The sequence below is a fragment of the Erinaceus europaeus genome, chromosome 4 (genome assembly GCF_950295315.1).
Source record: "Erinaceus europaeus chromosome 4, mEriEur2.1, whole genome shotgun sequence".
In the NCBI taxonomy this organism is placed as follows: Eukaryota; Metazoa; Chordata; class Mammalia; order Eulipotyphla; family Erinaceidae; genus Erinaceus; species Erinaceus europaeus.
Genome location: NC_080165.1, coordinates 53,075,389 through 53,147,477, shown reverse-complemented (window position 1 = coordinate 53,147,477; position 72,089 = coordinate 53,075,389). Strand labels below are relative to the sequence as shown.

Here is a 72,089-nt window from a genome sequence, read left to right as displayed (position 1 = left end):
TTAAAAAATATTTATTTATTTATTCCCTTGTTGCCCTTGTTGTTTTACTGTTGTAGTTATTATTGTTGTTATTGATGCCGTTGTTGTTGGATAGGACAGAGAGAAATGGAGAGAGGAGGGGAAGTCAGAGAGGAGGAGAGAAAGACAGACACCTGCAGATCTGCTTCACTGCCTGTAAAGTGACTTCCCTGCAGGTGGGGAGCCTGGGGCTTGAACCCGAGTCCTTACGCCGGTCCTTGCCCTTTGCTCCACCTGCACTTAACCTGCTGTGCTACCCCTCGACTCCCTGTTTAATGTGCTTTAAAGCAGCTTTTGTTTTACCATTTTTTTCCTATCTATTTTCCTTTTAGACATTAACAAAATTCAGTGCTCACTTTACTCACTTTCAATTAATTGATATTTATGAATGCATTTATTTCTTTTGATCATTAGACATACTCATGTAGTAGGTTCTGCAAGGGGTGCGATATCATCTCTGCCTTTCAATCCAATTATAATCACTCTTTAGTAGTTTCCATCCATATAAGTGCTTTAGTATGTAAGGTACTTTGCTGAACATTTCAAGTATCTAGTTCCCTTGAATTTTCTTAGTACTTTTAAGGTATATTAATAAATATAAAAGAAGAAACAGTCTCAGAGAGGTTAAGAAACTTGTCCCAAGTTGCATAGCTACTCAGATAAGGGTTGAGGTCAGCATTCTAGACCCTGTTTGAGTCTAAATGTGGTGTTCTTGGCTCCCCACCTAGCAACATGTGGACATTGCCTAGCTGCAGGAGAAGAAATGAACTTGAAACTTACCTGCAATCAAGTCAGAATGCTTTCTTTGTCTTGCTTCCACAGCTTCCTCATGACAATGAGCTTCTGGATTGGTTGGTTGTCACTCCTTTATCCTCACACAGAGAACTAAAACCTAAGGAAAGAGAGCATTCCTAGAGGGATTGGAGGGTAATAGGTAATACTGTTGATTACTGATGGTGCTAACACACTTTCCAAAGCAACTTTGTAACAATTCTATGACCTGGCTACTACTAACATAGTCTATTAAGAAGACTCTGAAACCAAAACAGGTTTACTAACTTGCTCGCTTACTATAGCCACAGTTGAGATTTGAACCTAGGTGTGCTGGCTGTAGCGCTGTCACTGTTGATATCCTACCACTTCATTGTGTTGGATTGTCAGGCCAGAAGTAGCTGTTTCCAACAATCTCACCTCATTCCAGGAAGTTAGTCTTTCTTGTAGTGGCACTGGAGGTGGAAGGTGAGGTGATGGGGGAGGGATCCCAGGACTTCCAGCCCAGGGAGAGGAATAGCTCATTAACAGAGCCTACCAAGCCTCTGGGGCCCTGTAGTCCACAGACAGTTAATTAACTTCTGACACTAAGAATGGCCAAGATTGGAGGAGAAGATCCAGTGGAAATGTGCCAGCAACTGTGCTCTTTGTGATAAATGATAGGCCACCCTTTATTTTGTGTCATTCACGGTACTATTTTCTTGTTGCCATAACCTCTGTGGAGTCCATTCATTCTTTTTTCACTTTCACTGTTTTTGTTAAACCTACATTCAAATTTAAATGTACGATTGTTTCAATTTAAATGTATTTTATTTTTGTGGATATTATTATTATTATTATTATTATTTACCAAAGCATTGTTCAGCTCTGGCTTATGGTGGTGTGGGGAACTGAACCTGGGACTTTGGAGCCTAAAGCTTAAGAGTCTCTTTGCATAATCATTATGCTATCTACCTCTGCCCTGGATATTTTCTTATTTAATTTTTAAACACTCTGCTAAATTGTTATTTATCCTTACTCCTGATTTTTGACACTCTTCTTGATTTTGTATCTCAAGCAAGCATACCCCTTTTAAATCCTTGTCCTCCATTGCTTTGAATCTTGCTGTTCAACTTGTCTTCAAAAGTGATACCATGGGTTGGGTGGTAGCACAGTGGTGTAAGTGCAGGTGGCGTGAAGCGCAACGACAAGCGTAAGGATCCCGGTTCAAGCCCCCCGTCCCCCACCTGCAGGGAAGTTGCTTCACAAGCAGTAAAACAGGTCTGCAGGTGTCTATCTTTCTCCCCTGTCTGTCTCCCCGTCCTTCATTTCTCTCTGTCCTATCCAAAAATGACGACATCAATAACAACAACAATAGTAACTACAACACCAATAATAATAATAATAAAAAACATGGGCAACAAAAGTGATACCATACTATCAATTTTACCAGTCTTCTAATAAGTACATCTTGAAGTGAAGTTAGGTTAGCTCTTTCTTTTCAAATATTCTCCTCTAAAGCTTTTGAACATCCATGTGAAATTTAGAATTAGTTTGCTTGCTTTTAAAAAACAAAAGTCTACTGCTATTTTATTTGACACTGGGGCTTTGTGGCTGGCATGGTTTCACTGCTTCCCAAGTGATTCTTAATTAATTATTATTTTTTTTCAACCTAGATAGTGCAAGACAGAGGGGGAGAAAGAGTCACAGAAAGAGAGACTATGGTAACACTCTACTATTTATAAAACTTCTCTTTTGCTGCACGTTAGATGTCAGGCTCCACCTGCATATTAGCTGTCAGGCTCAGGCAAAAACTAGTAAAGTCATGGGACCCTTGGAATATACCTAAAATAGACCTACTAATTTTTTCCAAAATGGAGACCCCAAATTTTCATCTACAATACTCTTAATTATTCATGATTATTCATGATTAGCTAACATTTTTTAACATTTTTTATTTTTTTATTTTTTAACATTTTTTTCTTTTTAAATTTCTTTATTGGGGGTTTAATGGTTTATAGGCAACAGTAAAATACAGTAGTATATGTATAACATTTCCACATAACAATACGACCCCCACTAGGTCCTCCTCTGCCATCATGTTTTAGGACCTGAACCCTCGCCCTAATGCCAGAGTCCTTTACTTTGGTGCGATACACCAACTCCAGTCCAAGTTCTGCTTAGAGTTTTTCCTTCTGACCTTGTTTCTCAGCTTCTGCCTATGAGTGAGATCATCTCACATTCATCTTATTAGTCAACAATATGTTATGCTTTATATCTTAACTCTTTTTCAGCCATCAGTTTCCAGATGCTACCATGATGCCAACCAGACTTCCCTGGGCAGACAACCCCACTAACGCATCCTGGAGCCCTACCTCCCCAGACCCTGCCTCACTAGGGAAAGAGAGAGACAGGCTGTAACTTATGGTTTGAACATGGATTTCACACATGGTAGTGTACACTCTACTGGTGATCTATCTTGTGGACTGCTGTGATTTTTACTAGTGTGGTAATAAATGTATAGGTTAGTTTGATATTTTAACAATATGAGGACTTCTAATCCTGATCAAGGACTTATTTTTTTTCTTATCTTTATTTATTTATTGGATAGAGACAGCCAGAAATTGAGAGGGAAGGGTTGGATACAGAGGAAGAGAGAGAGACACCTGTAGCACTGCTTCACCACTCGTGAAACTTTCCCCCCACAGGTGGGGACCGGGGACTTAAACCTGGGTTCTTGCACATTATAACATGTGCACTCAACCAGATGCACCACCACCCGGCCCCAAGGCCTTCTTTCTGTTTTTACTTATTTTAATTATCAGTGTCATCTCTGGTGCTTGGTGCCTGCATAATTCCTGGAAACTATTTTTTAAAAATTTTCTCTTTTGGGGAGTCGGGCTGTAGTGCAGCGGGTTAAGCGCAGGTGGCACAAAGCACAAGGACCGGCATAAGGATCCCGGTTCGAACCCCAGCTCCCCACCTGCAGGGGAGTCGCTTCACAGGCGGTGAAGCAGGTCTGCAGGTGTCTATCTTTCTCTCCCCCTCTCTGTCTTCCCCTCCTCTCTCCATTTCTCTCTGTCCTATCCAACAACGACAACTACAATAATAACTACAACAATAAAACAAGGGCAACAAAAGGGAATAAATAAATAAAATAAATATTAAAAAAAATTTTCTCTTTTGGTAGAGAAAGAGAGGTAGAGGGGAGAAAGTGAGATAGAGAAAGAGTACAGTTCCACTGCTCATGAAACTTCCCTCCTGCAGATGGCGGCAGGGGGCTTGAACCTAGGTCCCTATGCACTGTAACATGTGTGCACTCTACCAGGTGCACCATCTCTAGGCCTTTTTTCCATTTTCAGTAACTGCTTCTTTAATTTTTCTCATTGATGTTTCATGCTTTTCATGGGTTTTCACATCTTGTTTAATTTTTTTTCTTAAGGGTCATTGTATATTGTATGAGAATGTTTTACTTCTTTCTTTAACATCTAGATGTCTTAAATTAAAATTTCTTGTCTATTGCATTTGCTAAAATCTTCAGCACAGCATATGAGCCCCAGATCAAATAGATGGGGTTTACAGTTAACAATATTTATATACTTTTCCCATATTTGGGAGATACTTTCTTCCCTGATCCAGCTTTCTAGTCTCTTTTCCAACTATGACACCATATCCCCAGACTATACCTTGGATTCCCCTACATATTAGTTGTCAGACTCAGGCAAAAACTAGTAAAGCCATGGGCCCCTTGGAATATACCTAAAATAGACCTATTAGCTTTTAACAAAATGGAGAATCCCAAAATTTCATCTGCAATATTCTTGCCTTTAGGTTCATAATTAGTCAACAAATTCTTCTGCTTTATACCTTAACTCTTTTTCAGCCACCAGGTTCCAGAAGCTATCATGATGCCAGCCTGACTTCCCTGGGCAACTGACCCCACCAATGTGTCCTAGAACCCTTCTGCCCCAGCATGCTTCCCCATTAGGGAAAGAGAGAGACAGACTGGGAGTATGGATAGACCTGTCAATGCCCATGTTCAGCAGGGAAGCAATTATAGAAGCCAGACCTCCCACCTTCTGCACCCCATAATGATCCTGGGTCCATACTCCCAGAGGGATAAAGAATAGGAAAGCTTTCAAAGGAGGGAATGGGATACAGAGTTCTGGTGGTGGGAATTGTGTGGAGTTGTACCCCTCTTATCCTATGGTCTTGTTAATATTTCCATTTTACAAATAAAATCTAAAAAAAATCTTCAGCACAATATTGACTAGACAATGAAAATAGACACCATTTTGTTTTGTTTCTTAGTGGAAAACATCTTCTATTTTTATATTCACTCTGAATTTAGTTGTACGTGAATTTGTAGATTCCCTGCATTAAGTTGAAATTACCTTCTAGTTTGATTTTGTTTTTTCTTGTCATGTTGGATTCTTTCTTAGTATTTTTTGAAGTGATTATGTGATTTTTAAAAATTCTATCAGTATTTTATGATTTCCAAATGTTAAACTTGCATTGCATTCCTGGGATAAATTCTTTTTGAGATCTCTTACTTCTTTTTTAGTTGTCTTTAATTTGTCTTCGATCTTGCTAATTCTGTCTTCAGCTCATTTATTCTATTCTCTCTCTACTGTTTTCTGGAGTTCATCTATTTTATTACCCTGTTCTGATACTGTTTAGCTTGTTCAGCTAGTTGTGTTCTTAGCTAAGCTATTTCAGCTTTCAGCTCTCTAATAACCTTGAGATAATTAGTGTTTTTTTCCAGGGTCTCACTTGTAGTTTCTGCATTTCTGATGACAATTTTTTCAAACTCTTTACTCACTCCTGTGATTATTTCCTTAGCTAGTGTTTGGATGTTGACCTCATTATTTTTTGCTTCACCCTTTGGGGGGCTTTTAGCTGTACTCTTGTCCTGGTTCATTTATCCAATATTTCTTCTTTTTGGTTTAACCATTTTATATAGTATGTTATGAGGTCCCTCTCTCAGTACTTTTCAAATTACTGATCACTTTTGCCTGGATTGACTTGTGTCTAAGTAAGGTAATTAAAGGGTTCACAGTTGTGGAAATTGGCAGTTGTTTCAATATTATGTTAATCCCTGAGTTAGAGCTCAGTGGCTTAAAAGCCTCTTTTGTTCTTTATCTTCCCTGTAGACTATGGGAGCCTGAGGGCTTTTAAAGTATAAGTAGGCTTCTTAGCTTAATCACTGACTCCTGACCAAGAAATAAAGCAGGGTTCTGGGATAGCTTGAGGGTGCTTCTTCCCAAGAAAGTACTCTCTGGGTTGGAGAGAACTCGACTGGAGCCAACCTAGGCTGCTGCGTGGGAGAGAGATCAGGAACTCGTGTGGGGCTAGTGTCGCAGGAGAGAGATTCTGGGACTCTCGGCTGGAAGGCAATTCCATGTGTGTTTAATCAGAAGAGCAGCTGTATTTATACTCACCAAGTAGGGTGGAAACAGGATGTGACATAGAGAAGGTGGAGCAAAAAGAGAGTGGTGGAAAACAGGGTGTGAATAGGAGAGGGGGCGGAGCAAAAAGAGAGTTGGAACCAGTGGGATTAAACAAGTGCCCTGCAGGCAGGGCAGTTCTTAGGTAATTGGTTATGTAAATAGACCGCAGCATTAAGCAGGGGGCAGCCGGCATACTGCCCAACAGGTGACATTAATTTGCCTGAGGGTATTGGCTTTTAAGCCATGGGAGTTAACCCCCAAGAGTCTGAATAGGACCTGCTATTAATTAAAGCAGCAAAGGAGGAGCCAGTAAAGAGCTCTCACTATGGGAGAGCAAGAGTTAAAAATTAAGAGGCTAACTGAAGAGGAGGGAAGTATATAAAAAATTAAGGATATGAGTGACTTTAGGAGTCAGCACATATCCATGAGTAAAATATATGAATATTGTTGATAAGTCACATAAGTTGAAATTGAATAGTTAACAAGGAAACTGATTTAGTTTAAAAGTTTACCATATGACAATATAGCAAGGTGTCAGGCTACAAAATCAGTGAAAAAAATCAGTGACATTTCTTTATGAAAACTCTGAATCTGAAGAAGAAGACATCCAGAAATCACTCCCATTTACTGTTGCAACAAAATCAATAAAATACCTAGGAATAAAGCTGACCAAAGAAGTGAAAGACTTGTATACTGAAAACTATGAGTCACTATTCAAAGAAATAGAAACTGATACCAAGAAATGAAAAGACATCCCATGCTCATGGCTTGGAAGAATAAATATCATTAAAATGAATATTCTCCCCAGAGCCATAAAGAAATTTAATGCGATACCCATCAAAGTTCCACCAAGCTTTTTTAAGAGACTATAACAAAAATTATAATCATTTATCTGGAACCAGAAAACACCTAGAATTGCCAAAACAATCTTGAGGAAAAGAAACAGAAATGGAGGCATCACACTCCCAGATGTCGAACTATATTATAATGCCATCATCATCAAAACAGCCTGGTACTAGAACAAAAATAGGCACACAGACCAGTGGAACAGAATTGAAAGCCCAGAACTAAACCCCCACACCTATGGAGATCTAATCTTTGATAAGGGGGCCCAAAGCATTAAATGGAAGAAGGAGGCTCTCTTCAATAAATGTTGCTGGGAAAACTGGGTTGAAACATGCAGAAGAATAAAATTGAACCACCTTATCTCACCAGAAACAAAAATCAACTCCAAATGGATCAAGGACCTAGATGTTAGACCAGAAACTATCAAATACTTAGTGGAAAACATTGGTTGGAACATTTTCCCACCTAAACCTCAAGGACATCTTTGATGAAACAAACCCAATTGCAAGGAAGACTAAAGCAGAAACAAACCAGTGGGACTACATCAAATTGAAAAGCTTCTGCACAGCCAAAGAAACTATCTCACAAACAAAGAGACCCCTCACAGAATGGGAGAAGATCTTCACATGCCATACTTCAGACAGAGACTAATAACCAAAATATACAAAGAGCTCAGCAATCTTAGCAACAAAAAAGCAAATGACCCAATTCAAAAATGGATAGAGGATATGAACAAAACATTCACTTCAGAGGAGATCCAAAAGGCTAACAAACATATGAAAAACTGCTCCAGGTCGCTGATTGTCAGAGAAATGCAAATTAAGACAACATTGAGATACCACCTCACTCCTGTGAGAATGGCATACATCAAAAAGGACAGCAACAACAAATGCTGGAGAGGCCGTGGGGACAGAGGAACACTTCTGCACTGCTGATGGGAATGTAAATTGGTCCAGCATTTTTGGAGAGCAGTTTGGAGAACTCTCACAAGGCTAGACATGGAACTTCCATCTGACCCAGTAATTCCTCTTCTGGGGATATACCCCAAGGACTCCCTAACACATAGCCAAAAAGATATATGTACACCTATGTTCATAGCAGCACAATTCATAATAGCTAAAACCTGGAAGCAACCCAGGTGCCCAACAACAGATGAGTGGCTGAGAAAGATGTGGTACTCAAGGGAGTACTATGCAGCTATTAAGAATAATGAACCCACCTTCTCTGATCCATCTTGGATGGAGCTAGGAGGAATCATGTTAAGTGAGCTAAGTCAGTAAGATAAAGATGAGTATGGGATGATCCAACTCATCAACAGAAGTTGAGAAAGAAAAACAGAAAGGGAAATTAAAAGCAAGATAGGACTGGGAGTCGGGCTGTAGTACAGCGGGCTAAGCGCAGGTGGCGCAAAGCACAAAGACCGGCATAAGGATCCCGGTTTGAACCCCGGCTCCCCACCTGCAGGGGAGTCGCTTCACAGGCGGTGAAGCAGGTCTGCAGGTGTCTATCTTTCTCTCCTCCTCTCTGTCTTCCCCTCCCTCTCTCCATTTCTCTCTGTCCTATCCAACAACAACAACAACAACAATAACTACAACAATAAAACAAGGGCAACAAAAGAGAAAAAATAAATAAAATAAATATAAAAAAATTTTAAAAAATTATTAAAAAAATAGCAAGATAGGACTAAATTGAGAGTAGGGCACCAAAGTAAAAACCCTGTGGTGAGAGGGAGGGTGGACATTCGGCTTCCCAGGGCGACAGTTGGCGGGAGTGGGTGGGTGGGATGGGACACAGTCTTTTGGTGGTGGGAACGGTGTTTATGTACACTCCTATTAAAGTGTAGTCATATAAATCAGTAGTTAATTAATATGATAGGGGGGAAAAATTGATTGTATGTCTCGAACTTTTTAAAACACAGACTGAGTCTTTTTAATACATAGACTGAGTCTTTGATATGTTGACTCTCTCAAAAGCCTAGGCTAGGCAGAACAGAAGCAATGGGTGGCACAGCTATATACAAGATGCTGGGTATTATACAGTAAACCCTAACAAAGGGACTTTTCAAAGTTAACCCAATTACCAAATAATGTGATGATAACAATAACTATCCATTGTCTTTTTGAACTCTAAGACAGCAGGAACCTCACATTTCCACTATAGAGCCTATATTCCTCTCAGTCCTGGAACCTTACGGTGGGGCGCACTTTCCCGTATGCTTCTCTCAATTCATATCAAATAATATTGCATCCGCTGATAGCAACCTAATCAACGCAACGAGTGCCACCCCAGCATGCTTCAGCTCAGACTGTGTCCAGAGACTTCAGGTGTGGAATGACAACCCTTCAGCTTCATCACTCGGGTGAGACCTTTCCTTTCATTGTATTCTCTAATTCCATCCCAGGTGGTTCACTTCCTAACAAAGTCCCAAAACCTAGATATGGACCAGGTTTCCTGAAATAGAGCATATGTTCACACGTATCCATAAACTAGTGCAAAATATATACCTGAAAGCAGAAATACACAATAGTCTGCAGGGAATACCCCCCAACACTTCATCTGCACTATTCCAGCCTTCAGGTCCATAATGGTTCAACAATTTGTTTGGCTTTGTATGTTAACTCTCTTTTCAGCCCCCAGGTTCCAGATGCCAGCATGATGCCGACCAGACTTCCCTAGACAGACAACCTCACCAATGTGTCCTGGAGCTCTGCTTCCCCAGAGACCCACCCTACTAGGGAAAGAGAGAGGCAGGCTGGGGGTATGGATCTACCTGCCAACAATGCCCATGTTCAGTGGGAAGCAATTACAGAAGCCAAACCTTTCACCTTCTGCAAGCCACAATGTCCTTGGGTCCATACTCCCAGAGGTATAGAGAATGGGAAAGCTATCAGGGGAGGGGATGGGATATAGAGATCTGGTGATGGGAATTGTGTGGAGTTGTACCCCTCCTATCCTATGGCTTTGTTAATGTCTCCTTTTTTAAATAAATAAATTAATTTAAAAAATCTTACCATATGAGAAGTTGGTTCTTAATGTGAAGACTGGACATAGCTGTAGTCATTTACTTATGAGGAAGAAAACTTGTACCAAGTTAGAAGTTTACTAGAATTGATAACTCAATAATTAGAATTGGCTTAAGTATTTTATATGATTTTCAAAGGCCTTTTTAATAAACAGGTATACCAGTATATTATAGAAAGTCAATACCTAATATGTTGACATGATAAAATGATTACCATTTTTTATCATGAGTTTAAAATTGCATATTAAGCTCAATATTAAAACTTAGTTTGTTGTTAGGATCTTTACTCATCACAAAGCTATCACACCCTTGGAGTGGCTGTGAGCAAGGGTGGGTATAAAGCTCTATTAATAGATTTTACACTTTAAAACTTTGACATGTAACTTAAAAGGCTGAAATAAACCTCATAGCTTAATTGTTTTAAAATAATCTTTTACTTTTACCTCACTTTAAAATAATAGTATTAGACTGAATAATTTTGTTAAATCAAGATTTGCCAAACATTAAATCTATTATCAGACCAGAAACACCATGTACTAGCTTAATTTATCAAGAATAGATCTCTGACAGTGTCTTTTTTAAAAATTTATTTCTTTATTGGGGAATTAATGTTGTATATTCAACAGTAAATACAATAGTTTGTACATGCATAACATTCCCCAGTTTCCCATTTAACAATACAACCCTCACTATGTCATTTATCATCATGGACCTTTATTCTCCCCACCCACCCACACACCCCAGAGTCTTTTACTTTGGTGCAATATGCCAATTCCATTTCTGGCTCTACTTGTGTTTTCTTTTCTGATCTTGTTTTTCAACTTCTGCCTGAGAGTGAGATCATCCCATATTCATCCTTCTGTTTCTGACTTATTTCACTCAACATGATTTTTTTCAAGGTCCATCCAAGATCGGCTGAAAACGGTGAAGTCACCATTTTTTACATCTGAGTAGTATTCCATTGTGTATATACACCACAACTTGCTCAGCCACTCATCTGTTGTTGGACACCTGAGTTGCTTCCAGGATTTGGCTATTACAAATTGTGCTGCCAAGAACATATGTGTACACAGAACTTTTTGGTTGGGTGTGATGGGTTCCTTAGGATATATCCCCAGGAGAGGAATTGCAGGCTCATAGGGTAGGTCCATTTCTAGCCTTCTGAGAGTTCTCCAGACTGTTCTCCACAGAGGTTGGACCAATTGACATTCCCACCAGCAGTGCAGGAGGGTTCCTTTGACCCCACAGCCTCTCCAGCATTTGCTGCTGTTACCTTTTCTGATGTATGACATTCTCACAGGAGTGAAGTGATATCTCATTGTTGTCTTTATTTGCATTTCTCTGACAATCAAAGACTTTTTTCATGTGTTTCTCGGCCTTTTGGATCTCTTCTGTGGTGAATATTCTGTCCATGTCCTCCCCCCATTTTTGGATGGGGTTATTTGTTGTCTTGTTGTTGAGTCTGGCAAGCTCTTTATATATGTTGGTTATTGAACTCTTGTCTGATGTATGGCATGTAAAGATCTTCTCCCATTCTGTGAGGGGTCTCTTAGTTTGGGTAGTGGTTTCTTTTGTTGTGAAGAAGCTTTTTAATTTGATGTAGTCCCATAGGTTTATACTTGCCTTAGTCTTCTTTGTAATTGGATTCGTTTCATTGAAGATGTCTTTAAAATTTATGCGTTCTGCCAATATTTTCTTCTAAGTATCTGATAGTTTGTGGTCTAACATCCAAGTCCTTGATCCACTTGAAATTTACTTTTGTATTTGGAGAAATACAGTGATTCAGTTTCATTCTTCTGCATGTTTCAACCCATTGTTTCCAACACCATTTGTTGAAGAGACTCTGCTTTCTCCATGTAATAGTCTGGGCCCCTTTGTCAAAGATTAGATGTCCATAGATATGGGGCCTCATTTCTGGGCTCTCAATTCTATTCCACTGGTCAGTGTGTCTGTTCATGTTCCAGTACCAAGCAGTTTTGATGACAATGGCCCTATAATACAGTTTGATATCTGGGAGTGTGATGCCTCCAGTTCTGTTCTTTTTTTCTCAAGATTGTTTTGGCAATTCTAGGTCTTTTCTGGTTCCAGATAAACATTTGTAGCATTTTTTCTATTTTCCAAAAAAATGTGCTTGGGATTTTGATGGGGATAGCATTAAATTTGTAGATGGCTCTGGGTAATATATTTATTTTGATGATGTTAATTCTTCCAACCCATGAACATGGAATATCTTTACACTTCTTTGTGTCTTTTTCAATTTCTTTGAGTAGTGACTCATAATTTTCAGTACACAAGTCTTTCACTTCTTTGGTTAGGTTTACTCCTAGATATTTTATTATTTTAGTTGCTATAGTAAAAGAAATTGATTTCTGGATTTCAATTTCTTCTAGCTTAGTGTTTGCATAGAAGAATGCCACTGACTTTTGAATGTTAATTTTATAGCCTGACACCTTACTGTATTTCCTGATGATTTCCAAAAGCTTCTTGCTGGATTCCTTTAGGATTTTCCATGTATACTATCATGTCATCTGCAAATAAGGAGAGTTTGACTTCTTCTCTTCCAGTCTTATGCCTTTAATTCCTTGCTCCTGCCTGATTGCTATGATAAGAACTTCCAACACTATGTTGAATAGTAATGGTGATAGTGGGCAGCCCTGTCTAGTACCTGATCTGAGGGGAAATGCTTCCAGTTTTTCACCATTGAGTATGATGTTGGCTGTAGGTTTGCTATATATAGACTCCACTATCTTCAGGAATTTTCCATCTATTTCCATTTTTTGTAGTGTTTTAATCATAAAGGGATGTTGTGTTTTGTCAAAGGCTTTCTCTGCAACTATTGATATGACCATGTGGTTTTTGGTCTTGCTTTTGTTATGTGGTGGATCACATTGATTGATTTACGTATATTAAACCAACCTTGCATGCCTGGGATAAACCCCACTTGGTCATGATGAACAATCTTTTTGATATACTGCTGTATCCGGTTGGCTAGAATTTTGTTCAATATTTTCACATCTATGTTCATCAGAGATATTGGTCTGTAGTTTTCTTTTTTGGTTGTGTCCCTGTCTGCTTTTGGTATCAGGGTGATGTTGGCTTCATTGAAGCTGGCAGGGAGTATTCAAGTGTCTTCAATCTTCTGGAAGACTTTTAAAAGTAGAGGTATTAGTTCTTCTTTGATGGTTTTGTAGAATTCATTTGTACAACCATCTGGTCCAGGACTTTTATTTTTGGGGAGATTTTTGATAACTGTTTCAATTTCATTAGCTGTGATGGGCCTGTTCATGTTATCCACTTCCTCTTTACTTAGTTTTGGAAGTTGGTAGGTATCTGACAGTGTCTTAAAACAACTAGAGAATTTTAAATGTAGAAAGATATACAAGGAGGAAAACCAGAGCAAGAAGCCTTATGGTTGAGATACACCCTAGGTGTGTGATACCTATTTTTTAAGGCTCTGTTTTGAATTTTTAAACAACATAAATTTAAAGGTTATCTTATTTAACTTCGTGTAGCAATCTCTGTAAATCATGATCTTCAAACAAATTTTAGCTTAATTAAATTTATTTTAAACTTTAAAAAAACTCCAGTTTCTTAGAGGGTTAACACACATTAGTGATAATGTTTCTCAGGTTATTTATAGTGCCAGACACATGCCAAATTTGCTGTGGAATAATTAAAAAAAAATTTTTTTTAAATTTATTTTATTTATTTATTCCCTTTTGTTGCCCTTGTTGTTTTATTGTTGTAGTTATTATTGTTGTTGTCATTGTTGGATAGGACAGAGAGAAATGGAGAGAGGGAGAGGAAGACAGAGAGGAGGAGAGAAAGATAGACACCTGCAGACCTGCTTCACCGCCTGTGAAGCGACTCCCCTGCAGGTGGGGAGCCGGGGTTCAAACTGGGATCCTTATGCCGGTCCTTGTGCTTTGCACCACCTGCACTTAGCCAGCTGCACTACAGCCCGACTCCCTGTGGAATAATTTTTATAAAATCTGTTTACAGGACATTTTGGGGGCCCTCCAGATGTCCTGGAAAACTTTTTCATTTGTATTTTAATTTGGAGATTAAGAATTGTCACATTAAATACTTAGACTTTTACTTTAAATACTCAGTTACCTTAGCAAATTAATTTTACCTTTATGTTACCACATAAGAACTGTGTTGGAAACTCTTCTGTTAAACTTTATCTGATAAGAATGTAGCTTTAGAGTCACTCATGTTTTTAACCTTAATGTTTACCAAACTTAAAATACACACACAAACATGTAGTCTATAACACACAAGAGGAGAGAAACTTTCATTATCAGGACATATCATGTAGCCATTTTTACTCACACAGTTTAAAAAAAAAATTTACATTCATACCAAAGCCTTGTCTTTTTTCAAAAAGCTGACCACATCTCCGTGTAGCATGTCTTTAACCTTAGGAAGGTCAACCACAAGTTTTAGGGTACCCTGAAAAAATTTTGCCATTCAAACATTCTTTCACAGCACACAGTTGACTGGTCAGCACGCTGAATATCAGAGAAGACATAAATCAGATCAGGACTAGACAGAATTCAGCAGACCAAAGCAGGAAAAAAGCCAGAAATCAGGTACTTTTAAGAGGAAAGTTAAGACAACAATGTGAAAATATAGTTAGCACACAGACTTACACTAAAAGACAAGGACAAACTTAAAAAACTGAATTTGAAAACACACAGCCTTGGTAAAAGGAAGTTTTAGCTCTTGAAAATAAGTCACAGTCTTTTGGTGGTGGGAATGGTGTTTATGTACACTCCTAGTAAAATGTAGTCATATAAATCACTAGTTAATTAATATGGGAGGGGGAAAATTAATTGTATGTCTCGAAGTTTTTTAAAACACAAACTGAATCTTTTTAATATATAGGCTGTGTATTTGATATGTGGACTCTCTCAAAAGCCTGGACCAAGTAGATCAGAAGCAACCAATAGCACAGCTATATACAAGATACTGGGTACTGTACAGCAAACCCTAACAAAAGGACTTTTCAAAGTTAACCCAATTACCAAATAATGTGATGATAACATTAACTATCGATTGTCTTTTTGAACCCTAAGACAGCAGGAACCTCACATCTCCACTATGGAGCCTCTACTTCCCCCAGTCCTGGAACCCTTGGATAGGGCCCACTTTCCTGTATGCCTCTCCCAATCCATATCAAATAATGTTGCATCTGCTGATCACAACCTAATCAATGTAACGATTGCCACCTCAACATGCTTCACTTCAGACTGTGTCCAGAGACTTCACGTGTGGAATGACAACCCTTCAGCTTCATTACTCGGGTGAGACCTTTCCTTTCATAGTATGCTCTGGTTCCATCTCAGGTGGTTCACTTTCTAACAAAGTCCCAAAACCTAGATATGCACCAGTTTCTGTGAGAGAGAGCATATGTTCACACGTATTCATAAACTGCTGCAAAATATATACCTGAAAGCAGAAGTACACTGGAGTTTGCAGTGAGTATCCCCCCTAACACTTCCTCTCCACTATTCCAAGCTTTGGGTCCATGATTGCTCAACAATTTGTTTGGGTTTGTATGTTAACTCTCTTTTCGGTCACCAAGTTCCAGATTTCATCAGGATGCCAGCCAGGCTTCCTTGGACTGAAGACCCCACCAATGTGTCCTGGAGCTCTGCTCCCCCAAAGACCCATGCTACTAGGGAAAGGGAGAGGTAGACTGGGAGTATGGATTGACCAGTCAACGCCCATGTTCAGCGGGGAAGCAATTACAGAAGCCAGACCTTCCACCTTCTATAACCCACAATGACCCTGGGTCCATGTTCCCAGAGGGATGGAGAGTGGGAGGTCTGTCAGGGGAGGGGGTGGGATATGGAGACTGGGTGGTGGGAATTGTGTGGAGTTGTACCCCTCCTACCCTGTGGTTCTGTTAGTTTATCCTTTCTTAAATAAAAAAAAAAAAGAAGAAGAAGAAAAAATTCTGGAAAAAAAAAATGGCTTGGATTCCTGGCTCACAGCAGTCCACGCCCCCAGGAGGGGGCGTGGCCAGGGAATGATTGACGGCGGTCTCCACCAATCTCTGGAGCAGAAGCTCCCACTACTCTGTGACGTTATTGGCTGAGAGGGGGAAGGGGTGGGCAAGGTTGCTGCTGGCATGGAGGAAAAATCATGGAAATTTGTCTGAGCTAAGTTAAATTTAGATATTTTGAGAATCTCTGTAAGGAGCTGTTGCTGAGGACTTATTCTGATGCAGTCTCCGCCCCCAGGTTTTTCTATGCCCTGCTAAATCCTAGAGTGCCCCCTTTCAACCAATCCTGGCCCTACACGGCACCCCTGGTTGTCGCCCAATAAAAAGCCCCCTCACCCCTCCCCTCTCTCTCTCTGGGTTCTCGGCTCTCCCTCTCTGAGGTCTCACTCCCTGCTCTCCCCCCGTGGTCGGCCATTGCCGGCTGGCTCCACGTGGTCTGAACCAAACCTCCCCCCATCCTATTATAAAGATTTGTGTACCCCTTTGCTCTGGAGTCCGCTCTCTTCTCCGTGGTGCAGCCGAACACCAGACCGCTGCAACAACAAGGAGCAAAGCATTAAATTACTAGCAAAAGTGTGTACTGGTTCTGTTATTAATAGCCTTAAGTTAGAGGGAGTGTTCTGTTTGATTGAGTTCTTTCTTTCTATGAAGAATAGATGACTGGCTAGATAAGATCTTGTTGCCTCAGTACTTGCTTAATTTGTTCTGAGGGCTATAGAGGCAGGTTGTTTAACCCATTCAGGGTTGGAATGTTGCAACACAACAAGGTGGCTATGCGGTTTCTAACAAGTTTCTTTAGTCTTGGGGTGAGTTTAAATCTTGTGCCATGCCATGAAGGATGGACTTTGTATAGGGCATGGATTTTTAGCTCGGGAAAAAGCCGCAACGCCTGGCTGAGCAGGACATTTTCGGAGGGTAGGTTCAAGGAATTTCAGGGAAGCTCGCTCTTGCAGCACCAGGGAGACACGGGGGGGGGGGGGTGATGTTCAGCGACTAGATCTTTTTAAGTTATCTCTGTTTCAGAGTCTGATTTAACCCCTTTCTTAGAGAAGTAGGGCTCTGAGTGCTGGAGTGGGTGGTTTGGCGGGCCTGGAGGCTTCACTATCTGCGGGACCTGCAGAGAAGGAAGTGCTATGGTCCTCTTTCTCAGATTTCTTAGAGGAGAGGGTGCACACTGCTTCAAAGCTGTCACTATAGCTAGGGACTGAATGGGCAGTTCTAACAGACCTTTAGTTTCTTCTTTGCGAGCGAGATAAGATACTTTTATCCACGCTTCTTGAACATAAATATTATCTTTTCAAAACCATGGGGCTACATGAAGCACTGTATCCCAGAAGCAAAAAGCCTGCTTTTTAGACAATTTCAGTGATCGAGTGGCTAGCAGAGCATGAAAGCATTTAACCTGTAGATCTTTCTGATGGGAAGGAAGATTACGCATGGCTATTAATTATTTCGAGAAATACGAGGACAGAACAAAACACCATGTTATAGTGGGAGAGGAAAAGAGGACAGTCCGTCACCTAAAATGGCAGGCAGAAGGATAGTAGAGGGAATCCCAACTTCCAGGGCTTGGCCAGGGCACCTTAAGATGAGACTCACTTGCTATGTCCATGTGGAGGGCTTTCTCGAGTGTGAGGGATAGAGAGAGGAAGAAGTTTTGAGGTGGCTTGAAGTAGCCTCGGCTTACCTTTGATGTGCTCTATACTCCTCTCTGTCTTACGTTGTTGGACGCCGGGGACTTCTTGCGACTTGCCGGCTCAAGTCGGAGAACACAGGGTCTATCTCTTAGACCAATTTTCTTCTTTTTTTTGGGGGGGGGTACTTGCCTCATGATTGGGCGCCAGATGCTGGTGCTCACGTGGGTAGCCTCACAACAGAGGTAAGCCAATGGCCTCCCCGTTGCCAATTCAAGGGCTTGCGCAAAACATAAAGGACCCACCAGGGGAGATTCAGGTATGAACATCCAATTTTATTCAGAAAAAGAGAGGGATTATATAGCAAAGTGGAACAAAGAACATTTTTCACATATGTCAGTAATCATAGGTTTCCAAAAGGTCAGTACTTCTATGGTGGGGAGGGCTAAGGAATGACAAGAATTGATGAGATACCAAAACGTCAAGACAATTAGTTACCATGAAGCAAGAGATGTTAATCATCCAAAGGTATTAAGAAAAACATGGTGGTTAAACCAGAAGAGTGAGATAAAGCAGAGAAGGGTAGGACATTGATGTGTGTGTGAGACATGGTGATCAAAGAATGGAGAAATAAATGTGTGTGGGGTCTCATTGTTAAGTTCCTGGCAAGGCAGGGTGATGAAGTGTAGTTTGTATGTGATCAAAGATGGTGAACTCATAATGAACTTTAAGTGAACTTTCAAGCAGGCAACCATTTGTTTTGTAGCAGGGGAATGAGTTAAATGTTAGAAGTTGCAGGCTTCTGTGAAGCCTGGGAGACTGACAAGGGGGAACTAAGTCAGGAAAGCATTGCCCTCCAAACTCTATCCCATAAGGGAGAGACTGACAGGTGGGGTGTCTTTTCAGACCTCCATCTCAAGGGTGGGGGAGTTACCCTATGCTCTACCATGCTTTCACATAATCCCACAGTCAACAACTTGTTTCACTTTATATGTTAACTCTCTTTAAGCCACCAGGTTCCAGATGCTACCAATGATGCCAACCAGACTTCCCTGGACAGATAACCCCACCAATGTGTTCTGGAGCTCCGTTTCCCTAGAACCCCACCCCACCACCCCTAGGGAAAGAGAGAGGCAGGCTGGGAGTATGGATCAACCTGCCAATGCCCATGTTCAGCGGGGAAGCAATTACAGAAGCCAGACCTTCCACCTTTTGCATCCCACAATGACCTTGGGTCCATACTCTCAGAGGGCTAAAGAATAGGAAATCTATCAGGGGAGGGGATGGGATACGGAGATCTGGTGGTGGGAATTGTGTGGAGTTGTACTCTTCTAATCATATGGTTTAGTCAATGTTCTATATATATATATATATATATATATATATATATACAAAACAAACAAACAAAACAAATCATACAGCTGAGGTCAGGATTGGTAGATTCCTCTTGTAGGTGCAGAGGATCATCAAAACCCATCCTGGATAAGTAATAATAAATAATCTGATGTGGCCGTTTAGTACATTCCAGTCTCTTGACCAGATCTCCATGAAGTTGCAAAGACTTTCCCTTCCCTCTCCAGCACATATATCTAACGCTCGTTTTCTACTGTGCAGAGAAGATGTAAGCCATATGAGGTGGAGGTGGTGGTTGGTTGGTGGTTGTAGTGGCAGTGGTTGTCTGCTCCAAAAAGGCAAATGCAGCCTATGTTCACATCTCTCAACCATTCTCTTTCTCGAGAACCAAATCTACTTCTCCTATTCAAACAATTTCTACTCCCATTGTGTTTCGTATTTCTCTTCAGGACCCGGATACCGCCCTGCTAGCGGCTTAGGAGCGCTTCCGGGGCTTCCGGGGTTCTCAAGGGGCTAGAGCGGGCGGGCTGGCACTGCTCCATGTCCCACATTGGCGGTGGAGGCTGCTCGCTCATCTCAGTGAGCGCAAGAACCGAAAGTTGATGAATTATTTTCCAGCCATCAATAATGAGAAATCACAGTAAATTACATCTGGAATTTGTGAAGCTCAATGTTCTAGATTTCTAATTGGCCTTTATAGACAATATTAAAGATATGAGAAGAGGCCTCTGTTTCAGGGAAACTTCAGTGGGTGCAGGCACTGGCACAGGTAGGGAGGGTCCTGCTGAGAGGTTTGTAGGTAACTGTGACATTTGTTTAATAACATGGCAAAATCTCCACAACGTTATCTTTTACCTTGACTGGTTTTCTGAATTTGTTAGCAGACCAAATGAAAAGAGATCTCTCTTCTCCAGGAAAAATAAATATTGTAACACAGAGAGGAAAAAAAAAAGTCATATTAACATTATGGTGGGAAGCAAGAAAAAAATTAGGTCCCCAGAGGAAGTCCTACTTATCATGTTCAGTAAAGGGGCACAAGGGTGTCTGGAATAGTCTCTTTCTTGTTTTGAGAGGGAATTTCACATAGAAAGGGAGGAGCAAAAAGAGAAAGGTGAGATCAGAGTCCAGTTTGTTATTGGCTTTCCTTGAAAGGACACTGATTCTCGGAAGTCAGAACCTGTCTGGGTAGGGAATCCCCTGACTTTTTTTTTTGCCTGGGAGGATCTGTGACTTAGTCTGCAAGCAATTGTATGCTGTCAATCTACAGTGCTATTAGACTCTCTTGCCACATGGTGTGGAGTTCAAGCAGTGGTGGCCTGTTATCCCTTAGTTCTGGAGAAACAGTTTGCACTTTGAAAATAGGAAAGCTATCAGGGGAGGGCATGGGGTATGGAGTTCTGGGGGTGGGAGTTGTGTGAAATTGTACCCCTCTTATCCTATGGTTTAGTCAATGTTTCCTTTTTATAAATAAAAAATGACAAAAAGAAATTGCATGGAAGTGGAGGATAGATAGCATAATGGTTATATAAACAGGCTTTCATCCCTGAGGCTCCAAAGTCCCAGGTTCAATTCCCTGCACCACCATAAGCCATAAGCTGAACAGTGTGCTGGTAAAAGAAAGAAAGAAACTGAATGGGAAAGGGAGAGAGAGAGAGAGAGAAATATAGAAACCTACAAACTTGCTTGCTGCTTGAGAGCATACCTCTCACTTTGGACTGTGATCTGATCTTTCTCCAGGCTTTGACTCCTATACTCACAGGCTTTGACCAGCTCTAGTTTATTGTGATGCAGGGGACTGAATAGTAGACTTGAAGCCTCAGGCATGAAAGTTTCTTTGCATAATGATTATGCTCCCTGCCCCCCACCCCTTAACTGTTTAATTAACAGTCAGTGCTGCTTAATTCATGATGTTGGGGGTAGGGTTAGAGGGAAAGGCATGTCTTATGATCTAGTGGCAGAAATCTCAGCAGTTTCAATGATATGCAAGGAATCCTGGAAAAAGTACATGGAAGCAGCTAGACCTACAGATCAATTCTACAGCTCAGGTGTGAACTTGGTACAGAGCAGACACATGTCATTCTTGTGACATGTCATTTGTGGATTCTCCCTGCTGGTATTTTTGGCTAATATTCCCTATTTCTCCACAGAATGTACTACACATTGGCATCAATATGGTGTAGGTTATGAACACCACAATGGCAAAGAGTAATCTAATTAAAAAATATTTATAGGGACTAGGTGGTGGCAACACCCGGCTGAGTATACACATGTGCAAGGATTAGGGGCTAGGGGTTGAACCTCTGCTCCCCTCCTGCTGTAGGTATGCTCTCAAGCAGCAAGCAAGTTTGTAGGTTTCTATATTTCTCTCTCTCTCTCTCTCTCTCCCTTTCCCATTCAGTTTCTTTCTTTCTTTTACCAGCACACTGTTCAGCTTATGGCTTATGGTGGTGCAGGGAATTGAACCTGGGACTTTGGAGCCTCAGGGATGAAAGCCTGTTTATATAACCATTATGCTATCTATCCTCCACTTCCATGCAATTTCTTTTTGTCATTTTTTATTTATAAAAAGGAAACATTGACTAAACCATAGGATAAGAGGGGTACAATTTCACACAACTCCCACCCCCAGAACTCCATACTCCATGCCCTCCCCTGATAGCTTTCCTATTCTTTAACCCTCTGGGAGTATGGACCCAAGGTCATTGTGGGATGCAGAAGGTGGAAGGTCTGACTTCTATAATTGCTTCTCCACTGAACATGGGCGTTGGCAGGTCAATCCATACTCCCAGCCTGTCTTTTTCTTTCCCTAGTGGGGAAGGGCTCTGGGAAATCGGAGCTCCAGGACACATTGGGGGGGGGGGGGTTGTCTGTCCACGGAAGTCTGGTCGGCATCATGCTAGCATCTGGAACCTGGTGGTTGAAAGGAGAGTTAACATATAAAGCCATATAAATTGTTGATCAATCATGGACCTAAAGGCTGGAGTAGTGCAGATGAAGAGTTGGGGGGGGGGTCCTCCATTTTGTAGATAGCAAGTAGGCATATTTTAGTTATATTCCAAAGGGCCTGTGGCTATACTAGTTTTGGAAAAAATGGCCTCCAGGAGAGATAGGGTTATAGTGCTAGAACTGACACCCCAGTGATAACCCTGGTGGTAATTAAAAAAAAAATGGACTGGATGGTGGCATTCCAGTTGAAAGCACGTGTTACTATGAACAAGGACTTAAATTCAAGCCCTCAGTTCCTACCTGAAGAGGACAGCTTCATGGGTGATGAAGCTTCTTTTTCTCTATCTTCCCCTTCCCTCTCAATTTCTCTCTGTCTCTAGACCATAAATAAATAAAAAACTACTTTTAATGTATGCAAAAGTGGTTTACCATACTTCTGTATATATATATATATATATATATATATATATATATATATATATATTCATGTGTATAGCCTCAAGTTTGACATCTACATACACAGCACACCACTCCTGCCACCAGCAAGTATATGCACATGCTTTTCCATCCACCACCATACAATCAGCCTCTCTACTCATCCCCCCTTGCCCTCCTTTCTTCTTTCCTTCTGGTAACATTATTTTTGGTCACAATTTAAGGTCTATTTTGTTTGTTATTTGTCGATTATCATCTACAAGCCAGAGAATTAATACAATATTTGTCTTTCTTCATCTGACTTACTCCCCTTAGTATAGCCCCTTTGAGGTCCACTCATGCTTCTTTACCTGTTCATCTGTTGATGGGTCCTTAGGTTGTCTGAATAACTTGACTACTGTGAATAGTGCCAAAAGTGGTCACAGAGTGTCTATATCTTTTAGAAGCAACACTATCATATACTCTTCAGGTAAATGAATATCCAGAAGTAAAGTTGATGGAACATATGGGAAATTGATTTTCACATTTTTGTAAAAACTTCATCCTATTTTTCATACTAGTTGCATGAGTTTATATTCCTAATAACAGTACAACAGTTCTCCTTTGAGAATAATTTAAAGTAGCTTTAAACATCTACTCTCCCCCTTCTTAATTTTCTACAAAGGATTCAAAGATCTAAGCAGACAGCAGATATAAATAAAACGTGAAATGTGACAGTAATTTATTCAAGTTTGCTTCTATTGCTTTTCCTTTCTCTTTTATCCAGGCCCATCCTCCATTGTTGTTACCCTGCTGTAGGACTTTCTCTATCACTCTCAAGCTGATCTAACAATTTGTGCCAGGTTACTGATGATGTTTCAGAATCTCCAAATCCTATTGGATAGAAGGCTCAGGGTAATCTTTTTTTTGCTGAGCAGCAGGCAAAAGTAAAAAACCTTCATTTCTAAACACAGAAGACAACAGAAGGGGAGATATCTGAAAGGAAGACAAGAGGGGTCATGGTTTCCAGTCAATTTCCTTTTTTTATCTTAGCCTATGGGTTAAAAGAAAGTGTGCCTATCAGAGACTAAGGAGGAGATTCAGTGGGCAGAGAGTACATGGCTTCCATTTGAGAGGTCTGGAGTTGTTGTGTGATTGCTCATTAAATAAAAACATAAAAGGTATGTCTCAGGCTGGAGAAGGAAGTGCAGTGTGTTAGAACACCAACTTGCATGTCTCGAGGCTCCAGAGGTTCCAGGTTCAATTTCCTTATGCCAGTGCTGAGAAATGTTTTTGTTTTTCCTCACTTGCCTTCCCTCTCATTCTTTCCCCCATAATAAAGTTTTTCAAAATAAAAATTGTTTTATAAAACAGAATTAAGACTTCCCATAACACTGAAATAATGATTCATTGTTTCAATTTCTGTAACTGACCTAGAAGAGTCTCAAATAGGAGAATTTTGTTTATGCTAAACTTTAAGATGTATTGGATTGGGAGAACTACTACAGTTTTCAATGGAAGGAATGGAGACACAGAACTCTGGTGGTGAAAACTGTGTAAAATTATGGCTCTGTTATCTCATAATTTTGTAAATTAATATTAAATCACTAATAAAAATTAATAAACATTAAAATATTACAAAAGAAGTGTTGAAATAGGCTCTCAGATGCCATTGTTCTATGTAGCCACTTCAGTAAATTTAAGTTCTGTAAGATGAAGCCCTTGGAATAAAATGGGGTCATTTGAAATATATTGGTATATAGGAATGGTCAATAAGCACATATCAAAGATAACTTGGAACTTTTTTTTTGGTAAACTTGCAACTTTTATAGGATATTCATATTGGGAAAAGATCTAGACACAAAATTCTCTGAATCTGTACGACTTATGAATTCTTTCCAGCTGTCTCATTTTAAAGACCAGAAAATCAACATCTAGTGAAGTGAATGCTTTGTTCAAAGTAATGAAGCAAGTGATATTCTCAGGAATGGAACGGATGTCCTTTTTCTCAGCCCAGGGCTATAGTTCCCATGTTTCCTCAAGCATGCATACATCTGCCTGGCTATAGTGGCCATGATGTCCATGTCACACCATTCTACTCCAATGCTTACTGACTTCTTTTAGGCATCCTTATTCTTGGGATGAGGCAGGGGAGAGAGGAGATGCCTCTTACAGCAGACAGTAGAAAGGGGCCACCAAATACTGAAGATCTTCGAGACAGTGAGGTTCCAGAGCTGATAGCTAGACAGTAATGACAGGACTGAGAGTGGTGGGTTTCTAATTAGGTAAAAGTTCTTAACAGAGAAGGGCCACTCTATATTTGGAATATGAAGAATAAATGGATTGGCTTAGGATAGAAGTGCTTGATCAGAAAGCTTTCTGTTTTTTTACTGACACCACCCAAGTGAAAGCAAAAGAAAATTCAGAGTGAATTGTACCGGAAAGCCAAACAACAAGTCAGAGGGGATTTCTAATCAACGGCATGCATATAAATTGGGAGCAAACACAGTTTATTTCATCTCCTGTTTCTGATTTCTTGGTTGCAGAGATGGCTTCCACCCTTGGTGTAAGTTTGGGTTTGATATCTGGTGTGGGGAGAGGGGAAGCATTCTAAAATGTGTGGAGAGATCCGAGACATGCACATGGAGCAGTGTTCTAGGAGGTGGAGGAATTTTAAAGTATGAATGAGATGGGTACTGACATCTACAGATTGTGAAGGAAAGTTCTGTGAAGAGAAGTTGCTCATTTGATTCTCAAGTTCTCTCCTAACCACTAAAGGGATAAATGGTAGGAGATGAGAGTGGGCTTAACAGGGTGGCAAGACTGAAATTCAGGAAAGGTTGTCCTGAGCCATTTTCCCTTTGTTCTGTTATGAGTCCAGGGCTCTTAAGCTTTCTTTTCTCAAAACAGAGTTTCACAGAACTAACTCATCTTAGCTGCTAATGAGCTGATATATTGCCTTTTAGTTTTTTTTCTTGCCACCAGGGTTATCACTGGGGCTTGATGCCAGTACTATGAATCCACCGCTTACACAGCCATTTTTTCCCTTTCTTTCTTTCTCTCTTTCTTTCTTTCTTTCTTTCTTTCTTTCTTTCTTTCTTTCTTTCTTTCTTTCTTTCTATTATTTTATTGGACAGGACAGAGAGACACTGAGGGGGGAGGGGGAGACAGTGAGGGAGAGAGAAATAAAGACATCTGTAGATCTACTTCATTGCTAGTGAAGCGCCTCATCTATACATGGGTGAGCAGAGCAGAGGTGCAAACTCTGGCATTACATTAATATGTGCGCTCAACCAGGTGCACCACCTCCAGGTGCACCTCATGCACCCCATGTTATCTTTTTTAAAAAACTAATTTTGTTTATTTAGGATAGAGACAGAGAGAAATTGAGAAGGAAGGGGGACAGGGGGGGCGTGGAGAGAGGGAGAGAGAGAGAGAGAGATTTGTAGTAACATTTCACCATTTGTAAAGCTTCTCCCTGGAGGTAGTGACTGGGAGGTTGAGCCTGGGTCCTTACACACTGTAATGTATGTTCTCAACTAGGTGTGGTCACTGATCTATTATCTTATATAAGAATATATGCACTGTGAAGAGAATCTGGATTGAAGGTATTATTTAGTATAGTGAAATGATGGTTGAATGAAAAATATGTAACATTTAGACTGGAAATATAGTTTTGAATGGAACATGAGTGAAGTTCTTCCAAGTTTTCAAGTGAGAATAGAAGAGAGGGTTCCTCATGTCAGATTATTGATGTAAGTCCCTACCTTCTCTGAGTTGGAACCTGATATAATTATATTTAATAATAGGCAGATATAAAAAACAGGAGATGCAGATGAATAAGAAATAGTGAGCAGTTTTACTGTAATGTGTTAGAAAGCAATGAGACATTGAAAAGAAGGTAATACTAACTCTATGTCCTAGCCCAGATTTCCTCTTAGGTAGTCATGAATGGCAACCCTCTGACTGTCATAGTCTTGGAACTTGTTTTTAGAATATGGTATATATCTTTCAGTGTTTTGTAGTTACATTTAACTTTTGATAATTGACAAACTAACTGGAAAGGTAGAAAGTAAATAAAGAAATTATTAGTGTTATTTTGGAGTGAATAAGAAGTAGTTATAAAGGAACATGGCTGGCTTTCTCGTTTATGTTATCACATGAAAATTTCAAACAAGGAGTTCTAAGACAGAGAGGACTACAGCTTGTAAAGGAGCTGGAGGACCAGGGGGTAGTGAAGGGAACCACTGTGGAGAGGTAAGTAAGGGGAACAAAAAAGGTCAAGTATTCTAGGCAACCATCTCTTGACCTTTCTTTGTCCAGGTAACTGTCTATTCTGAGGAATTTCAGAACCTGAGCTTCACTGCCACAAAAAATGACAGAGTGAAGAAGATCAATGAACATATCCGGTCTAGGACCAACGTTCCTGTGAAAGAACAGATTCTTAAGCTGGGCTCAAAGACTCTAGAGGAGAAGAGAAAGCTGTCATCTTATGGCATTGACAAGGAGACAACCATCCACCTCACCTTGAAGGTAGTGAAGCCCGATGATGAGGAGCTGCTGTTGACATTGGTGGATACAAAGGATGAAGGGCAGAGGTACCAAATTGAGGTGCGAAGGTCCAGCTCTGTCACCCAGGTGAAAGAGATAATTGCGGCGAAGACCGCTTTGCCTCCTGACCAACAGATTGTGGTCTGCAATGGAAAGAAACTGGAAGATGGGAAGACCATGAAAGAGTATAACATCAAAAAGTTCAATGTTCTCTTTCTGACAAGTCTGTGCATTGGAGGGTGATCATCTATGCTTAACCCAGTGCATGATCTATTCTATAACTCAATAAATGCTGAGCCACATTAAATTTCTACTTACAGAGAACAAAGCTGTGATATATTAATGAGTGAATTATTCTGATGTGATCATAATCTAGTAAAGATTTTAGAAATTATATTTCACTACTTCTTTATTTAAAGGTGTTTGGTTGAAACAGAACCTGACACCATGCCCCCGTCTAACTTTATGACACATACCCAGTTAAAATTCTTCTTATGTCTGGGGGTGATGGTGTGCACGAAAGTGCTTTTTTCCCTCTAGAGACTGTATGTCTCTAGTGGGGATTCCTTAGGAACAGGACCTGCAGACTTACTGAAAGGTGGGAAGTTGTGGATCTGCTCAGGTTTTAACTGTTATAGGCTCACTTTCTGCCTTTACTAACTACTGTGTGTCTGTTCTGCACTTGGAAACTTGAGTCCTTAGTCTATCCTTATTCCTTCACTTAACTACTCTCATTTCTCCTTACTGGCCACATCCTCACCTTCTCTACTAATCTAGTTTCTTTTCTGAAACTTGTCCAAGAACAACTTTCTGCAGAAGTACAACCACACCGATGGGTGCTCCTTACCACACTTGCGGTTTAAGAATTTTGTGGTGGGCACTAGTCACCTGGGTTGGTGGGTGCTAGGTTGGACTGATTCCTGGAGACCAGAGACCTTTTTCTGCACAAGGTTCCTTCCCATTATGGTGGAGCTGATGATTTTCTTGTCAAAAGCGTCTCCCAATTATATAAACAGTGGGATCTTCCACATGGTCTCTTCCATCAGACTGGTAAGAACTAGTAAGTATCATGTCGCTCATCATCTTAGCAGCAGACTGAGTCTTGAGCTACAGTGCATAAGAGGTTAGAGGTCTCCCCAGGCCGGGGTAAGTGCACATAGTACAAAGGGATGGACTTTGCAAGGATCCGGGTTCGAGCCCCTGACCCCCACCTGCAGCGCAGACACATCACTAGAGGTGAAACAGGTTTCCAGGTGTCTATTTTTCTCTCTCCTACTCTATCTCCCACTCTTCTCTTAATTTCTCTCTGACTTATCTAATAATAATAATAATAATAATAATAATAATAATAATAATAATGTTTCCCCCAGATCAAGCTCTCCATTAGGAATGCCAGGGGACTGGGTTTGGTGTATGGCACAAAAGTAAAGGACTCTGAGGGGAGGGGGAGTTTAGATGCTGGTGCATGATGGTGGATGAGGACCTAGACAAGGGTGGGGTGGGGGGAGTGGTGAGAGTATTTTGCAGAAAACAGAAATTTTACAACAACTGTATCTACTGTAAACCACTAATCTCACCAATAATAATAATGAAAGGAGTGTCACGGGACCTTTTCCCTCCTCTCAAAACTTGCATCTACAAAGGATAGTTTTTTTTCTTCTTTCACTCATATGAACATTTCATGAGGGAAGGGATGTATCTTTTCCATTAACTTTGGATTCCCTGCGGGTAAACCTTGCAGATTCTCATAAAGAAGCTAACAGGCTGATGGTTAAACAGGTAAGACACCCCAAAGGGTCTGTGCATCCCGGGGTGCTGGGCTAACGTGTTTTCCCTTCCCCACCTTCTCACTGTCGGGTCTGCCCTCTCCCCAGAAGCCTCCTCGCGGCTCCCTTCACTTCCTTGTTCCTGAGGGTGTAAATGAGTGGGTTGAGGGCCGGCGTGACCACGGTGTAGAAAAGCGAGACGAATTTGCCCCGTCCTTGGTTGTAGCTGTGCGTGGGTTGCAAGTAGGTGTAAATGGCCGAGCCGTAGAACAGGCAGACGGCGGTTAGGTGGGACCCACAGGTGCCCAGCGCTTTCCCACGCCCCCCGCGCGTTCTCATGCCCCACACAGCGCGGGCCACGGCCGCGTACGAGGCCAGGATGACGGAAGACGGCAGCAGCAGGATGACCACGCGGGCCGCGAACATCTGGCGCTCGGTGGTATCGCGGCCGCCGCCGCAGGCCAGCTGCAGCAGCGCGGGCAGTTCGCAGATGAAGTGGTCCAGCCTCCAGGGCGCGCACAGCGGCCGCGCGCCTAGCAGCGCCGTCTGCGCCGCGGAGTTGGCGAGGCCGCCCAGCCAGGAGGCGCCCGCCAGGGCTCTGCAGAGCGGCGGCGAGGCCAGCGCGGCGTAGCGCAGCGGGCGGCACACGGCGGCCGCGCGGTCCAGCGCCATGACCGCCAGCAGGACGCACTCGGCCGAACCCAGCGCCAGCGATGCGCACAGCTGGGCCATGCAGCCGCCGCGCCGCAGCCGCAGCTCCCGGCCGCGCAGGGTGACCAGCAGCGGTGGCACCACGCTCGTGGTGAAGCCCGCGTCCACGAGGGCCAGGTGGCAGAGGAAGTAGTACATGGGAGTGTGCAGGCGCGGGTCGCGCACCACCAGCAGCACCAGCGCCGAGTTGCCGGTCAGAGTCAGGAGGTAGCAGAAGAGGACCAGGGCGAAGAGCACGGGCTGCAGGGAAGGGTAGTCCGCGAAGCTCAGCAGGAGGAAGACTTCCTCTGTGCTGTGGTTGACCTGAAGGAGGAAAACTCCCAGAATGTTTGTAAGGGTTGCATGCTGACTGTCCCTTACAAGCAAAGGGGATGGATCTAGGCCAGGTGCAGGTTAGTTGAGAGAAGGGAAAGAAACACATCCGACTACTGGATTGTAGTTTCATTTGCAGACGTGAAGCTTAACTGTCATGAAGTCAGAAGACTGCTACCTATTAGTATATTGTAGTAGATACATTACCAGCTTCTGTGAAGATGATAGTAGTGACTTTAATAGTTAATCAATTTTGATAGAGGTGAAGAGATGGCAAGGCAGAGAGAGAGATAGAGATAGGAAGAAAGGAGGAAAGAATGAATATGAAAAAAACCACACCATCGAAACTTCCTTCAGTGCAGTGGGGGCCAGCTAAGCAAGGCTCATACATATGGCAAAGCAGTGCATTATGCAAGTGATCTATTTAATTGTCCTCAAAGTCTTAATTTTAATAAATGGCTTGTGAGAGTCTACTTGGGTGTTGTGTCCAGTCTAATTTGTGTTCTTTCAACTGCTTCCCTGGTTCTAGGTATGTTTCCAAAGCCAAAGAAGCCTAATCTTCCTCCCACGTTGAAAACCATTCAGATAAAAATTTACTTCACTTCCGAATTTCCTTCCTGCTTCCTTTACATTGTTTTGTACCTAAAAATAAGTGTAATGCTCTGGATGTGGTTTAACCAATACTTGTTAGATGAGGACTATAACCTCCTTTGCTTGGGGTGCTTTCTGCTTATTAATATAACCCAACCACACTATTGATTACAGAGTTTTATTTATTTTTTACTTGCGGGGCTCAATGCAAATTGAGAGGGGAAGGGAGATAGGGAGAAAGGTAGACACCTGCAGACCTGCTTCATTGCTCCTGGAACATTCTGGAACTGCTGATGGGAAGGAGGGGCTTGAACTTGGGCCCTTGCATGTGGCAACATGTTTGCTCAGCTGGGTGTACCACCACAGGTTCCGTGACTACTGAGTTCTGATCATTTGTAGTCTGTTTCCTATTTTATGCCCTTAGTGTGATGATTGTCCATACTGATCAACTTATATGAATAGGTTTTAAATTAAATTACCTGAATAGAGAGAAAAGCAGTAAAATAAAATTCAAAAGATCTGAGTTCCACCTGACATGACTACATTTGTCTAGTTATTTAGTATATGTCACTTTATTTCCTTCCCCATTTTTTTATATGTAAAATGAGAAGTTTCAATTAGAAAGCCCATTATGTTCCTGTAATATCCCCCAGATCTAGTATATATATTATATGTAATATATAAATATGTTTTACATATTTATTTATAAATATATGCTAGATTAATATACTATATAAATAAATATACTATATATATAATATATACAAAACAAATGAAAAGGGCACACAGAAATATTTTAAAATGGTTTAAAAATAAATAGCTTTATTGGGGAAACTATTACAAGACATTTGTTACAAATGTATAGCGTCTTACCTCCCTGGTGGTGCACACCACCACCGATACCTTCCTCTCATAGTGCACTAACCATTAGCCTTTTCAACCACTGCTCTTTCTCCTCTCTTGTGAGTCCATGGTTCAGTTGCATTAGACCACAGCTAGTTTCACCTGACACAGAAACCTTTCCCCCTTGAGAGTGATGCTGACTCAGAATTCCTAATGATATAGGAAACCCTAACAACAAGCTGGATAAAACCTACACAAAATCTCTCCTTTTCATGTTTCCCAACAAGTGTCATTATATAAGTACCTTATTTTAAACATATTATTCACTATTATTAATTTTAAAAAAATCATAATTTCTTAAAATTTTTGTTTTTCAGGTTCTTCCATCCCCCACTTCAATCATATTTAATTTATTTAAAAAATATTTATTATTTATTTATTATTGTTGTATTGTAGTTATTGTTCTTATTATTGATGTCATTGTTGGATAGTACAGAGAGAAATGGAGAGAGGAGGGGAAGACAGAGAGGGGGAGAGAAAGACAGACACCTACAGACCTGCTTCACCGCCTGTGAAGTGACTCCCCTGCAGGTGGGGAGCCGGGGGCTCAAACTGGGATCCTTGCGCTTAGCACCACGTGTGCTTAACCCACTGCACTACCGCCTGTCTCCCCTATTTACTTATTTTTAAAAGTATCTTTATTTATTGTATAGAGACAGCCAGAAATCAGAGAGAAGGGGCTGATAGAGAGTGAGAGAGAGAGAGACAGAGAGATACCTGCAACACTGCTTCACCACTTGCAAAGCTTTCCCCCTGCAGGTGGGGACCAGAGGCTCGAACCCAGGTCCTTGTACATTATAACACATGTTCTCAACCAGATGCACCATCACCTGGCCTGTATAATATAACTTTAGAGAGAGAGGGACAGATAGAGGGAATAAGAGAGAGACACCAAAATTCTACTCAATTATTTATGGAGCTTCCTTGGTGCTGTCCTTGGTGTTTCCATGTGGTGCTAGGGATAGAACTCATGGTTTCCTTCATGATAAGACATACACTTTACCAACTGAATTATTTCCAAGATTCACTGTTCTCTAATTTTCTTTTTCACCCTCTCCTCCCCTCCCTCCCCTCCCTTCCCCTCCCTTTCCCTCCCTTCCCTTTCCCTTTATTTTCCCTTCCCTTTCCCCTCCTTTTGTTTTCGAGTACTATTCAGTTTTGGCTTAACCTGGTGATTGAAGCTGGGACCTTTGGTTCCTCAGGCACAAATGTCTGTTGAGTAAATCTTGTGTTATTTCCCTGGCCATAATTTTATTTTCATTAGGCAGAACTAGTATTTATTTATAACTAAGGACAAAGGTTTGAGAGAGTTAGACTGCCTGAGTTAAAATCTTAGTTCTTCTATTTCCTAGCTGAACAACCTTGGGCATATTCCTTAGCTTGTTTGTGCCCCAGTTTTCTCATAGAAAACAGAACCTCTAAGTTGAATTTAAGTCACAAAGTTCTTAGAACAGTGCCTGGTTCATTGGTAAAGAGTTAATTGTATTTATATATTTTCTTCAAGTTTGGGAGCTACTCTCTTTTCTAATGCAACTTTCTAGCCCTATTCTCAACTCTGACACAATCTTCGCAGACAATACTTTTAGTCTACCCTCATGCTATCTATATTACTCAAGAAAAAATTACTAAAGTCATGAACCTTTAGGAACATACCTGAAATGGACTTCCCAGCTTCTCTCCATCCTAAGATCCTTATTTTCATCTGCTCCATACCTACTTTTGGGTTCCTGTTTATTAAACATGTTGTTCTGTTTATATCTTACTACCTTTTAGCTGCCAAGTTACAGATGCTACTATGATTCCATCCTGACTTCTCTGGGCAGATGACCTCACCAATGTGTCCTAGAATCTCACCTCTTCAGAGCCCTACCCCACTAGAGAAAGATAGAAACAGGCTGGGGATATGGATCAACCTGCTAATAATGCTCATGTCCAGTGCAGTTGCAATTATGGACGTCAGAAATCCTATCTTCTGCACCCCAAAAGGAATTTTAGTGCATACCTCCAGTGGGGGAGAAATGATAGGAGGAAGAGGACCAGAGTGCTCTAAATTCCAATTCCATCAGGACCCGGAGAGAAAAAAAAAAAAAGGAAAAAAAGGAAGGACAGTTGGAAGTAGCAATAGGTATAAGTATGACTTAGAAAGGAAGAAAAGGCAGGACCATAAGAAAAAAAGGCAAATATATATAAATATACATAGATAGTTATAGATATAATAGTCACCCCATATATGTGACCTTGGGAGAACTACTGCAGTTTCCCAATGGAGGGAGTGAGGACACAGAACTCTGGTGTTGGGAATGGTATGGAGTCATACCTCTGTTATCCCATAATTGTGTAAATCAATATTAAATTACTAAAAAGAAAAAAGAAGAACAGTGTCTGGCATGTAGTAGGTATTAAGTAAATGTTAGTTATTATCATCCTTATCTCACAAGTCAAGAAACAGGTGTTTAGAAACCCCTAAACTGGGTAGTGACAGAACCGGTAATCAAATATGTATTTCTTTTCATGTACTACTGCTAATCTTTATTCGTATGCTAATCAGGGGCTACTCCTATTTTATAGAGTAAGGTAATCAAAAAACATGCCCACACTCACACAATTTTAAAATGTTTATCAGGATTTTGACCCAAATCTAACTTAATTCTTAGACCCTTGTTGTTTTTATAAACAAAGCTGTAATGTGATAGGAGTAATGTAAAAAGGTGGTATCCAGACTTGTAGTTCAATGGGATGTTGATATGTTTATATATATCTCAACTTCTCTAATTCCGTGTTTACATGGGCATACATCAGTTCAACCAGAAAGCCTTAAACTATTCCATGACAAGTATTCCAAACTCTGAAAACAGGCATTGTAATCAAATTGCACAGACAATACCTTTACTACATGAATATACAACCCCCTCAACGCACATGCGTACATATTCCATAATTCCTCTCAAGCACCTAGAAGACAAACTTACTGTAAAAATGTTTTATGTGTTCCTAATTCACACCTGGTATTTTAGAATGCAAGGCTATATTTTTTCCTAGGGTGACCTAATAACAAACCTACCTTCATGTTTTGTTCTCTGGCATTAATATTCAGGCCTTTACTTTCCAAAAGAGAGGTTCTTTTACTTCTGTTCTGAATTCTCTTTGTGCTAAATGGTAGTGGGAAGGATGAAAGAAAGATATGATCACATGATGATTTCTGGACTAGGTGCCTAAGATAAATTAGTTACTTCAGTGGGTAGAAGTGAGTGGTCGTACTCTCGCTTGTCAGCAGAGGAATGAATAGAATACCTTTGGAAAATAAACCGACTTAGTCCTATGAAATATGGCAGAAATGGTGGGTCCCAGAGAAGCCTATCATGGGAACAGGCAAGACTGAACCTTGTTGGTGGCAACAAATCAGCGTTGGCTCATGGTACTATCTAAAGTAATCTTCCTGACTTTAAAGGGCATACCAGTTATGGAGGAGAAAAGATGTTGCTAAGTCTTCTCACTAGAGAGGAATCAAGGGAAATCAATTGGAATCAACTCCAGAGGATGGGACTCTGGGGAGTCTATGTCCCACTTCCATAATTAGTGCTTTGTATAGAAGTGTCCAGAGAGGAGTCCCCCTGAGTGAAGAAGGAAAAATTCTGGAGGGAAAGGTCCTTTTATATTATGTGTCCCTAGTAGTGGTGGAGGCCAGAGGCAGAATAATTCCTTTTCTCTGCTGTTGCTATTGCTGATTTTATCTGGTTTGGAATTGTAATCTTTGAGTGAGTTTAAGCAAGTCATTCAACGTCTTCCCAATTCTCAAGGTCATTCTCTGTAGAACACAGAAAACAGTGTTTGTGAGAGTTGTTAGATTTGAGGGGTTCATACTCAGGTTTAGATGCCATTTTGTTGTTACAGTGGGAATAACAGTGCTTTACTTTCATACTAACTTTCAGGTATATAGTGCACTATTATCTATAGTCATCATTACTGTTTATTATAACCCAAGAGCTTCCTCATTTTATAAATGCAAGTTTGTACTATTTGACCAATATATTCCCATATGACCCATACCCTAGTCTCTGATAATCACCATTCTCACATCTATATTTATGAGTTCAAAGTTTTTAAATATTAGATAAATATTAGATCATAAGATCATGAAGTATCTGTCTTTCTTTGGATGATAATGCTGTCAGGGCACAAATGACTGAATAACAGTCTACTGTGTGCATACACATAAACCCTTACACACATGTATTAGTATTCACTGATTCTATTATTATAAGCAATTAGCAATAAATATGGGTGCGTGTATGTCTCTTCAATTCAATGTTTTTGCATTTTTTGGTAAATACACAGGAAGGGTATAACTGAATCTCTATATTTTTTATTTTTATTAGTGATTTAATGATGATCAACAAAATTGTAAGATAATTCCACACAGTTCCCACCACCAGAGTTCTGCATCCTATCCCCTCCATTAGAAATTTCCCTATTTTTTTTTTAATAGGCCCCATTTAAGTGTGACTTCCTTTCCAAGTCACACTACACCTATTATTACATCCAAATATCACTCCCACTTTTCTCCTCCCTCTCCAGTTCCTGCTGTAGTTGGAGTTCAGAGCCCCCCTGGTTCAATTCTCCCCCACTAGGAGTATGGATCAAAATTCTTTTTGGGATGCAGAAAGTGGGAGTTCCAGCTTCTGTAATTGCTTCTCCACTGGACATGGGTGTTGGCAGGTTGATCCATACCCCTAGCCTGCTCCTATCTTTTCCTAGTGAGGCAGGGTTCTGAAGTGTCAGTGAGGTTCCAAGACACATTAGTGAGACCATCTGCCCAAGTAAGTCAGGATGGAATCAATACCTTTTATTTCTTTATATTAATTTTTGTAGCCTGCTATCTTACTATTTTGACTAATGATATCTAGGAGCTTTCTTTTTTATTTTTTATATTTATTTATTCCCTTTTGTTGCCCTTGTTTTATTATTGTAGTTATTATTGTTGTTGTTGATGTCATTCATTGTTGGATAGGACAGAAAGAAATGGAGAGAGGAGGGGAAGACAGAGAGGGGGAGAGAAAGACAGACACCTGTAGACCTGCTTCATCACCTGTGAAGCGACTCCCCTGCAGGTGGGGAGCCGGGGGCTCGAACCGGGATCCTCATGCCTGTCCTTGCACTTTGCGCCATGTGCACTACTGCCTGACTCCCTGAGCTTTCTTTTTAAAATTAATTAATTAATTAATTAACTAATTTTGGTTAGAGATAGAGATTGAGAGGAAGTGGGGAGTTAGAGAGGGAGAGACATCTGAAGCACAGCTTCACTGCTTGTTAAGATTCTCCCCACTCCCCACCAGATGGGGACTGGGGGCTTGAATCTAGGCCCTTGAGCACTGTAATATGCATACTTTATCGGGTATGCCACCACCTGGCACCTCTGTTGGTTTCTTTCGGCCTTTCTAGACATACGCTTTACCATTTGCAAGCAATGATAATTTTATTTTTCTTCCAATTTGAACCCCTTTTAAATCTCTTTTTCCTGCCTAATTTCTTCCAAGATCAGATGAGATCAGCCATGCTCAGGGTTGTATGGCCATAGACTCTTGCCTAATTTCCTTTTTTATTCTGCCTAATTTCTATGGCTGTAATTTCCAAGATTATTTTGATAGTGGTGGTAATAGTGGACAGCCTTGCTTTGTTCCTGATCTAACAGAGAAAGCTTTTAGTTTATTACCATCTTGTGCCTCTTCTTACCCCAACCATGCATGAGCACCTACCTGAGGCTGCATATGTCTCAGCTGTAGTAGGTAGATTTTGTTAAGGTCTATAGTTACAGCTATTTGTTGTTTTGGAGGGGATCTGATCCATTCCCTGTTACTCCATGGCCATGCCTCCTGGAAGTTCAACTATCAGAGAATTTGCTCAGTTTTGATAGCTACCATGGAGTTGGACAAAAATATTGTCTGAGAGGCTAGAAATGGACCTACCCTATGATCCTGCAATTCCTCTCCTGAGGATAGGTCCTGAGGAACCCAACACACCCATCCAAAAAGATCTGTGTACACATATGTTCTTAGCAGCACAATTTGTAATAGCCAAATCCTGGAAGCAACCCAGGTGTCCAACAACAGATGAGTGGCTGAGCAAGTTGTGGTATATATATTTACACGATGGAATACTACTCAGCTATTAAAAATGGTGACTTCACCGTTTTCAGCTTATCTTGGCTGGACCTTGAAAAATTCATGTTAAGTGAAATAAGTCAGAAACAGAAGGATGAATATGGGATGATCTCACTCTCAGGCAGAAGTTGAAAAACAAGATCAGAAGAGAAAACACAAGTAGAACGTGAACTGGAACTGGTGCATTGCACCAAAGTAAAAGACTCTGGGGTGGGTGGGTGGGGGGAGAATACTGGTCCAAGAAGGATGACAGAGGACCTAGTGGGGGTTGTACTGTTATATGGAAAACTAGGAAATGTTATGCATGTACAAACTATTGTATTTACTGTCAAATATAAAACATTAATTCCCCAATAAAGAAATTAAAAAAATATATCGTCTGAGAAAATGGTATCAGAGTAGAGAAAAGGGCAAGAAAGTTGGATTAGGGTGGAGAGTAGCTCCCATTCTTGAAAAAAAATCTATGAATAAAATAAACTGTTTACCTCACTGATCTGACCTAGGGACCATATCTATTCATATTTAGCACAGGAACCTGTGTAACCTCTGTGCCCTTGTCAGTCTGAGCTCACAGTCCATGGTCATAGCTAGGAACACTTTAGGCTGCACTCATTTCAGGACCAGTCTTCCTCTAGTAGCAGTGTAGGTTGACCCAGCCTCCCTTTGAAGAGTGGGGCATTCCCTACTATTGCTGCTCTACAGTGAGGGCAAGGTCCTTTGAAGGCCTACAAGAGGGTTTTTATGATGATGTTCCTGATGGAAGTGACCAGTGATGATGGTATACTACAACTTCTCTTTCTAATCATTTGTCAGTGGGTATTGAGGTTGACTAAATGTTTTAGATATTTTGAGTAACACTGCTATGAACCTGGATGTGCAGATATACCTTTGAATTAGTGTCTTCATATCCTCTGGATACATGAAGTATTTCCCTTTAATTTTTTAGCTTTATTTATTTATTTTGATAGAACAGAAAGAAATTGAGAAATACACCTGCAGCACTGCTTCATAGTTTGGGAAGCTTCCTCCCTGCAGGTAGGACTGGGGGCTGGAACCTGGGTCATTGTGCATGGTAACATCTGCACTTAACCAAGTGTACCACCATACAGCCCCTTTCCAGTTTTTTAAAAGAAATACTAAACCATTTTCTGTAGAGACTGTACTTATTGATTTATTTTCTACCAAGGGAAAAGAATAGGCACTGGAGCTTAGTGCTGAATGAAGAATCCACCACTCCCTGTAGCCATTCCCCCTCCCTTTTTTGTCTTACTTGATGGGACAGAGAGACATTAGGAGGGTATGCTAGAGAAAGAGAGAGACAGAGAGACACCTGCAACACTACTTCACTCTTTCTGAAGCTTTTTCCTTGCAGGTGGGGACTAAGAGCTTGAACCCACGTAGGTAACATGTGTGTTCAATCCGGTGTGGCTCTGTCTACCTTCATTTACTTAATTTTTTTTTCTTTGTCGGGGGATTAATGGTTTATAGTCAACAGTAAAATACAGTAGTTTGTACATGTGGAACATTTCTCAGCTTTCCACATGACAATTCAACCCCCTCTAGGTCCTCCTCTGCCAGCATGTTCTAGCACCTGAACCCTTCCCCGTGACCCCAGAGTCTTTACTGTGGTGCAGTACACCAAACCCAGTCCAATTTATGCTTTGTGTTTTATTATTTTTTCAACTTCTTTCCCATTTAAATTTTTTTGTTTTAAGGAATATTATTTTACTCAAAGTTTCAAAACCAGATTAGTCTTATTATAAAATTCTATTAGTCTATTTATAAATTATGTCAATCAAAGTATCAAATGTATATCACATACAATAAATGTCTTATGTTAATTTAGTTTGGGGTCTTTTTCTCCCATTTAGGTATGAGATGAGTTTTAGTATCAGAGATATTTAATTTATAATAGAAATAGTCTAACTACTTTCTCTGTTTTTTTTTTTAAATTTTATTTATTTTAGTGAATGAGAGAAAGGTGCCAGATCACAGCTTACCTCTGGCTGATGGTGATGCTGGGGATTGAATCTGAGTCTTTTTGCACAACCATTATACTCTTTCCCCAGCTCTAAATACTATTTATGTTAAAAGGCAAAAGTAAAGGGTTCTGAATTCAATCAGAAACCATTTTGGGCTTGCAAAAATAGTTCACTTGGATAGTGTGTTGCTTCGTCATGTACTTGAACCAGGTTCAAACCCAGCTCCCACTGTATTGAAGGAAGCTTGGGTGCTGTGGTCTCGCTCTCTAGCTCTGCATCTTATGTCTCTCTCTTTATTAAAAAATTAATAAGGAGATAGGTGATGGTGTACTCAGTTGAGTTTGCATGTTACCTACCGTGTTCAGGGACCTTGATTCAAAATCCTGGTCCCCACCCTGAGAGGTGAATCTTTATGAGTAGTAGAGTAGTAGTAGAAACATGCATATGTTTCTTTACCTCTCTCCTTTTTTTTTTTTTTCTTCTTCTTCTTTTTTAGTATCTCCTTATTGGGGGATTGCTGGTTTGTAGTCAACAGTAGAATACAATAATCTGTACATGTGTAACATTTCCACATAACAATACAACCCCCTCTAGGTCCTCCTCTGCCATCATATTTCAGGACTTGAACCCTCCCCCCACCCCAGAGTCTTTTACTTTGGTGCAGTACACCAAACACAGTCCAAGTTATGCTTTGTGTTTTCTTATTTTTCAGCTTTTTTCCCATTTACATTTTAAGGGCCCTGTACAAAAGAGTTTTCTTCTCTCTCTCTCTCTCTTTCTCCCTACCAGAGCACTGCTCAGCTCTGGTTTATGGTGGTGTGGGGATTGAACCTGGGACTTCCAGAGTCTCAGGCACTAGAGTCCTTTTGCATTATGTTATCTACCCCTGCAGAGTTCTTTTTTCCCTCTACATTCTCACTAATACTTGTTTCCAGTTTTTTTAAAATTAATTTTCCATTCTCAAAGATCTGAAATAATTTTGTAAAACAATATGAAAGAAAGATAAATAGTAATTACTTAAAAAATAACTAAAACATAGGAAAGGTGCTGAATTTTAGTAGTTCAACTTCAGCACTTAGTAAGTTCTGAAATGCAATAGGTATTAAAAGTGATAAAGTGTTGCTAGAAGATGATTATGCAAAAATACTTTCAGACCTGAGGCTCTGATGTTACAGGTTCAATCCTAGAAACCATCATAAGCCTAGGGTGTTCTTTGCTCAGTCTTCCACTTGGAAAAGCAGATTTTCTGTAGTTAAAAGTTATTATGTTGGGAGCTGCTGGAGCTCATGTGGGTTGGCTCTCAGCCAGAAAGGTAAACGACTGGTTCTCTCTTGCTCGTTCAAGAGATGACGTAAAATAGAGACAAGAGGCACCGGGGAGAATTGAGGCACTCTCACTTAATGGCAGATGAACATGGGTTTAAATAGAGGTACAGACAAAGAACATTTTTCAAATATGTCAGAAATTACAGGTTTCTTAAAGGTCAGCTTGCCCCTATGGTAGGGGGCTGGTACGACAGGAATTGATGAGATACATAAAGGTCAAGACAATTATTCTCCATGATGCAAGCAACTTAATTATCCAAAGGTATTTGAGAGAAACATAGGGGTTAAACCAGCAGGGTGAGATAGAGAGAAGATAGACAGAGCATGGTGGTTATCAGAGCTATAAGGAAATAAAGTTTGGAGTTTCACTGACTGATGTCAGAGAGGTGTTTGATGCAGTATGCTTTCTCTAGTGATCAAAAGTGAGGTGATTGTGTGAACTCTGGGTGACTATGTGAACTCTGAATGAACCTTAAGGCAGGCAGCCATGTGGCCTGCAGTTAATGGGGAGAGGCAGTGAGGTTTCTGTGGGCTTGAGAGTCTGAAAGGGAAGAACTAAGTCTGAGAGACTGTTTTCCCCCTTTGCTCATCTCAGTGAGAGAGACGAACAAGGGGGTGTCTTTCCCAGACCTCCATCCAAGGATGGGGGGAGTTTTCCCTAAGCTCTATCAAGCTTACACATAGCCCCACAGGGTGCCAGGCAGTGGCACACTGGGTTAAGCGCACATAGTACTAAGCCTAAGGGCAAGTGCAAAGATCCTGGTTTGAGCTCCTGGCTCCCCACCTGTAGGGGGTTTGCTTCACAAACAGTGAAGCAGGTCTGCAGGTGTCTATTTTTCTCTCTCCTTCTCTGTCTTCCTGTCCCCTCTCAATTTCTCTCTGCCCTATCCAAAGGACAAATAAATAAGTAAGAATAAAAAAATGGCCCCAGAAACAGTGGATTCATAGTGCAAGCACCAAGCCCCATGGATAACACTGGAGGCAAAAAAAAAAAATTAATTACCTTATTCTACTGGACTCATCTTCTAGAGATGGGAGTTGCTTATGTGTTAGTTATGTACAGCCACTAAGCAATGAATTATTTTTTTTCTGGAAGAAAAAATTAATTTAAAACTTGTGGTTTGTGGAAGTCCTCATTTCTTTTTTTTTTCTTTTTCATTACATAGTATTTATTTATTTATTTATTTATTTAAAAAAGGAGACATTAACAAAACTGTAGGATAGGAGGGGTACAACTCCACACAATTCTTACCACCAGATCTCTATATCCCATCCCTCCCCTGATAGCTTTCCTATTCTTTATCCCTCTGGGAGTATGGACCCAAGGTCATTGTGGGTTGTAGAAGGATGAAGGTCTGGCTTCTGTAATTGCTTCCCCGCTTAACATGGGTGTTGACTGGTCGATTCATACTCTCAGCCTGCCTCTTTCTTTCCCTAGTAGGGTGGGTCTCTGGGGAAGCAGAGCTCCAGGGCACATTGGTGGGGTCGTCTGTCCAGGGAAGTCTGGTTGGCATCATGATGGCATCTGGAACCTGGTGGCTGAGTAATGAAGCTGAAAGGGTGTCATTATACACCTGATGTCTCTGGATACAGTCTGAAGTGAAGCATGTTGAGGCAGCACTCGTTGTGATTAGGTTGTGATTGGCAGATGCAATATTATTTGATATGAATTGAGAGAAGCATGCAGGAAAGTGCACCCCACCCTAAGGTTCCAGGACTGGGGGAAATATAGGCTCTGTGGTGGAAATGTGATGTTCCTGCTGTCTTAGGGTTCAAGAAGACATTTCTTTTTTTTTAAAAAAAATTTATTATCTTTATTTATTGGATAGAGACAGCCAGAAATCAAGAGGGTGATAGAGAAGGAGAGATATGGAGAGACACCTGTAGCACTACTTCACTACTCGCAAAGCTTTCCTCTTGCAGGTGGGGACCAGGGGCTTGAACCTAGGTCCTTGAGCATTGTAACCTGCACTCAACCAGGTACGCCACCACCCGTCCCTCTCATTTCTTTTTCTAAATGAATCATTTGGAACAGTTCCACTTTTCTGTGGAGTTGTCTTAAATTATTGTTTATAAACTTTTACCTTGGCTAATTTTCCTGAAAATTCAAGAACCTACCAATTTCTGGGACGAGGCCTCCCCTCACCCCCCATGCTTTTGACTCTTCTTTCTAAAATGTTAAGTTGTTTCTACCACATGGCCATGGCTGACATGGGTAACTGCATCTACTTAATCCTGATACAATGTAGGGAATTGAGCAAAGGTTTAGGACAGTAGTTTCAGATTTTAAATTGGATTCTATACAGAAAATTCCTGACTCAAGAAGTTTGGGGTGGCTCCTGAGAATTTACATTTTGAAGTTCCTGCATGGTGTAATTGTTGTGCTTTCTGAGGACTGTACTTTGAGGACCAACTGTCCCAGTATAATGAAAGGCCAATTGTTTGAACTCCCAGCTCTGATCACTGCAGTTCCTATTTGATTCCAAATATAAATTGATTGGGTGTTCCAGTCTGTGCAAACTATTGAAAAGATGGAGAACAGTCTATTACATGCTGTCTAGCCATGACAGAGGTTTTTTTTTTTGTAAAATTGCTAACTTGTCCTAGTAATTTGTTAGGAAAGAAAAGGGAGAGGGAAGGGGAAGAAGAGAGAAAGGAGTAGGAGAGAGATATTATGAGGTCTTGTTTACCTAAATTAGAGAAGTTATTTCATTAACTAGGGTACTATTGGGACATGGACAAGCAAGCTCAGCCGTCTTTCTATATTTTGGAATTTTTCTTTTCTTTTTGGCTTGTTTCTCATCATTCCCTCTTTGTCTGGGTTTCAAGTTCTGTACTTTCTGGTTCCTAGAACTCTCTCTTAATGCTCTAAATGTACATGACTAGGTAATACACAATTCTCTCTCTTTTTTTTCTCTTCTGTCCTCAGGGTTATTGGTGGGGCTCAGTGCTTGCATTATGAATCCACTACTCCAGAAGGATACTTTTTCCCTTTTGTTGCCCTTTTTGTTTATTGCTGTTGTTATTATTATTATTGTTATTGCTGTCATTGTTGTTGGATAGAACAAACAGAAATGGAGAGAGGAGTGGAAGACAGAAGCGGGGGGAGAAAGATAGACACCTACAGACCTGCTTTACCACTTGTGAAGCAACCCCTCCACCTGCAGGTGGGGAGCCCAGGGCTTGAACTGGGATCCTTATGCCTGTCTGTGCGCTTTGCACCATGTGTGCTTAACTCGCTGTGCTACTAACCAGCCCCCACCCAAATTTTTAAAGTCTAACATTATCTCTACTCTAGGGAGTTTGTGAACTTTTAAGAGTATCTTTTAGACATCTGGTCAGGTGGTTTTATGTGTTCAATACGTGTGTCTGTTGAGGACAGCCTTCTAATAACATTAAAGATATTGATGAGCCTTTCTCTTTTTTGGAAAATATATTATCCAGCTAGGGAGATGATGGCCCTGTGTAAGAAAATTCAACTTTAGGTAATATCTTCTAGATTATATGCTGGGTGTTTGGATGTAGTTCACACTACTAATGAGAATTAACTAAAAGGAGAGATTAGTTTTAAAATTATACTGGATTTGTGGAGCAAGTGTCATTTGTTATGTAACTAACCACTCTTGAGCTAAGGCTTTTGGTAGTAGCTTCTAATCATAAAATTACATCCTGATGCAGGGTGTAAAGACAGAACTTGGAAACTAATTAGAGCAGGAATGATGAGAAACTGGCCAAAATCACAAAGTAAGCGTCCTGAAATGTAGAAAGATAGCTAAACTTGTCTAGCCATGTGCCAGTTGTGCCCCAGTAAACAACACAACTTCTCTTGGGTGAACAAAACCTCACTGGGAATTTTTTCATCTTTGCTGTGTGTGTTTTTCAACTTGGGTGGTGACCAGAATTTTAGGTTACCTGGTACTCATCAGCTCCCAGGTTGTATATAAGAGTTAAGGTTTGATATGTGGCTAGGACTTCATTCTGGATAGTTGTCACTCTGTCCAGTCTCAACGGCTAGCAGAGGGGCAGAACGTGGCAAGCTGGCAAGCGAATGCTCATCTCCAAGTCTGCCCCCAGGGTCTGTTACTATGGAAACTGATTTCCAATATGGAGTTCATCTGAACTGCTCTAAGCAGGATACTGGCATCAGTAGGGCTGCCCCAAGACTGTCTACTCCCCCTGTACAGTTTTTTAAAAAATTTAAAATCAAATTTACAGTTTTTTTTAAATTTTAAAATTAAAAATTATGGTGGGAATAGGGATTTGACCTGAGACTCTGGAGTCTCAAACATAATAAGCATTTTGCATAACAATTATTTCTATCTCCCCAACCCCACTGAACAGTTTTTTTTTAAAATTTTTTATTTAAGAAAGGATTAGTGAACAAAAACATAAGGTAGAAGGGGTACAACTCCACACAATTCCCACCACCCAATCCCCATAATCCCCCCCCTCCCATGGTAGCTTTCCCATTCTCTAGCCCTCTGGGAGCATGGACCCAGGGTCGTTGAGGGTTGCAGGAGGTAGAAGGTCTGGCTTCTGTAATTGCTTCCCTGCTGAACATGGGCGTTGAGTGGTCAGTCCATGCTCCCAGTCTGCCTCTCTCTTTCCCTAGTAAGGTGTGTCTCTGAGCTCCAGGACACATAGGTGGGGTCTTCAATCCAGGGAAGCCTAGCCAGCATCCAGGTGGCATCTGGAACCTGGTGATTGAAAAGAGAGTTAACATATGAGGCCAAACAATTTGTTGAGCAATCATGGATCCCAAGCTTGGAATAGTGGAGAGGAAGTGTTAGGGAGGTACTCACTGCAAATTCTAGTGTACTTCTGCTTTCAGGTATATATTTTGCAGTAGTTTATGGATACATGTGCACATAAGCTCTCTCTCACAGAAACTGGTGTATATCTAGATTATGGGACTTTGTTAGAAAGTGAACTACCTGAGATGAAATTAGAGTGTACTATAAAAGGAAAGGTCTCACCCGAGTAATGAAGTTGAAGGGTTGTCATTCCACACGTGAAGTCTCTGGATACAGTCTGAGGTGAAGCATATTGAGGTGGCAATCGTTGCTTTTGAACAGTTTTTAATTGCCCATTTTATGCTGAAAAGCTGTAGGAATAGAATTGGGGTGCTGGGATTTCAGTATAGCCTGCCTTCTCACTCGCCTGATTGGAGTTCCCTACTAGGTCTCTTCTAGTTGTGGATTGTTGTGCGGTGGAAGGTTTTTCTTCTTGAGGGAAGGTTGTCTCTCTGTGTCTTCACTGCCTTTATATCTCTAAATGTGAAATTCTGTTTCTATGTGAATTTTTCTGCCCTTGCTGTAGGTTTGTGGTTAATGCTAGGAAGAGGGAGACACAGGCTCTTCCATCTTGATTTTGCCCCTCATTTTTGATGTTTAAAGTCTTAACCCCAGGCACCATTCTCATGGGGCAGAAGGTGAGAGAGTAACCACTTATTAACTCTTCACCTTAGTGTTTTGAACATTTTCCTACGTTACATTGGTGTTTCATAATTCCATGAGAATAATAATCATATCCTTAACCAAACAGCAATAACTGCCCAGGTGGAATCACCTGGTCAGTGTTCACTTGTGTCAAACAACAATAGCACATGAGAGTCTTCAATAAGTGCTTTTATATTTATTCACCGATTATTTATTTATTTATTTATTTATTTATTTATTTATTTATTTTGGTAGCTATGGCTTCATAGATATAAGTCAATTTTTTTTCAGTTAGAATAAGAGAGGAAGACTTAGACTTTATGAGAATTATGGTGATTATCAGAGTGGATAGGTAGGGGCATAAGACTTTGATGGTGGGTGTGAAATATACCACATATATGTAAAAGTGAAACGTGCTCCTAAAATCTTGTGATTTTGTAAAACACTGTTAAATCACTAATAATAATAATATTACTTAACAAGAGAGACAGGGAAAAGGGGAAAGATATTACAGCTCCAAACTTTTCCTTAGTGGAGTCACGCACATAGTAACGTAGTGACCCTTCCAGGTGAGCTATCTTGCCACAACAGATGACTGGTTTATGGAGTTATGGGATATATATTCCATAGAATATTATTCTGCAAACAAAAAATATGATTTTGTGTCCTTTAAGGCAGAACAGACAGAATTGGAGGAGGTTATGCTTAGTGAAATAAATAGAGAATGAAAGTCAATTACCAGATGGTTTTACTCATATGTGGAATCTAAGAACTTGATAAACAAAACAAAACAGAAGCAAGCAAGCTGTTTTCTTTTTCTTTTATTTATTTATTTATTCCCTTTTTGTTGCCCTTGTTGTTTTATTGTTGTAGTTATTGTTGATATCTCTGTTGTTGGATATGACAGAGTGAAATCGAGAGAAGAGGGGAAGACAGAGAGGGGAAAGAAAGATAGACACCTGCAGACCTGTGAAGCAACTCCCCTGCAGGTAGGGAGCCAGGCACTTAAACTGGGATCCTTACACTGCCAGTCTATGTGCTTTGCCCCACCTGCACTTAAGCCATTGTACTACTGTCTGCAAACTGATTTCTAAGACTTATGAGAAGACTTCCGGAGGCGGGGCTACAGAGTAGTAGCAGCAGCAGCTTTCCTCTTCACTCCTCTCCTCTCTCTGGTCAACTGGGAAGGAGACCACCTGGGACTGCAACAAGACAGGACTAGAACTACTTTGGGAACCCATCAAATCACCAGTGAGTGCAAACATGTGTGGCTTGTGGACAGAGAGGAGCTCTAAAGAGAGATGCCTGGGGCTAGAGCTCTTATCTACTCCTGAGTGGCTGGTAACAGTCTGATAGTTTGCTGGTTGTAGTGCCAACTCCAGTCCGTTTTACCAGAAAAAGACTGATGAGGGGAGGAGAGGACTCCCCTAAGGCTCACCAAATGCAACTGTGAGCCTCCACTGCTACTGCCCCTTGGAGGCTGGAGTAGTAGTGGGGAGGCCCTGTGCAGAGACATCAAGGGGCAGAGAACTGGCTGGGAACCTCAGGAGAAGATCTATACCCTGTGGACTAGAGGTGGGGCTGTATAGTGGGAACCTTTCCACATATTAAGTTCCAAGTGGATCAAGGACTTGGATGTTAGACTAGAAACTATCAGATACTTATAGGAAAATATTGACAGAACTCTTTTATATACATTTTAAAGACATCTTCAATGAAATGAATCCAATTACAAAGAAGACTAAGGCAAAAATAAACCAATGGGGCTACATCAAATTAAAAAGCTTCTGCACAGCAAAAGAAACTACAGTCCAAACAAAGAGGCCCCTTAGAGAATGAGAGAAGGTCTTCACATGCCATATATCAGACAAGAGGCTAATACCAAAATATATAAAGAGCTCACCAAACTCAACAACAAGAAAAAAAATGACCCCATCCAAAAACAGGGAGAGGACATGGACAGACTATTCACCACAGAAGAGATCCAAAAGGCCAACAAACATATGAAAAAATGCTCCAAGTCATTGATTGTCAGAGAAATACAAATAAAGACAACAACGAGATACCATTTTACTCCTGTGAGAATGTCATACATCAGAAAAGGTAACAGCAGCAAATGCTGGAGAGGTTGTGGGGTCAAAAAAACTCTCCTGCACTGTTGGTGGGAATGTAAATTAGTCCAACTCCAGTGGAGAGCAGTCTGGTGAACTTTCAGAAGGCTAGAAATGGACCTACCCTATGATCCTGCAATTCCTCTCCTGGGGATATATCCTAAGGAACCCAACACACGCATCCAAAAAGATTTGTGTATACCTATGTTCATAGCAGCACAATTTGTAATAGCCAAAACCTGGAATCAGTCCAGATGTCCAACAACAGATGAGTGGCTGAGCAAGTTGTGGTATATACACATAATGCAATACTAATCAGCTATAAAAAATGGTGACTTCACCGTTTTCAGCCTATCTTGGCTGGACCTTGAAAAACTGATGTTAAGTGAAATAAGTCAGAAGCAGAAGGATGAATATGGGATGATTTCACTCTCAGGCAGACGTTGAAAAACAATATCAGAAGAGAAAACACAAGTAGAACCTGAACTGGAACTGGTGTATTGCACCAAAGTAAAAGACTCTGGGGTGGGTGAGTGGGTGGGAAGATTCAGGTCCTGGAAAATGATGGCAGCGGACCCAGTGGGATTGTATTGTTATATGGAAAACTGGTAAATGTTATGCATGCACAAACTATTGTATTTACTATTGAGTGTAAAACACTAATCCCCCAATTAAAAAAAAGAAAAAAAATAATTCTGTGATACACAATCACATTGCATTTCTTCAAATTGTGGAAATATTCTCGTATAATTAACAGTAAATATTGACATTGGTGATATTAATTCATTAATTTCTTTCAAAGCAAAAGAACAAGAAACATCTTTAGAAAGAAAAGGAAATGTTGATTATTTTGCATTATGCATCCTTTGGTAAAAATAAATATAGCAAGTTTGGTGTTGATACTTAACATTTTATGCTGAAAATTCTTTAAAATCCCTAAGTAAACACAGGATATTTTTAACTGTTGTTACTATAGGCAAGGCCTTGCTACAGATGGAAAAGTCAGTTCCAGGGAGGCTAATATCTGCTTTATTTTTATCCAATATGGCAGCCATTAGCTACATGTCACTGTTGGATGCTTGAAATATGCCTAGTCTGAATTGAGATACTACCTATCTCTATCCAAAAAGTAAAGATAAATAATAATAATAAAAAAGAATTAGCAATGATTTTTTTCTACTTCAGTATCATTTTATTGTGGCAATGCTGATCTACAGGATTGCTATTGTTACTAAGGGTACATGTCTACATTTCTCCAAGATAGGTATCAGTACATTTTATTCAAAACTGATTCTCTCTCTCTCTCTTTTATCCAGGGCACCACTCAGCTCTAGTTTATGGTGGTATGAGGGATTGAACCCAGGATTTAAAAGCCTCAGGCTTGAGTGTCTCTTTGCAAAATCATTATGCTCCAAAACTGATTCTCTTAACCACTATGTTTTACCGCTTCTTCTGAGAGCTTGATTTTACTGTAATTCTTTTGGTCGCTCCTCATTTTATAGGAACTTTTCTTCTTGCCTGATCATTTATTTAGTTAGGTATAATTTTATGTGTTAATGTGCTAATTAGCAGTACACCAAGAAACAAATCTCTTACTTAGGATTTATAAATATCAAATAACTTTTAAAATATCAAATAAATTAAAGGATTATAACTGAATTTGGAAATTTTATTACCTTGATAGCCCAGTGGGAATGACATTTTGTAATTTTTCCCTACTTGTTAGCTTGCTCATCTTGTACATCCTGGGCTTCTTGTTTCTTTGTTACATCAAAAGCAGTGTGTGTGTGTGTGTGTGTGTGTGTGTGTGCATGTGCGTACACAGTCACTGTGGAAGGGTGTGACTGGAAAGAGGGTTTGGCCTCAGTGATTCTTCCTTCACAATTTAATTTTCTTGTCAGGCTAGTTTTTCTCCAAGGTCAAGACTATTCCTCTTCCTTTTGACTCTTGGTGATTTGGGGATGACTAGGAATGCCAGTCACTTCATCACTTCCTTGTCAAATCTCTACTGGCCTCATTTTCTGGATGGTTCTCTTCAGGGCAATCTTGACATCAGCATTCCTAAGGCTGTAGATGATGGGATTGAGGATGGGAGTGACCACAGCATAAAAGAGGGACAGCAGAGGATCTGTGGCTGGATCGTAGCTGGCCTTCGGACGAATGTAGATAAAGATGGCTGTGCCATAGAAGAGGGAGACAACAACCAGGTGGGAGGAGCAAGTGGAAAAGGCCTTGCGGCGACCAGTCCCAGATGGAATCCGGAAGATGGTAGCTAGGATGCGTCCATAGGAGCCTAGGATGAGACCGAAGGGGCAGAGGATGATGAGGGCAGCAGCTAGGATAATCTGTAGTTCATTGAGTGAGGTGTCTCCACATACCAGTTGCAGGATGGGTTGGATTTCACAAAAGAAGTGTGGGATGGCATTGGGGCCACAGAAGGGTAAGGAGAAGATGAAGGTGGTGTGGCCCAGACCCACCATTGCTCCACAGGACCAGGCTGACCCAGCGAGCTGCAGGCACATTTGACGGTTCAACAGCAGTGGGTAGCGCAGAGGTTCACAGATGGCTGCATAGCGGTCATAGGCCATGGCTGCTAGGAGACAACATTCTGTGGCACCGAAAAAGAGAAAGAAAAACATCTGGAGAGCACAGCCAGAGCGAGAAATGTGGCGTTGGCCAGTGAGGAGATGGTGAAGCAGCAGGGGGACAGTGACAGATGTGTAGCAAATCTCTAGGGCTGAGAGAATTCGAAGGAAGAAGTACATGGGGGACTGGAGGGCAGCATCCACCGACACCAACAACACAATGAGGAGGTTTCCTGTCACGGTGAGCAGGTAGATGGTGAGAAAGACAGAGAAGAGAAAGCCCTGGAGGTTGGCCAGGTGGGAGAAGCCTATGAGAATGAATTCAGTTACCACGGAGGTGTTTGTACTCATCTTGCTCACATCTCTGCTGACTGAAGAGTGAAAGAAAAAGCCAAGGAAAGATGCAATCAAGCCACTGTGAAGATGTCAAAGGTGATGCTTTTCTGCTTCTGGAATTTATCTTCTTTTGGAATCTCATGACATGGAGGCAGGCAGCACAACCTTGAGTTCATGTTGGACCTTGCTCACTCTTGGAATTCTGGGTGGATATTCAGCTTGTGAAGACTAACTCCTTCAACTAATTTCTTCCTGATAATGCCTCCCTCTCCTGTGAACATATTGAATTCTATTTTCAGTTTCTTTTTGGCTTAGAGTTGGATCATCCTAGTCCCTCTTTCACTCTTTCCTTCCCTTGTCCTCCTCCCCATGGGGCTAGAAACAGAATTCCCCCCTCAGCAGATGTTTTCTTGCTCAGTGTCAGGAGATTTTCTGTGGTCTGGGCATGAGAAACCCCATTTCAAGCCAAGGGCATTTCCTTTTTGTTTTCCTAATGCTTTTCTATTTCTATTTTTACTCACCCTCCTTTAATGTATTTTCTCTTTCTTCTCAACTTTGTTTTTTGACCCAACTTCCACTCTCTTTGTCTCTTTCCAATTCTTTCTTCAGTTATCAGATCCACCCAGCCTCTCTCTCTCTTTTTTCCTTTTCACATTGCTATTAGGTAAATTTCATGTTATTTAGTAGGAGGGAAGGGTTTTGAAAGACCACATGTTTCAAGTTTGTGCAAGCAGATAAGCAGTTTAGTTATCCTGAGGGCTGAGGGTCTCTCTTTTCTTAAAAGATACTCTGGAGGGCGATGACAAAATCTTTTCTTATTTCAGCATTTTGTAGCTATGCAAATTTAACTCCCTTATATCATAACACATACTCAAATATCCATGCCATGTACAGAGATGTCACAAATCCACATCCTAACAGTGTATTTCTAAGTATAAGTACAGAAAAAAATTAGTCCAATACCTTTTGATTCTTATCTCACCTGCCACAAATGAATCATGAAGCATATCTACATATAAACATCTTAACAAATAATAATGAAAATTAAAACACATTTAACATAAAATGTAAACACACATAGAAAAAGCTAACTTGATATTTAAGTCCAAACTCTGTACACAAATATTACCATAGTTCAGAATGGATGTTGAAAACACGAGCTCATAGACTGATACCCTTTTGCTGTTGGAGAGTCTTTGGCTCATTCTACTCTTGTGGCTTTTTCAGTATGTTCTAGATTTTTTTTTCTGAATAATATTTTTCTTTAAAGATATAGTCAGTGATACAAGGTTGAGAGTTTAGATGACTTCTTAATTTTTTCCTTTGCCAACATAGTGGCTTCCTCATGAGGAAGGTGCTCTTAGATTTTGTGTGTTTTTAAGGTCTCTGAGGACTTGAGTCTCCAAGCATATTTGGCTTTCCAAGGGGAGAGACCTTCACATAGCCAATTAACTGGTTGTTTTGGAGTTTATTTCTTAGACTGAAAATGTGTAGGGTGATCAATGAAGAACATTTCAGAGAAAATGTCTGGTGCTGCTGTTTCTCTCAGACTCTCACATAATATCTCTGATTCAACCAATAACTGTTCTCCTTCCTTATGATATTCTTCCTTCCATTACTGTAGCTGTCCTAGTATACATCTGAAAGAGAATAATATGTTTTTATTCACTGTAGCTATTGATACAATTTGGTTTGGGTTCACTATTTCATTTGCTTTGTTTCTGTGTTCTCACACAGTTTCATAGATACAACAAAGGCCATGTGTCAGATGGGATGTTTTCAAGATATGCAATAACTATTGTAACCACAGATTTTAAGCTTAAATTGGTTTACCCAATAAGCCTATTTATTTGCTCACAAAAGTTTATGATTTACTTAAACTAGATATCCTACTTAGATCTCTTTCAATTCTTTACTATCTGCTCCTTTTGTTAGGTTTGACTTGAAGTAGAGAAAATACTAGTGGGTTAAAATAGATGAAAATGAACTTATCTTTCATGCAAATGTCTGAACTTTTGCACTTTGACTTCTCTTATTCAACAGATCATCAGAAATACAGTTTTGGGGCCGGGTGGTGGCGCAACTGGTTGAATGCACACATTACAATGTGCAAGGACCTGGGTTCAAACCCTTAGTCCCCACCTGCATGTGGAAAGCTTCACAAGTGGTGAAGCAGGGTTGCAGGTGTCTCTCTATCTCTCATCCTATCTAGCTCCCTATTCCCTCTAGATTATCCAATAAATAAAGATAATAATAAAAAATAAAAACATTTAAAAAAAAGAAATAAAGTTTCATTTCATTCATTTGACTTTTATTCCTGGAGTGTGACCTTATGAGCTAGGGTAGTAACATAACTGTTACAGGGAGCAGAATATAATAGAATTGTCTGGTTAGGTGCCTTCTCATATCAACATTTTCTTGTCACATATGTTCAATTTTAATATAGTTATAAAAACTCAATCAACCAAATCCAGATTTTGATACAGACTCTCAAAAATAGGGGCCATGTGGTGGTGCACCTTGTTAAGAGCTCACATTACAGTGCATAAGGACCCAGGTTCAGGCCCCTGGTCCCCACATGCAGGGGGTAAGCTTCTTGACTGATGAAAGAGGGCTGCAGTTATCTCTCTCTCTCTCTCACTCTATCTTTCTCTTTCTCCTTCCCCTTCAATTTCTCTGTCTCTATCCAATGATAAATAAAGATATTAAAAAAACAGTCTCTCAAAAATATTTATTTTAACTAGAGCACTATGCTAATTGTGTTTTATAGTGTCATATTTGGGGTAGAATGTGCTATGAAAATCTAGCAATTCAAAATTTTTGTGTTCTCTACATGATAGTGCAACTGTTCATAAACTTTGCAATTTTTTTTGTTTGTTTCTACAATTCCCATTGCAGGAATCAGTGGGCTGGGGTTTCAATGCTCAGAAGTTAAATTGCATTTTTTTTTTTAGACTTTTAAAAATTTGGATTATGAGTTACAATATCACTACATTTTGTTCACGTATTTATTTGTTTTTAATTTCTTTATTGGTGGATTAATGGTTTATAGTCAACAGTAAAATACAATAGTTTGTACATGTGTAGCATTTCTACATAACAATACAACCTCTGCCATCATGCTTCAGGATCTGAACCCCCCACCCCAGAGTCTTTTACTTTGGTGTAATACACTGACTCCAGTACAAGTTATGCTTAGAATTTTCCCTTCTGATCTTGTTTTTCAACTTCTGCCTGTGAATGAGATCATCTTATATCATCCTTTTGTTTCTGATTTATTTCACTTAATATGGTATCTTCGAGCTTCATTCAAGATGGGCTAAAGAAGGTGAATTCGCCATGAACCTGAGACTTTGGAGCCTCAGGAATAAGAGTCTCTGCATAACCATTATGCCGTCTACCCCATTAACATGTCTTAGTTTTCCAGATAACAGTTCAGTGACCCTGTAGGTCCTCCTCTATCATCATGTTCCAGGACCCGAAACTTATCCCTCCGCCCTGCCCTTCAGAGTCCTTTACTTTGGTGCAACACATCAGACCCAGTCCAAGTTCTGCTTTGTGTTTATGGTTTAATTTTTTCTTTTTGTAATTGGATTCGTTTCATTGAAGGTATCTTTAAAATTTAGATGGAAATGCTCTAGGGGTGGGCATTGTGTAGAAATGCACCCCTCTTATCCTATAGTCTTGTCAATATTTCCATTTCATAAACAAAAATAAAAAGAGTTCTGCCAATATTTTCCTCTAAGTATTTGATAGTTTCTGGTCTAACATCCAAAGGGTGTTGAAATCCCCTGCTATTACTGTTAATTTATTGCCGTAGTCCTTTCAGTAGATATTTGATGTATTTAGATGGCTTCTCATTGGGTGCATAGATGTTAATAATGATTAAGACCTCTTGATTGGCTGGTTCTCTGAGCATTAACTAATATCCATCCCTGTCTTTTAAAATTTTACTTGTTTTAGGGTCTACTGTGTTAGATATGAGAATAGATGTTCCTGCCCTTTTTTGTGGCCCATTGTCTTGTGTGGTAATTTTCCATCCTTTCACTTTGAGTCTGTGTTTGTCTTGTTGAGTTAGGTGGGCTTCCTGCAGACAGCATATGGTTGGGTTGTCTTTTCTGACCCATCTTCCTACTCTGCCTTTTAATAGGTGAATTCAGGCCACTGAAATGTATTGATACTATAGAATGAAGATATTCTAATGTCATTATTCTAAAATTTTTAGGTGTTTTGATATACAGCATGTTTATGACATTTTTATTGCCACCAGAGTAATTGCTGGGGCTTGGTGCCAACAGTATGAATCCACCACTCCCAGTGTACATTTTATCCTCTTTTGTTTTTCTAATTTTTTTTTAATTACACAGGACAGAAAGAAATTGAGATAAGATGGGGAGATAGGGAGAGAGAAAGATAGACACCTACAGACCTGGTTCACTGCTCGTGAAGCAGATCACCTGCACCTGCAGATCGGGAGAAGGAGCTGGAGCTGGAGTGCTTTCATGTGCTTATCCAAGTGTGCTGCTGCTTGCCCCCCTGAGAGGATTACATGTTTTATAAATATAATTTCAGACTTCAGTATAACTATACCCATCATCAAAGTACCAATATATCATCACCAAATTCCAGTGGACCCCCTTGATACTTCCAACTCCCTCTTGCCACCCTTGTGGTAATCTCAGTTCTACAATCTTAGTCTTAAGGTTTGCTTTCATTTGAAATTTTCAGTTTACTTGCTTTGCTTCTTTATTTTAAAAAGAAGAGATTGGTTTACTTATTTACTTTTCTGAAAGAGAGAGAGAGAGAGAGAGAGAGAGAGACTAGATTAATGCTTAGCTTTGGTATATGGTGGTTCTGAGGAATAAGCCTGGTGCACTGTTGCTAGTAAATTTTCCTGACTCTGCTTTACTTCTTCATATATCACATATAATTGGGATACTTTGGTACTTTCTTTTTGTAGAAATATGACTGGCTTAGTGGTGATGAATTCCTTCAACATTTGTCTGTCTGAAAATCTCTTAACACTTCTTCATTTCTGAGCGATAACTTTTTGGATCCTTTTTTTTTTTTTTTTTTTTTGTCTCCAGCGTTATTGCTGGGATTCGGTGCCTGTACTATGAATCCACTGCTCCTGGAGGTTATCTTTTCCCTCTTGTTGCCCTTGTTGTTTATTGTTCTTGTTGTTGTTATTGCTGTCATTGTTGGATACGACAGAGAAAAATCGAGGGGGGGGTGGAGACAGAAAGGGGGAGAGAAAGATAGACACCTGCAGACCTGCTTCACCTGAAGCGACTTCCCTGCAGGTGGGGAGCTGGGGGCTCGAACCAGGATCCTTACTCTGGTCCTTGCTCTTCGCTCCATGTGTGCTTAAGCTGCTGCAGGTGGAGTTTTTCTATTCAAGACTTTGAATGTATCATGCCCCACTTCCTTCTAGTATGTATGTATGTATGTATGCATGTATTCGACACCAGGGCTATCAATAGCACTCAGTGCTTGCATGACAGCTCTACAGTATCTGGTGGCCATTTATTTTTTCCTTTCTGACAGGAGTAGCGAGGAAGAGAAAAAATGAGACACATAACACTGCTCAGCTTTTTGTGAAGCTTTTTGCCATAGGTGGGGACTGGATGCTCCAATCCAGGTCCTCATGCATGGCAATGTTTGTGATGTACCAGGTGCACTACTATTTGCCCTCCTTCTAGATTTTAGAGTTTCTATTGAGAAATCTGCTGATAGTTTATGGGGGGAAATCTTTACTTTTTTATTATTGCTTTTGGGAGTCAATTTTTTATTATATTGGGCAGATAGAAATGAAGAGGGAAGGAGAGATAGAGAAGGAGAGAGAGATACCTGCAAACCTGCTTCACCACCTGTTAAGCTACCTGCCCCCCCTCCCCACAGGTAGAGAGAGGGTGCTTGAACCTGGATCCTTGTGCATTGTTGGTATGCATGAGACCCCTTCTGTTTCATTTGGTTTAAATCCCCCCTGCTTAACACTATTCTATTTACATAACCACTTCATTCTATTTACATAACCGCTGTTAACAAGCACCTCCCTCCAGGGCATTGGTTCAATCCCCACTGTTTCATGATATGTTTTTGCTCCACCCCCCCTCCTTGTCACACCCTGATCCCTTCTTTGTCACACCCTGATTTTCACCAGTCACTTTTCTCTCCACCCTCTCTATGTCACATCCTGCTTCCACCTTACTTGGCAAGTATATAAAAAGACAGCATTGTGAGTTTTACGGTACTGTACTTGAGTTTAGCTTAGCTCGTCTTAGATTGTGCTGCATCCTGCATGAATAAAGAGATACTGCCTACAGCTCAACCATGAGTCCCTGGTCGTCTGTTACCCGCCTGTGAAGCCAGCCCAGCGAAAACAACCTAGCCCATTGAAAACAACATAACCCATCGAAAACAACAGTGCATGGTAATGTGTATGTCATTGCCCAGACTCCCTGCTTTTGGGATTCTATATCTTTAATATTTACCATGTAAATAATTTGTCTTGATATACATTTGATCAGTTTATTTTATTGAGATTCTTTGAATTTTCTGGTGCTGAGTGCCTGTCTAAGTCTGGGGAAATTATCCACTATTATTTCTTCAAATAAGAGCTTTTTTTAATTTAAGAAAGCAGACATTAACAAAGCCATAGGATAGGAGGGGTACAGCTCCACACAACTCCCGCCACCCAATCTCCATATCCCATCCCCCCTCAACAGCTTTCTCATTCTCTATCCCTCTGGGAGCATGGCCCCAGGGTCTCTGTGGGTTGCAGAAGGTAGAAATCTGGCTTCTGTAATTGCTTCCCTGCTGAACATGGGCATTGATTGGTCAATCCATACTCCCTCTCTCTTTCCCTAGTAGGGTGGGTCTCTGGAGAAGCGGAGCTCCAGGACACATTGTGGGGTCTTCAGTCCAGGGAAGCCTGGCCGGCATCCTGATGGCATCTGGAACCTGGTGGCTGAAAAGAGAGTTAACATACAAAGCCAAACAAATTGTTGAGCAATCATAGACCCAAAGATTGGAATAGTAGAGAGGAAGTGTTGGGGGGGTACTCACTACAAACTCTAGTGTACTTCTGCTTTCAGGTATATATTTTTCCCTGGTTTATGGACATATGTGAACATATGCTCTATCTCCTGGAACCTGGTCTATATCTAGATTTTGGGACTTTGTTAGGAAGTGAACCACCTGGGATGGAATTAGAGAATACTATGAAAGGAAAGGTCTCACCCGAGTAATGAAGCTGAAGGGTTGTCATTCCACACCTGAAGTCTCTGGACACAGTCTGAGCTGAAGCATGTTGAGGTGGCAATCATTGCGTTGATTAGGTTGCGATCGGCTGATGCAATATTATTTGACATAAATTGGGAGAGGTATGCGGGAAAGTGGGCCTTACCCTAAGGTTCCAGGACTGGGGGAAATATAGACTCTATAGTGGAAATGTGAGGTTCCTGCTGTCTTAGGGTTCAAGAAGACAATGGATAGTTATTGTTATCATCACATTATTTGGTAATTGGGTTAACTTTGAAAAGTTCCTTTGTTAGGGTTTGCTGTATAATACCAGTATTTGTATACAGCTGTGCCATCGGTTGCTTCTGATCTACTTGGTCTAGGTTTTTGAGAGAGTCTGCATATCAAAGACACAGCCTATATATTAAAAAGACTCAGTCTGTGTTTTAAAGTTAGAGACATACAATCAATTTTTCCCCCCTCTCATATTAATTAACTACTGATTTATATGACTACACTTCACTAGGGGTGTACATAAACACCATTCCCACCACCAAAAGACTGTGTCCCATTTCACCACCACCCCCCCCTCAACCTAGGAAGCTGCATGTCTACCCTCCCCCTCACCACAGGGTTTTTACTTTGGTGCCCTACTTTCAATTTAGTCAGATTCTGCTTTTATTTATTTATTTATTTTTATTTATTTAAGAAAGGAGACATTAACAAAATTATAGGATGGGGGGGTACAACTCCACACAATTTCCACCACCCAATCGCCATATCCCATCCCTTCCCCAATAGCTTTCCCATTCTCTATCCCTCTGGGAGCATGGACTCAGGGTCGCTGTGGGTTGCAGAAGTTGGAAGGTCTGGCTTCTGTAATTGCTTCCCCGCTGAACATGGGAATTGACTGGTCAATCCGTACTCCCAGTCTGCCTCTCACTTTCCCGAGTAGGGTGAGTCTCTGGGGAAGCGGAGCTCCAGGACACATTGGTGGGGTCTTCAGTCCAGGGAAGCCTGGCTGGCATCCTGATGGCATCTGTTACCTGGGGCTGAAAAGAGAGTTAACATACAAAGCCAGACAAATTGTTGAAGAATCATGGACCCAAAGATTGGAATAGTGGAGATAAAGTGTTGGGTGTACTCACTGCAAACTCTAGTGTACTACTGCTTTCAGGTATATATTTGCCCTAGTTTATGGATACGTGTGAACATATGCTCTATCTCCTGGAACCTGGTCTATATCTAGTTTTTGGGACTTTGTTAGGAAGTGAACCACCTGGGATGGAATTAGAGAATATTATGAAAGGAAAGGTCTCACCCGAGTAATGAAGCTGAAGGGTTGTCATTCCACACCTGAAGTCTCTGGACACAGTCTGAAGTGAAGCATACTGGGGTGGCACTCACAATGTTGATTAGGTTGTGATCAGCGGATGCAATATTATTTGATAAGAATTGGGAGAAGCATACGGGAAAGTGGGCCTTATCCTAGGGTCCCAGGACTGGGGGAGGTAGGGGCTCTATAGTGGAAATGTGAGGTTCCTGCTGTCTTAGGGTTCAAGAAGACAATGGATAGTTATTGTTATCATCACATTATTTGGTAATTGGGTTAACTTTGAAAAGTCCCTTTGTTAGACATACAATCAATTTTCACCCTCTAATATTAGTTAAATAGTGATTTATATGACTACAATTTAATAGGTGTGTACATAAACACCATTCCCACGACCAAAAGATTGTGTCCCATCCCACCCCCCACTCCCACCCCCCACCCCCACTGGCCCAGAAAGCCACATGTCCACCCTCCTCCTCACCACAGGGTTTTTACCCTGGTGCCCTACTCTAGATTTAGTCAGATCCTGCTTTTAGTTTCCCTTTCTGATCTTTCTCAACTTCTGTTAATGAGTGGTATCATCCCATACTCATCTTTATCTTTCTGACTTAGCTCACTTAACATAATTCCTTCTAGCTCTGACCAAGATGGGTCAGAGAAGTTGAGTTCATTGTTCTGAGTAGCTGCACCAGTATTCCATTGTGTATATATACCACAGCTTTCTCAGCCACTCATCTGTTGTTGGGCACCTGGGTTGCTTCCAGGTTTTAGCTATCATGAATTGTGCTGCTATGAACATAGGAGTACACACACTTTTTGGTTGGGCGTTATGGAATCCTTGGTATATACCAATCCCCAGGAGAGGAATTACTGGATCATATGGAAGGTCATATCGGTCTAGCCTTGTGAGAGTTCTCCACACTGCTGGATCATATGGAAGATCATATGGGTCTAACCTTGTGAGAGTTCTCCACACTGCTCTCCACAAAGGCTGGAACAATTTACATTCCCACCAGCAATGCAAAAGGTTTCCTCTGTCCCCACAGCCTCTCCAGCATTTGCTGCTGCTGTCCTTTTTGATGTATGCCATTCTCACAGGAGTGAGGTGGTATCTCAATGTTGTCTTAATTTGCATTTCTCTGACAATCAGCGACCTGGAGCAGTTTTTAATATGTTTGTTAGCCTTTTGGATCTAACCTTGGGTCAATGTTTTGTTCATGTCCTCTGCCCATTTTTGGATGGGGTCATTTTCTTTTTTGGTGCTGTTTGCTGAGCTCTTTGTATATTTTGGTTATTAGTCTCTTGTCTGATGTATGCCATGTGAAGATCCTCTCCCATTCTGTGAGGGGTCTCTTTGTTTGTGAGATAGTTTCTTTGGCTGTGCAGAAGCTTTCAATTTGATGTAGTCCCATTGGTTTGTTTTTGCTTTATTCTTCCTTGCAGTTGGGTTTGTTTCATCAAAGACGTCCTTGAGGTTTAGGTGGGAAAGTATTTTACCAATGTTTTCCTCTAAGTATTTGATAGTTTCTGGTCTAACATCTAGGTTCTTGATCCATTTGGAGTTGATTTTTGTTTCTGGTAAGATAAGGTGGTTTAGTTTCATTCTTCTGCATGTTTCAACCTAGTTTTCCCAGCACCATTTATTGAAGAGAGCCTCCTTCTTCCATTTAATACGTTGTGCCCCGTTATCAACGATTAGATGTCCATAGGTGTGAGGATTTATTTCTGGGCTTTCAGTTCTGTTCCACTGGTCTGTGTGCCTATTTTTGTTCCAGAACCATAGTGTTTTGATGATGATGGCCTTATAATACAGTTTGAGATCTGGGAGTGTGATGCCTCTATTTCTGTTTCTTTTCCTCAAGATTGTTTTGGCAATTCTAGTTGTTTTCTGATTCCAGATAAGTGATTGTTGCTTTTGTTCTATTCTCTTAAAGAAGCCTGGTGGAACTTTGATGGGCATTGCATTAAATTTGTATATGGCTCTGGGGAGAATATTCATTTTGATGATATTTATTCATCCTATCCATGAGCATGGGATGTCTTTTCATTTCTTTATATCAGTTTCTTTTTCCTGGAATAGAGACTCATAGTTTTCAGTATACAAGTCCTTCACTTCTTTGGTTAGCTTTATTCCTAGGTGTTTTATTGATTTTGCTGCAACAGTGAATGGGAGTGATTTCTGGATGTCTTCTTCTTCAGATTTAGTGTTTGCATAAAGAAATGTCACTGATTTTTGTACATTGGTTTTGTAGCCTGACACCTTGCTATATTGCCTAATAACTTCCAGTAATTTTCTGCTGGATTCTTTAGGTTTTTCTATGTGTACTATCATATCATCCCAAATAGTGAGAGCTTGACTTCTTCCCTTCCAATCTGTATTCCTTTGATTTCTTTCTCTTGCTTCATTGCTATGGCAAGAACTTACAATAATATGTTGAAGAGTAATGGTGATAATGGACATCTTTGTCTAGTCCCCGATATGAGGGGGAATGCTTTCAGCTTCTCTCCATTGAGTATGATATTGGCTGTAGGTTAGCTATATATGGATTCCACTATCTTGAGGAATTTCCCATTTATTCCCATTTTTTGTAGAGTTTTGAGCATGAATGGGTGTTGGATTTTGTCAAAGGCTTTCTCTGCATCTATTGAGATAATCATGTGGTTTTTGGCTTTGCTTTTATTGATGTGGTGAATGACACTGATTGACTTATGTATGTTGAACCAGCCTTGCATTCCTGGGATGAATCCCACTTGGTCGTGATGAACAATATTTTTGATTTGCTGCTGTATCCAGTTGGCCAAGATCTTGTTTAATATTTTGGCATTTATGTTCATCAGAGATATTGGTCTGTAGTTTTCCTTTTTTGTTGTGTCCCTATCTGCTTTTGGCATCAGGGTGATGTTGGCTTCATAGAAGGTGGAATGGAGTGTTCCTGTTTCTTCGATCTTATGGAAAAGCTTTAGAAGTATGGGTATTAACTGTTTCCTGAAGGTTTTGTAGAATTCATTTGTGAACCCATCTGAACCAGGACTTTAGTTGTTGGGGAGATTCTTAATAATGGTTTCAATTTCTTTGTCTGTGATTGGTATGTTTAGGTTTTGTAGTTCTTCTTAGTTCAGTTTTGGAAGGGCATATGTTTCTAGTAATTCTTCCAGATTCTCTAGCTTGGTAGCATATAGTTCTTCATAGAAGTTTTGCATGATTTTCTGGATTTCTGTGGTGTCAGTTGTGATATCTCCTCCATCATTTACAATTCTATTAATTTGAGTCTTCTCTCTTTTTTGTTTGGTGAGTCTGGCTGGGGGTTTGTCAATTTTGTTTAATCTTTCAAAGAACCAACATTTGGCTTCATTGATCTTTTGTATGGTTCTCTTATTTTCGATGTTGTTTATTTCTGCTCTAATTTTAGTAATTTCTGTTCTTCTTCTGGTTGCTTTAGGGTTCCTTTTTTCCTCTTCCTCTATGTCCTTGAGGTGTGTAGTAAGGTAATTTATTTGAGCTTTTTCTTGTTGTTTAATATGTGATTGTATGGCTATAAGTTTCCCTCTCAATACTGCTTTAGCTTTGTCCCAAATATTTTGATAGGTTGTGTCTTCATTTTCATTTGTTTCCAGGAACGTTTGGATTTCTTGCTTGAGTGACTCTCTGACCCAGTGTTTCTTAAGCAGTATGTTGTTTAGTTTCCAAATTCTGTGTCTTTTAATAATTTTCTGTTTGTTGTTAAATGTTAGCTTTACTCCACTGTGATCTGAGAAGACACTTGGGATGATTTCAGTGCTCTTCAATTTATTGATGCTGTCTTTGTGGCCTAACATGTGGTCTGTCCTTGAGTATGTGTTATGTGGATTTGAAAAGAATGTGTATTCCAGTTTTTTTGGGTAGGACTCTGAAAATGTCCAGGAGGTCTAGTCTGACCATCTCTTCATTTAATTCTCTTGTTTTTTTTGTTGGTTCTCTGCTTTGTTGATCTGTCTACTTAGAGAGTGGGGTATTAAAGTCTCCCACTATGATTGTATTACTATTAATGTATTTTTGAAGTTTTCAGTAGGTGCTTGATGTATTTAGATGGTCCCTCATTGGGTGCATAGATGTTAATAATTGTTAAGTCTTCTTGGCTGACTGATCCTCTAATCATTATGTAATGTCCTTGCCTATCTTTTATTACTTTATTTAATTTAAAATCTATTGTGTCAGAGATGAGAATGGCTGTTCCTGCCTTTTTTTGTGGTCCATTAGCCTGTATGATAGTTTCCCATCCTTTCACTTTAAGTCTGTGTTTATCTTGTTGTGTCAGATGGATTTTTGCAAGCAGCATAAGGTTGGGTTATGTTTTCTGATCCAACCTCCCACTCTGTGCCTTCTGATGGGTGAGTTTAAGCCATTGACATTTATTGTTATTATGGATTTAATGCATTGTATTGCCATTTTTCAATAATTTTTTATTTGCTCTGATATATTGCAAGTATTATAGTGATGTCCTTGTTTATAAGAGGTCTTTTAGAACCACTTTCAGGGCAGGTTTGGTGATGGTTTCCTCCTTTAATTGTTGTTTGTCTAAGAAGATTTTGATTCCTCCATTTAGTTTGAATGAAAGTGTAGCAGGATATATTATCCTTGGTTGAAACCCTTTTTCATTCAGGGCTCAATAGATATCTTGCCATTCTCTTCTGGGTTTTAGAGTTTGAGTGGAGAAGTCTGCTGATAGTCTTATGGGTTTTCCCCTGTATGTGACTTTTTGTTTTTCTCTTGCAGCCTTTAGGATCCTTTCTTTATCCTTACTTCTTCTCATTGTGACTATGATGTGTCTTGGTGTCTTCAGGTCTGGGTTCATTCTGTTTGGGACTCTCTGGGCCTCTTGAATCTTATTGTCCTTTTTGTTGTTCAGTTCTGGGAAGTTTTCTTCTATAATTTCCTCTAGAATGTTTCCTTCCCCTTCCTCTCTTTCTTCCTCTGGCAGGCCAATTATATGAATGTTACTTCTTTTGAGATCATCCCATATGTCTCTGCTGTTGTTTTCAGTGTCTTTCAATCTCTTTTTGAGCTCTTTCACCTCTTTCTTAGTTTTCTCTAGCTTATCCTCTGTCTGGATAATTCTGTTTTCTGCTTCTGTTAGTCTGCTTTCCCTTCCCTCAGCTGCTTTCTTCAGTTCAACTATTTCAGCTTTCAGTTCTCTAATTGCCTCAAGGTAATTAGTATTTTCCTTGAGGGTCTCATCTGTGGTTTCCCTAATATCTCTAGCCCTTTCCTCCAAAGTTGTTTTCATTTCTGTGATTAATAAGTTTATTATTGCTTGCATACTTTTCTTATCTATGGTTACTTCTGGCTGATTCATAGTCTCTTCTGGGCTTTTGTCTTCATTCATTGTAGTAGCAGTTTTATTTGCTCTTGGTCTAACCATTTTTTTTATTAATGTATTTTTTATTTTTATGTCCTGTTGTTCCTCAGTTGTTGTGTTTTGAGTACAAGCCACACTATCCTAGATACCTTTATGAAAAATGCAATCACGAACCTCAGAAATTTCAATAGCATCTGAAGCAAGGCAGTTTAACCGATATCAGTTAAACACACAATGTCTTCAGGCCAATAAAAAATAGCAACCAAATTCAAGTGAAGAGGAAAGAGAAAGGAAAAAAAAATAGCAAGAATAGATAATTATGCAAATATACTATCCACTGTATATTCTAGGGGTAGCAAGAGGAGAAAGGGAAGTAGAGCAGAGATACATGCAGAGAGAGTCTACTCTGAGTCAGATTTCTTCCCCAAAATAATTCACAAAAGCATATCAGTGAATTCAGAAAGCCAAAGAAGGAGGAAGAAAGGATGACAAATATGAGAAAAAGAAAAAAAAAGAAAGAAAAAGAGAGAAAAGAAAAAAATAAGAAAAAGTACAGTAATAAAAGAGCAGTGAAAGGAAAGAGTTTTTATTTACTTATTTATTTATCATTATTACTATTTTTTGACAATTGCACTCACCAACCTCAGGAATTACAGTAGCAACTGAAGCAAGTATTGAAGCAGTTTAATCACTAACATGTAGCCAAACAATTTCTCCAGTCAGTGAAAAAATAGTAACCAAATCCCAGTGAAGAAGAAAGAGAAAAGAAAGAAGGGATAGCAAGAATAGACAGTTATGCAAATCTACTATCCACTGTATATTCTAGGGGTAACAAGAGGGGAAAGGGAACTAGAGCAGAGATACACACATTGAGAGTCCACTCTGAGTCAGATTTCTTCCCCAAAATAATTCACAAATTCAGAAAGGCAATGAAGAAGGAAGGAAGAAGTGTATAACAAGATAAAAAAAAAAAGAAAAAAGAGACAAGTGAGAGAAAAGGGAAAAGAGAAGAAAAAGAGCTGTAATTAAAGAGCAGTGAAAAGAAAAAAAAACCCTCAGGACTAGACAAGGATGGCTGAAAGACAGTTATGCAAATCTACTATCCACTGTATATTCTAGGGGTGGCTAAAGGAGGAAGGGAAGTTGAGCAGAGACACTCGCAGTGAGAGTCCACACTGAGTCAGAATTCTTCCCCAAAATAATTCCCAAATGTGTATCAGTGAATTCAAAAAAGCACACTGTTTGGTGGTGTGGGGGCTGGGGCCTGTGGCTTTGGAAGCTGTAGGATTAAGGAAGAAAGGATGACAAGAATGAGAAAAAGAAGGAAAAAAAAAGAAAGAGAGAGAAAAAAGAAAAAGATAAGAAAAAGAACAGTCATAAAAGAGTGGTGAAAGAAATATTTTTATTTATTTATTTATTTTTAATTATTTAATTAGCTATGTGGGGTGAGGTGGAGGGAGTTGGCTACTTAGAAAGAAAAAAAAAGGCCAGAGGTTTCAGAAGGGTATGGATTTAGAATGAATGATACTCCCTGGTGGGACAGGAATTCGGTAAAAACAGAAGCTCAGCAGGGGAGCCTGCTAGAAGCTGGTCCCCAGGGACTGGTTATGGGGGGGTGGGGAGGAGGAGGAGGTGTGCTTTATAATTAAATGGAAAAAAAAATTTTCCCCCTTTTTTTCTACTCTATTTCTTAACCCAAATTAAGTTATAGTCACCTCCTTGGTGTCACCGCTAGGACCCTTTATTGACTGGCCTATTAAAGGCAGAAAATCCTACTGTTTCCAGAAGATGTGGTCAGAGCTCAAGCCACTAGCAGCTTCTCAGTCTGCCATCTTCCGGGAACCTCATTATTATTATTTTTTAATTAGCTAGGAGGAGGGAGAAGGGGGACAGTGGGTAGGGGAGGCAGGAAGAGTTAAACAAGTTCCTCTTGAAACGGATAAGACACCAAGTCCCCTAGCAGTGGAAAATACAGTAAGAGTTAATTCTGGTCAACCTGAAGGGGGGGGGAAGGGATATGCATATACATATAGTATTAATAATAAAATAGAACAGTGTCAAAAACCTGTCTTGTGTTCAGCTTGGATGACTCCAGATTGCCTCAGGCCCCCTGAACAGAGCCAGTTGACTGTTAAGAAAATAAAACAAACAAACAAACAAAACCTCACCTTGGGCAGTCTTTCCTTGTCTGAGTAAGGCTCTGCTTGGTTGAATATTTGTAGCTGGAAATGGCCACTTAGAAAGAAAAAGGAGCAAGGGTTTCAGAAAGGAACAGGATTGGTATTGGAATGACACCACTGATGAGTTAGGAATCTTGGTAAAGAAAGAAGCTCGGCAGGGGAGCCTGCCAAAAGCAGCTCTCTGGCCCCCAGGGTCTAGTTATGGGGATCAGGGGTGCTTTTCGGGAATAATAATTAAAAAATTTTTTTTCCTTTATTTTTTCTCTAATTTCTAACCCAAATTCAGTTATAGTCACCTCCTTGGTGTCATAGCTAGGACCCCTTATTCATTGTCCTGCTAAAGGCAAAAAATGCTACCTTTTCCAACAGATGTTGTAGTAGCTCAAGCCACTAGCAGCTTCTCAGTCACCCAATAAGAGTTTTTCTGTCCTTTACTCTCTCTCTTCTTCTGAAACTCTTGTGATATAAATGGTATTACTCTTGGCGTTGTAAAATAAAATCATTTCTTTATTTTTTTCCCCAAGTTCACTCATTATTACCTCCTCTCTTTCTGCTGTTGAGTCTTTCTACTGTATTCTATCTTAGCAACTATACTCTTTAGTTCTATGATTTTTGTTACATATTTTATCATAGTGTTTTGACCTTGCTATCAATCTTCCATTTATATAATTAAAATAAAAAAGATTTCTTTAATGTTTTATATTCGATAGTAAATGCAATAGTTTGTACATGCGTAACATTTCCCAGTTTTCCATATAACAATACAACCCCCTTTAGGTCCTCTGTCATCCTTCTTGGACCTGTATTCACCTCCCCCTCCCCCACCCTAGAGTCTTTTACTTTGGTGCAATACACCAGTTCCAGTTCACGTTCTACTTGTGTTTTCTCTTCTGATCTTGTTTTTCAACTTCTGCCTGAGAGTGAGATCATCCCATATTCATCCTTCTGTTTCTGACTTATTTCACTTAACAAGAATTTTTCAAGGTCCATCCAAGATTGGCTGAAAATGGTGAAGTCACCATTTTTTATAGCGGAGTAGTGTTCCATTGTGTATATATACCACAACTTGCTCAGCCAATCATCTGTTGTTGGATACCTGGGTTGCTTCCAGGTTTTGGCTATTACAAATTGTGTTGCTAAGAACACATGTGTACACAGATCTTTTTGGATGGGTGTGTTGGGTTCCTTAGGAGAGGAATTGCAGGATTATAGGGTAGGTCCATTTCTAGCCTTCTGAGAGTCCTCTACAGAGGTTGGCTCAAATTACATTCTAACCAGCAGTGGAGGAGGGTTCCTTTTACCCCACAACCTTTCAAGTATTTGTTGCTGTTACCATTTCTGATGTATGATATTCTCACAGGAATGAAGTGGTATCTTATTATTGTCTTTATTTGCATTTCTCTGACAATCAAAGACTTGGAGTATTTTTTCATGTGTTTCTTGGTCTTTTGGATCTCTTCTCTGGTGAATAGTCTGTCCATGTACTCTCCCTATTTTTGGATGGGGTTATTTCTTTTCTTGTTGAGTTTGGCAAGCTCTTTATATATTTTGGTATTAGCCTCTTGTCTGATGTATGGCATGTAAAGATCTTTTCCCATTCTGTGACGGGTCTCTTGGTTTGGGTAGTGGTTTCTTTTGCTGTGCAGAAGCTTTTTAATTTAATGTAGTCCTGTAGGTTTATACTTGCCTTAGTCTTCTTTGTAATTGGGTTCATTTCATTGAAGATGTCTTTAAAATGTATGCGGAAAAGAGTTCTGCCAATATTTTCCTCAAAATATCTGATAGTTCTGGTCTAACATCCAAGTACTTGATCCACTTGGAATTTACTTTTGTATTTAGTGAAATATAGTAGTTCACTTTCATTCTTCTACATGTTTCAACCCATTTTTTCCAACACCATTTGCTGAAGAGTCTCTGCTTTTCCCATTTAATAGTCTGGGCACGTTTGTCAAAGATTAAATGCCCATAGGTGTGGGGGCTTACTTCTGGGCTCTCAGTTCTGTTCCAATGGTCAGTGTGTCTATTCATGTTCCAGTACTATGCAGTTTTGATTACAATGGCCCTATAATATACTTTGGTATCTGGGAGTGTGATGCCTCCAGGTCTGTTCTTTCATCTCAAGATTGTTTTTGGAAATTCTAGGTCTTTTCTGGTTCTAGATAAACATTTGTAGCATTTGTTCTATTCTATTAAAATATGTGGTTGGGATCTTGATGGGGATAGCATTAAATTTGTATATGGCCTTGAGTAGTATATTCATTTTGATGATGTTGATTCTTCCATCCCATGAACATGGAATATATTTCCACTTCTTTGTGTCTTTTTCTATTTCCTTGAGTAGAGACTCATAGTTTTCAGTATACAAGTCTTTCACTTCTTTGGTTAGGTTTGTTCCTAGATATTTTATTGTTGCTGTAGTAAAAAGAATTGATTTCTGGATTTCAATTTCTTCTAGCTTAGTGTTTGCATAGAGGAATGCCACGGACTTTTGAATGTTAATTTTGTAGCCTGAAACTTTACTGAACTTTACCTGAAGATTTCCAAAAGTTTCTTGTTGGATTCCTTAGGTTTTTCTATGTATACTATCATGTCATCTACAAATAGGGAGAGTTTGTTTATTTGTGTTTTTTCTTGTTGACTAATGTGTGCTTGTATGGCTGAACTTCCCTCTCAGTACTGCCTTAGTTGTGTCTTAAATATTTTGATAGCTTGTGTCTTCATTTTCATAGAACTATTGAAACATTTTGATTCTTCCTTGATTTCCTTTTTAACTCAGTAGTTGTTAAGTAGTGAACTGTTGAGCTTCCACATTTTGGAACTCTTACTAATCTTTTATTGATTGTTAAGTTTTAGTTTTATTCCACTGTGGTCTGAGAAGATGCTTGGGATGATGTCAATGCTCTTGAATTGGCTGATGCTGTCTTTGTGGCCTAACATATGGTCTATCCTTGAGAATGACCAATGTGGATTTGAGTGAATTCCAGTTTTGTGTGATGAATGACTCCAAAAATGTCCAATAGTTCTAGTTTATCTTCTCATTTAGCTTCCTCATTTCTCTATTGATTTTATATCTAGATTATCTGTCAAGTTGAGAGAGTGGGGAGTTTATGTCCCCTACTATGACTGTGTTGCTGTTAATATATTGCTGTAGCTTTTTCAGTAGATGTTTGATGTATTTAGGTGACTTCTCATTGGGTGAATAGATGTTAATAATTGTTAAGTCCTCTGATTGACTGATCCACTGAGCATTAAGTAGTGTCCATCCCTATCTTTTTAAATTTTATTTATTTTAAAGTGTATCTTGTCAGATATGAGAATAGTTTTTCCTGCCCTTTTTTGTGGGCCATTGGCTTGTATAATAGTTTTCCATCCTTTCACTTTGAGTCTGTATTTGTCTTGTTGAGTTAGGTGGGTTTCCTGTAGACAGCATATTGTTGGGTTGTGTTTTATGATCCATCTTCCTACTCTGTGCCTTTTAATAGGTGAATTCAGGCCATTGACATTTATTGATATCAGAGATTGAAGGTATTTTAATGCCTTTCTTGTAGATTTTTAGAGTGTTCTGATAGATGACCTATGTATGGTGGTCTGACAGTTTATAGGAGATATTTCAAAACTTCTTTCAGGGAAGGCTTGGCCATAGTTGATTCTTTCAACAGTTGCTTGTGTGAGAAGGTTTTGATGCCTCCATCTCGTCTTAATGACAGTCTAGCAGGATATATTATTCTTGGCTGAAAGCCTGTCTCATTGAGCACTCTTGATAGATAACTTGCCATTCTCTTCTTGCCTGTAGTGTTTGTGGGGAGAAGACTGCTGCTAACCTTATGGTTTTTTCTCTATAGGTGACTCTTTTTCTTTTGCAGCTTCAGGATCCTTTTTTTTTTTATCCTTATTCCTTCCATTATAAACATGATGTATCTTTAAATCTGGGTTAATTCTGTTTGGGACTCTCTGGGCTTCTTGAACCTTTATGTCTTTTATGTTGTCTAGACTAGAGAAGTTCTCATCTATTGTGTCCTGAAGAATGCCTTCTTCCCCTCCCTCTCTTTCTTCCTCTGGTAAGCCAATAATGCATATATTATTTCTTTAAAAGTCATCCCATAGGTTTCTGTTGTTGTTTTCCATATCTCCTAATCTCTTTTTGAGATCTCTTACTTCTTTTTCAGTTGTCTCTAATTCATCCTTGATCTTGCTAACTCTGTCTTAATCTTCAGTTATTCTATTTTCTCTTCCCTTTACTGTTTTCTGGAGTTCATCTATTTTGTTATCCTGTTCTGATACTGTTTTAAGCTTGTTCAGCTAGTTGTGTTCTTAACTCAGCTATTTCAGCTTTCAGTTCTCTAATGATCTTGAGATAATTAGTGTTTTCTTTCAGAGTCTCTTTGTTGTTTCTGGATTTTTGATGACAATTCTTTCCAACTCTTTAGTCACTCCTGTGATGAATTCCTTAAGTAATGTTTGGATGTTGACCTCATTATTTTGTGTTTCAATCTTTGGGGGTTTTTTAGCTGGACTCTTGTCCTGGTTCATTTCTCCAATATTTCTTCTTGTTGGTTTAACCATTTCATATAGTATGTTATGGGGTCCCTCTCTTAGTGCTTTTCAAATTACTGATCACTTTTGGCTGGATTGACTTGTGTCTAAGTAAGGTAATTAAGGGGTTTACAGTTATGGAAATTGACAGTTGTTTTAATATCATGTTAATCCCTGAGTTGGAGCACAGTGGCTTAAAATCCTCTTTTGTTCTTTTCCTTCCCTGTAGGCTATGGGAGCCTGAGGGCTT

At 40.1% G+C, this 72,089-nt stretch overlaps 3 protein-coding genes across 3 annotated transcripts; 1 reads left to right on the top strand and 2 right to left on the bottom strand.

Annotated features, from left to right (window-relative positions):
• Positions 1-24,982: 24,982 nt before the first annotated feature.
• UBD (ubiquitin D) lies at positions 24,983-27,391 on the top strand. Its single transcript, XM_007532322.3, has 2 exons — positions 24,983-25,012; positions 26,770-27,391. Exons 1-2 carry the CDS (start codon positions 24,995-24,997, stop codon positions 27,238-27,240), a joined length of 489 nt encoding a protein of 162 aa, XP_007532384.2. The 5' UTR covers positions 24,983-24,994; the 3' UTR covers positions 27,241-27,391.
• Positions 27,392-28,769: 1,378 nt separating this feature from the next.
• On the bottom strand, positions 28,770-50,038 carry LOC103121779 (putative olfactory receptor 2I1). The gene is made up of 3 exons (XM_016192189.2): positions 49,971-50,038; positions 34,511-34,571; positions 28,770-29,777 (listed from the first exon to the last, which is right to left on the bottom strand). The coding sequence occupies exons 1-3, from the start codon at positions 50,036-50,038 to the stop codon at positions 28,845-28,847; spliced, it is 1,062 nt and encodes a 353-aa protein (XP_016047675.2). The 3' UTR covers positions 28,770-28,844.
• Positions 50,039-50,291: 253 nt separating this feature from the next.
• On the bottom strand, positions 50,292-51,230 carry LOC103121744 (olfactory receptor 10C1). The gene has a single exon (XM_007532276.1). It carries the CDS (start codon positions 51,228-51,230, stop codon positions 50,292-50,294), a length of 939 nt encoding a protein of 312 aa, XP_007532338.1.
• Between the last annotated feature and the right edge of the window lie 20,859 nt (positions 51,231-72,089).

Excerpts from the sequence above, each read along its gene's own strand:
- LOC103121779 (XM_016192189.2), bottom strand. The coding sequence starts at position 50,038 with ATGTACAAGATGAGCAAGCTAACAAGTAGGGAAAAATTACAAAATGTC. Across the intron at positions 34,572-49,970 it reads ATTCCCACTGGGCTATCAAG|GTATTCTATTCATTCCTCTG; the intron begins GTAATAAAATTT and ends TATTTTCCAAAG. Across the intron at positions 29,778-34,510 it reads ACTCACTTCTACCCACTGAA|GTCAACCACAGCACAGAGGA; the intron begins GTAACTAATTTA and ends TTCCTCCTTCAG.
- LOC103121744 (XM_007532276.1), bottom strand. The coding sequence starts at position 51,230 with ATGAGTACAAACACCTCCGTGGTAACTGAATTCATTCTCATAGGCTTC.